Genomic DNA, 64,376 nt, shown 5'->3' with positions numbered 1-64,376 from the left:
TGCAGGTAACTCTCATGTAAATTTCCACTTTCCTGGCTCCGTAGATTTTGAGAAAAAGTTTTTTAAAGATTTTTCCTATATACTTGTATGTTAAAAAACATGATTCCCCCCTTGTGGCCCCATCCTACCCCCGGAAGGCAAGAGTTTAACAAGCTTAAATCTGCAATATGTCGGGAAGATTTCATGTAATTATCAGCTTTTCTGTCTGCGTGGTTCTTAAGAAGAAGATTTTTATAGATTGTCCCTCTATATTTATATGTAAAAATTTGACACCCCCCCTCCCTTGTGGCCCCATCCTACGCCCGAGGGCCATGATTTTTACAAACCTGAATTTGCATTATGTCAGGAAGCTTCCATGTAAATTTCCACTTTCCTGGCCCAGTAATATTTGAAAATGTTTTTTTTTTTAATATTTCCCTATATATTTGTATGTTAAAAAATTTGATCCTCCTTATGGCCCCATCCTACCCCAGGGCCATGATTTTCACAAACTTCAATCTGCAATATGTCAGGAAACTGTAAATATCACCTTTTCTGTCTCTGTGGTTCTTGATTTTTTATAGATTGTCCCTATATATCTGTATGTAAAAGTTTGATCCCCCTCGTGTCCCCAACCTACGCCCGGGGGCCATGATTTTTACAAACTTCAATCTGCATTACATGTTGTATGTCAGGAAGCTTTCATGTAAATTTCCACTTTCCTGGCCAAGTAGTTTTTAAGAAAAGGATTTTTAAAGATTTTCCCTATACATGTATATTTGTATGTAAAAATTTGAACTCCCCTTGTGGCCCCATCCTATCCCCGTGGGCCATGATTTTAACAAGCTTAATTTTACAATATGTCAGAAAGCTTTTATGTAAATATCAGCTTTTCTGGCTCAGTGGTTATTGAGAAGAAGATTTTTGAAGATTTTCTCTATATATTTGTATACAAAAATTTGATCTACGCTTCTGGCCCCACCCTACAGCCGGGGGCCATGATTTTTAGAACTTGAATCTGCATTATGTCAGGGAGTTCTCAAGTAAATTTCCAATTTCCTGGCTCAGTAGATTTTTAGATAAAGTTTTTTTTAAAAAGATTTTCCCAATATATTGGTATGTAAAACTTTCACCCACCCCCACCCACCCCTTGTGGCCCCATCCAACCCACAGGGGCCATGATTTTAATAAACTTAAATTTGCAATATGTCAGAAAGCTTTTATGTAAATATCAGCTTTTCTGGCTCAGTGGTTCTTGAAAAGAAGATTTTTAAAGATTTTCTCTAAACATTTGTATACAAAAATTTGATCTCCCCTTGTGGCCCCATCCTACGGCCGGGGGCCATGATTTTTACAAACCTGGATTTGCATTATCTCAGGAGGCTTCCAAGTAAATTTTCACTATCCTGGCCAAGTAATTTTTGAGAAAAGGTTTTTTAAAGATTTTCCCTATATATTTGTATGTTTAAAAATTTGATCCCCCCCCTTGTAGCCCCATCCTTCCCCCGGAGGCCAAGATTTTAACCATCTTAAATCTGTAATATGTCACGAAGTTTTCATGTAATTATCAGCTTTTCCGTCTCCGTGGTTCTTGAGAAAAAGATTTTTTATAGATTTTCCCTATATATTTGTACATTGTATGTAAAACTTCGATCCCCCCTTGTGGCCCCATCCTACGCCCGAGGGCCATCATTTTCACAAACTTAGATGTGCATTATGTCAGGAGGCTTCCATGTAAATTTCCACTATCCTGGCCCAGTAGTTTTTGAGAAAAAGATTTTAAATATGTTCCCTATATATTTGTATGCAAAAATTTGATCCCCTTGTGGCCCTATTCTACCCCCGGGGCCATGCTTTTAACACACTTAAATATAAAATATGTCAGAAAGCTTTTATGTAAATATCAGCTTTTCTGGCTCAGTGGTTATTGAGAAGAAGATTTTTAAAGATTGTATCTATATATTTGTATGAAAAACTTTGATCTCCCTATTCTGGCCCAATCATACTCCTAGGGGCTATGATCTTAACAAACTAGAATCTGCATTATGTCAGGAAGCTCTCATGTAAATTTTGACTTTCCTGGCCCAGTAGGTTTTGAGAAAAAGTTTTTTAAAGATTTTCCCAATATATTGTTATGTAAAACTTTCACCCCCCCCCCCCTTGTTGCCCCATCCTACACCCCGAGGCCATGATTTTAACAAACTTAAATCTGCAATGTGTCATCAAGCTCAAATGTTAATATCAGCTTTTCTAGCTCAGTGGTTCTTCAGAAGAAGATTTTTAAAGATTGTATCTATATATTTGTATTCAAAAGGTTGATCCCCTATTGTGACCCATCCAACCTCCGGGAGCCTTGATTTGCACAAACCTGAATCTGCATTATGTCAAAAAGATTTCATGTAAATCTCACCTTTTATGGCTCAGTGGTTCTTGAGATGAAGATTTTTAAAGATTGTTCCTATATATTTGTATGTAAAACTTTGATTCCCTATTATGGCCCCACTAATCCCCCGGGGCCGTGATTTGAACACATTTTAATCTGCATTATGTCAGGAAGCTTTCATGTAAATCTCAACTTTTCTGGCTCAGTCGTTCTTGAGAAGAGGATTTTAAAAAATTTCAAATATATTTGTATTTAAAACTTTAATCACCTAGTGTAGCTCCATGATACCCCAGGGGCAATGATTTTAACAAGCTGAATCTGTATTATGTCAGGAGGCTTTCATGTAAATCTCAGCTTTTCTGACTCAGCGGTTCTTGAGAAGAAGATTTTTAAATATGCTTCCTATATATTTGCATGTAAAATTTTGATCCCCTATTGTGGCCCCATCCTACCCCCGGGGACCATGATCTTAACAAACTTGAATCTGCATCATATCAGGAGGGCTTTATGTAAATTTCCACTTTCCTGGCCAGTAGTTTTTGAGAAGATTTTTAAAGATTGTCCCTATATATTTCTATGTAAAACTTTGATCCCCTCTTGTGGCCTTATCTTACCCCAGGGGGCCATGATTTTTACAATCTTGAATCTGCACTATGTCAGGAAGCTTTCATGTAAATCTCAGTTTTACTGGCTCAGTGGTTCTTGAGAAGATGTTTCCTATATATATGTATGTAAAACTTTGATACCCTATTGTGGCCCCATCCAACCCGATGGGGCCATGATTTCAACAAACTTGAATCTGCACTATGTCAGGAAGCTTTCATGTAAATTTCATCTTTTCTGGCCCAGTGGTTCTTAGGAAGATTTTTAAATGACCCCACCCTATTTTTGCATTTTTGTGATTATCTCACCTTTAAAAACAACATGGCCCTTCATTTGAAGAAACTAGAAAGCCCTGCATCAAGGATGTTTTTAGTCAAGTTTTGTTAAAATTGGCCCAGTGGTTCTGGAGAAGAAGTAGAAAATGTAAAAAGTTTACAGACAGACGGACAGACAGACAGACGGACCGATAGACGACGGACAACAGGCGATCAGAAAAGCTCACTTGAGCTTTCAGCTCAGGTAAGCTAAAAATTGACATTACTCCAAATGTCAGGTGCGAACATCTTTAATGGAATGTAGTTTTGCTGCCATGATGACGGACGCCAACATTATAGGCAAAGTAAATGACTGACGTAAATATATGTGGAGGGGGGGGGGGGGGGGGGGGGGGGGGGTTCGGATTATGTCGAAAAAAAAATCTTAAACTTCAGTTTGAATTTTCCTTTATTTGAGCAATCAAAATTTGAGCAAAATCTCAGACTCAAGTCCAAGTTTCGACTTAAGTTCATTTCGAGAAATCAAGGCCTGGGTTCAAATGTTAATCTCATAAATATATAAATACAGATTTTATACACTATATATTATAATTACACATCAATGGAATGCGACCATATTCGTACCATTAAATTTGACTGTGAACAATTGATATACAGCAAATAAGCGTGTTTTTTAAACATAAAGCATCCGGAGTACATTTACACTTTATAGATTTGCGCGTAATCATCCCCCTCCCATGAAAGCAGCAAAACTCAGTGATTGCCAAGAGGAGTTATAGTGTACATGTAAATTCAAAGTCAGATGAAGTAAAATATTTATACTTTCACGGATTCAGAGGATTGTCCACACACACACACAAACACACACATACAATCATCATCTAAAGAATACATTACATTCGGAGAATCGGACGAAAAGTTTAAAGGTCCATTCTTCAACGATTAGAGTTATCGAAACTTCTTGATTTCTAAAAAAAAAAAAAGAAATGAACGAAATACGAAAGTGAAAGTGGAAACTTTGTACGGGAATTTAGCTTTATATCAATGCGATAAACAAAAACTAACAACAAATTTTAAAGCTGTGTTCTTACATTTCATATTTTCACCAAAATAACATATCAGATAATATCAGACATATAATATTCTTGTTCATACATGAGTAATTCATCAGAAATACGAAGAATATAATGTGGCGATTTTGTTTTTCTCTGTTAAACAAATAGAGAACTTTAGCGTGATATCAAATGTATTGAAATGCAAAATCAAGAAGAAAAAGAAAGAAAAAACAGTTTACCTGTATATGGAGAGATTGTCAAGGACTACATCGATTACAGTTTGGTAGCTATTCTAATGTTTTCTCCTCCGGGATTTCCGTTTATGTACGTGTTTCTTTTTCGTTGAAATTAAATCGAAACTGCTACATGAATAGTGGAATTCCTATATCTTAACACTTTTGAATTAGAAGAGAATTCCTTAAATGAAAAATATGATGTTCCAACAACTATCTAGCAGTAGAATACACACATTAACAGAGGTAAGAACTCCGCTTAATACTTTTAATATGCTATATAAAATTATGTAAGTATTTGACTTCTTCGTCATAAAGTGAGGCAGTTTCAGTTTTCCAGTGGAAACCTTAATAGGATGATTTACTCTGGTAAAAACCTAGGTGCATTTATTTACTATTGATTAACTACATGGTAAAAACTTTGATACATTAATGATAATTAATTATGGTAAAAACTTTCATACATTGATTTACTACAGTCAAAACTTGACACAGTAGTAGTAGTTTATTTACTTTTAGTCAGGGGCGGATCCAGGAATTGCGGTTACGGAGGGCGCCACTTTATGAGGCAGTGGGTCCAGGGCGAAGTCCTCGTGGGGGTCCAAGGGGCGAAGCCCCCGGAAGCTCCTGGATTTCACAGAATTTGGCCTTGAAATATTTCTCGTATTTAGTCATTTGTACTATTTTCTATCATTTTTTAAAGGTGAAATTAATAAAATGACCCAAATTTTAAGGGTTTTTTTTTTTTTTGGAAAAAATTAAAGTTCTCTCTATAAAGTAATTCAAAAAATCAAAAGAATTTGTAATTTATTTTTCCGGGAGTGGAAGAAATTATTGCTTCTTTTATCGTTTAGTACATTTTCCGAAACAAGATACCGCGATTTACCTTAAATTTGAAAATTTTAGGGGGGGGGGGGGCGGCTGCACCCCCCTCTAAATCCGCCACTGTTAGTGACTGATACAGCAGTAGTAGTTTATTTACTTTTAGTGACATGTGTATATTCACAGAATTCATATGTTAAAAGGCAGTATAAAATAAATCAAACACCGGGCCCATCGGGTCTATATGACACTTTGAACACACAGCTTAAATGTAGTACATAAAGAAGAAAAAAGAAAAAGAAGAAAAGGAGCACAGCGTTAAGAAATAAAGGAAAAATACATGAAAATATACACATTAAAAATACATACATGCTGTAAGTAAATACCTGCTGTATCAAGTTCACCATGAAGTGTCATTTATGAGATATTGGGGAAAGTAAAAAACCATGAATACACATACAAACAATATATTTACATTCTTAATTTTTGAAAATAAGTGACTGTCTATGCATTAACGAAGAATACAAATACTTTGCAAACTGACGAGGATAATTTCAAACTAGCATGCGCAGCACATCTATATCTGACCTTACTAACATTGATTTACCATGGTTAAAACATTTCATGTATTGATTCTTACGAGCAAATACGTGATTTCGGATTGAAATGTATTTTTGCACGCTGGTCTTATATTTTGGACCGGCCGTTGATATCGTAAAATTGGCATAGTCATTACTAAATATATGATAAAAAGATATAAAAATAACTGATTATGACAATAAGTGGTAGAAAAGTGACACCAATAAGAACACAGTCATCCAATCATTTTATAACAGTGAGATAAAATTTGTGACCACGGAACACAAAATCAAAAGTAGAATATATGGTATATTAGCGCACATACATGTACGTGTAGTTAACAGTACTGAAGGTACTAATCATTGTAATCTTTGTTTCAGAATCCATTATCTGTCAGTGAATGTAAGAAGAAATTCGCTGCTAAACTAGGGACACAGCATTATTACATCGAGGTTGTTAATTTGGAAGATGGCATCATCTATGAAAATGAAAGAGAAATTCAAGGCTTGTCCACGCCATTGCAAATTATGGTTGGAAATCCAGATAGAAAAATTCCGTCCTACCTGGTTACCACAGAGCCAGATATGATTATGCAAGACGAAGATGACGAAGAACCCAGACTAAAAATGTCTTGTGGACACGCAATAAGTATATGTGATTTACATGTATATCAATCTCATAATTAAAAAAAAATCATTAAATTGAAATACATGTTTCTGTAAAAAACTCAATGTTTCAAAGAAAGCTTACGGTACATTTTCAATTCTATTTACTTATCTAATATCATATTTGCAGCTCCATACAATCTTTTTGGCTACATGAAGAGTACCCTGATGTGTGACGTAAAGTCAGCGGTATGCTGCCCAACAACCGATTGCAATGCTGAATGGGATATGCGAGAAATCGCTAAAAAAGCTGACATGACAGAAGACGAAAGAATATTCTTTGAGAGGAAAATATCTTTTAACTTGGTCAATCAGGATAATAATTCAACGTCAGAATGTCCATCATGTGGCCATTTCTGTCAAAGACAACAAGATGTCCTACGCATTCGCTGTATCATCTGTACTAAAAAGAATGGAGGTGCATTTGATTTCTGTTGGAATTGTAAGGCACCCTGGTTTACAGATCATAAATGCAGCAACAAAGAATTGGAAGCTTTTCAAAGAATTTTGAATGATGCACCCCTCAAGAAGATCGATATGTCGGAAATAGAAGGCGTGCCTTCTAAACGAATGTGTCCGAACTGCAGATATCTAATAGAACATTTACAGGCTTGTAAAACCATGCAGTGTACTAAGTGTAAGACTGTATTTTGCTTCTCTTGTCTTAAGGTTGCCGTTAATGGCCGCCTTCCATGCGGAAACTACAATCAAAAGTGCACCGTAGCTCGTGTACAGAATGTGTTTGAGGCACAGTAAATTTCGTGTAACGTATTTATATATCAAACATGTGTAAGATATTCGTCTTTAAATGATGCAAAATTATTTTTGTGAATGTATATATAAGTCGTCGATGTATGTGCAATGTATTTCAAATCTGAATGTGTTATTTGATAACGTGGCTGAAACATTTATGATTTCAATTCATTTACTGTGGAAAAACAACGCTGGATTTGCAAAAACATGGTCTGATGCTTCAATTTGAGAAACGTGACAACACATTATTATACATAACTGTAAGACTTGTATATACAGCATATTAAAACAATTTATAAACTGGAGGTTTATACACTTTTTGAAGGATCATGTTTGATATGTTACTACCCATGCTTAATTGTATATAGTATTTCAAAACATGTAAAATCGGCATTGAGGAACACACACATGTATATATTCTTAGAATTGGTCTACCCGCTGAGCTCCAACAAATATTGTGCTACACTGCAGCTGATTGATTTGTTAAAAAAGCATTTCTATTGGAAATCCTGACCAGTAGAATATGTTCATCCTGGCAGGTCTAGTTCATCCTGACATTTTGAATCATCAGTATTGTTGAGAATATATTGTTTCTGTAGCTTCTAGTTTACCGGAACTTACACAGGTAACGCATGTTCGTTTTATTTCATGAGATCATCCATACTGGCCTTACAAAGCTAGGCTTTTCATCAAGTCGTCAATACATCCTTATATAGTCATTATTACTACAAGGAAAAATGATAGATCGCAGTACCCTGTCGTGGACTCGCCGTGGCTTAGGTATCTAAAAATTCATAATACATCATACTACATGTATGTGAAAAGGAAATCTACACATATATCATACTGTCATGGGTCACAAAAAATCCACGACCAGCAAAACTCAAATGCCAGAATTTCAAAGATCTAACATAGGATGAAGTGAAATGACTGTATGAAATGGCCCCCAATGTATTTATTAAAATCAATTTTCTAATTGCTTCATGTTAAAACATGATTCGACTCTTTGACCTTTGCACTTTTATGATTTAAATATTACATGGCGCATAAATTCGCCACAAATGGTATATATATAACTCTGAGTTTAAGCTTGGGGTTTCCTCATTAGCTGAAATTCCCATGATAGGAATTTTCCACCGCCCATACTTTAACAGATCTGGAAATATATGGGCGATAGTATCTACAGTTAAATATGGTGGCGGATTTGTGCCACTTTACAATTTGTTTTGTTTTCGTTATTTCGAGGGAAAAGACGACAAAACGATATTTAGCTACTTTTCGCCTCGAAATAACGAAAAGACGACAAATTACAGGCGAAAAGACGACAAACAAAACCCGAAAATTAATGAACTAATTTGTCGTCTATTCTCTTGTTGTTTTGTCGTCTTGTTTTTTCGAGGCGAAAAGACGACAAAAGGATAATTAGCGACTTTTCGCCACGAAATAACGAAAAGACGACAAAATACAGATTTCCCCGTTATTTTGCTGTCTGATTTTTTAGGAATTGAATATGAAATTTGCTGTGTTTTCGATAATTATTCATTACATTAACAAGAGGAGGCCCATAGCCCACATCGCTCACCTGAGCCACCTTGGCTGATTTTTCCTATATATTCGCATGTCAAACTTTGATCCCTATTGCGGCCCCATCCAACCCCCCGGAGAACATGATTTTAACAAACTTGAATCTGCAATTTGTCAGGAAGCTTTCATGTAAATTTCCACTTTCCTGGCCCAGTAGTTCTGGAGAAGATTTTTAAAGATGTTTTCTATATATTCGTATGTAAAACTTTGATACCCTATTGTGTCCCCATCCAATCCCCGGGGCCATGATTTAAACAAATTTCAATCTGCACTATAGCAGAAAGCTTTCATGTAAATTTCAGCTTTTCTGGCCCAATCCACGTAAGTTCAAATCAGCTTTAGCGATGAATTCACAAATAAAGAAACTGCATGACTATAGAGTACCCACCAGGTCGTGTTTAGGTCAAAGCTTAAGATTGAAATCAAAGTCCATAGGGTAAATTCTTTTGCAGTTAATATCTCAAATATTCAAAATTCAGCTTAAAGTTCTCAATCACAACAGGATGAATGGGGTAAAAATCATACAGAACTATTGAAAATGATTACATTTATGTATAACTTGATATACATTTTCATTATTAAACTAGCAAGTCCTGATATAACGAGATATATATTATGTTTGTGTTAACCATTGAGACGAGCGCAGCTACATGTATTTTGTAATGTTCATGCTTTCATCGAGTTCAATTTAAACAGTATCTATTAGCCAAATACTCAGTACATGAATGAAATTAGGCAGCAGAAACAGCCCATTTTAGTTTTCTCCCGGGGTTTTAAATATTAAATCATTAAAACATAATGAATGTGATTGAAATATTTTTATACTATATACATTTTTTTCTGCTGCCTTCACTGTGACTTGCTTAACCTTTGACGCGACTTGTTTAGAACTGTGTATGCTCTCGACTGCATGCCTCTATTTTACTTATTTCTGCCCTCAATCTTTCCAAGTCACTAATTGTGTGATTAAAATGGCCAAGTCATGTAGCAAACCTTTCTAGTTTGTAAAACTGTGTGAATAGCACTGCCTTTGAACATAAAATGCATTTCAATATAATGATAATTAAATTTTGAATAAATCGATAAATCCATGGCCAACACTATTGCACATACATGCGCGCAGATCCCGCCCCACCCTATGCGTACCTATCTAATTTTAAAATTATGGAATAAATTGCAACATATTTGAGCCCCTCTCCACTGTTACAGTAAGGGTACATTAGAAAATTAGAACAATATTTATGATATTGTACATAATCCTAGTTGTAACACCATGATGAAATCTTTCAGCATTCGCATATTATGGAATAAATTGCAACATAGTTGAGCCCCTCTCCACTGTTACAGTAAGGGTACATTAAGATTTATTCACAAAACAAGAATTAATTAATGATTTTCAGTCGTTAATAGCAAGTGGCATGGTTGGTTATCATGGTTTGCAATACCGGACGCGCCGAGGAATTGTTAATATTTTTAGACGCTGAAAAAAAACAACCAAAGATTTTAAAAGAAATGTTTTCGATCCGGCCGAATTCCGTTTATTTATCTATTTTTGTTGTTGTAATTTTTCAAATAGCTTAAATTCACATAATTCAACAAGTTCGTCTTTTTTTTCTTTTTTCTTGTTAGAATAATGAATTCCTTTTGAGACTATAGTATTTTAATCAGATTAGTAGTTTGCAGTAGATTAAACACAATTTGTATTCGATGCCATATTACGTATGCTTAATGTTTACGTATACATGCTTGCTCACGGTAACATGGCTTTTACAAATGGAAATAACAAGTATTTAGATCCGCCACTGTCAGTCTTATTATGACGTACGTCAAAACATAGACATGACGTCACACATCATCTTACCCTGTCTTTCATCAATATTGCACTTCGTTAAACATTACGCCTAACGGTGCACTGAATTTTCGAGCTAGGAGACCACACGATTAGGATGATAATCCACGTAAGTTCACAATCATATTCCAAGACGTGACTTGGCGAGATCTCATTTTTGACAAGGGACTTCTGGGATTGGCGTCAAAATTTTTTTCTTGTTAGAGGTTTAGATTTAGCTCGGATTATTTCCCGCGATCTAGTCATTAAAGCTCGCAGTACGAGCCATCGCTTCGCGCTGGCTCGCTGTGCTCGCTATAATACTTTTATACCGAGCGAAGCTCGAACGGGCCGAAGGAAGCAAGGCTCTAAAGGTAACACGTATGTAAAAGAAAAAATGAGAAAATCAGCGAATGAATAGAGATAATCTCTACATAGGTTCACTGAAAATTTTGTGATTCATATGGGCGCCGCGATATTGCTTTGATAATTAGTTGCTTCTAGAGTTATTCGTGTTTTAATTTTGAATGCCAAAAATACAAGACTGACGTGTAATTTGTAATTGAAACACCCAATTTGTTAAAAATGAATAGTGTATCATTGTTACAGTTATTAGCCAATCACTGAATAGAAAAACAGTAATACGACTAAATAAATGAACGAGTTCATGAGTTTCTTTAAATAAGAATATACGATATACTTACGGTTACTTTTTTGCAATTTTGAATTTAGTGGTTAATTTTGTTTAGTTTTAACGGCCTTTTTAATTGCAAACGGGATGTATTGTTGTTTATAATTGTTTACTTTGAAAGAGAAAAAAGTAGAGGCTAAATGTGATCTCACAATGCACTGTTTACGTCGCCTTGCGTTTCATTTCCCGCGTTAAATAAATAGGCGGATCATATAGAACTGTTATGCCCATATATCCTCCCTCAATATTGAGATATTACTGGGTGTTTAGCGCAAGGAAAATTTCATTAAAAATTTCTATTTTTAAATGAATCATAATCTACCTCACTTGGGACACACAAATCACCATTTCATGTTTCGCTCGGTCCAACGGTCACAGCGTATACTTATTATTTAAACCATGGTGAGAAAGTTATTTTCCAATAGTAATGTGACAATATGCATAGGTCAAAACCTTGAATTGGGGTAGGCAATGGATGGGAAGCCAATGTTCCCATTTCGGCGACCTCGTAATTAGACGAGCAACAGTATTCGGCACCGTTGCAGCCGGTGTAACATTAAATAGTGACCCCGTTGAAAAACGATCACAGGGGTCAACGTTGAAAATTGACCAATACCGTTAATTAATTACCCTCCCTCAAGTGAAATTTTGACCCCTGTTAAAAAATGAACCCCAGAGATCATTTCTGGTGGGGACAAATTTCAACATTGAAAAATGAACCTCAATGTACAAACTGTTTTGTGTACTTTACACATCTCGGACAAGTGGTGGGGGTCATATGTCAATATTGAAATACAAAATGCATCTTTGATCCTTGAAAGGGGAGGGGGAATTTTGACGGGACGAATTATTCAATTTCAGCATGGTCTAGTATGGTATTCCTAGGTACGCCAAGGCCAGATTAATTATTCATTTTTAACAGCGGCTTATTCACCAACCTTATTAAGCAAAAGAAAATGGTAGGGGAATGTTGATTTTAAATAAGAATATCCTTTGATTCCATGCATTGATTGTATAATTATTACTGATTTCTATTGGAAGGAAATCCAAGATTAGAGTAGGGAGTCGGGTGGGTGAATTTATGTGACTGTATTTTATTGCGATAAAAGGTGAAGATAACGAACAGTGATCAAACTCATAACTCCTATATATAAGCAATACAAAATAGATAGTTGGGCAAACACGGACCCCTGGATATACCAGAGGTGGGATCAGGTGCCTAGGAGGAGTAAGCATCCCCTGTCGACCGGTCACACCCGCCGTGAGCCCTATATCCTGATCAGGTAAACGGAGTTATCCGCAGTCAAAATCAGTGTGCCAAGAACGGCTTAACAATCGGTATGAAACACGTCAGACAGCATTTGACCCAATGATAGGTTGTATTGGCAAATTAGATCGCTATAACGACCATAGAATTTGCGAAATGATGACTTCGATCGAAACTGTTGAATCAGTTGAGATATATAAACACCATATACAGGTGATAATGGAATATTGCTACATAAATATGGGAAGTTTACGATGAAGAAGCTGAAATCATCCCGTTTGTCATACAGTTGAGTTGTCAGTTTGCCGTTAATGTCTACTTTTGATAAAATATCTAAGTATGAAACAGAAGTGGACGACCCTGTGGTGTCCTTTATTTCGAACTCACGAGGATATATCAAATAGACATATGAATGAAAGTTATTATTGTTAATAGACAAAACGTCATTGATATATCGAAATATCGAATTGAAGGCCACAGCTAGAGATGTTTTCTATCTAGAATTATGTGTTGAGAGGGTTATGGGGTCCTCCCCCACAAAATTATTGAGAAATGAAGTACAAAATAATGCAATCATGCAACACTTGGGAGATTTTGACATTTTGAATACCATACCACCCCACAAGGACCCCCCCCCCCCCCCCCCTCTGACTGAATCAAATGGTCTTCCTCTTAGAGACTCTTCAAAGTTAACACAACCAAGCACAACTTAGATTGTGTCGATCAACTTCGAAAATTATATGCTCAAAACTTTTGAACATTCCTGTTTCTCCTTCGAGCAAAGGATCTTTACAATTTCATATATGTACATACATATGTTACAAAGACGTTCACCAGGGTTTTGCGAGCTTCATTTGAGTAGCGTCTTACAATGTATCCGCCCGGTGTTAAAAATCTCTTGGTGACATAATTTGACGACTGATGACACTTGTTTTTCCATTGTAAGATGTTGATTGAAACATACGCCTAACTTTTTCACACATGCACTCTTGATAGTATGGTAACCCACACACATTGAATACAGATTGGTTGTCGTCGTGTGCTCGTATTTTTATATTCATTGACCAGCAGGCAGTTTTATTTTGAAGCCTAAAGGTACATATTGTAATGACATATGCTATTTGTATAAAACTACTGTCTATGTTTCTGAGTTACTACTGAAATACGTTCTGTACTTTAGCAACTGAACATTTTCTGTTATAGCCGCTGCACTGAAGAGAACCATTCAGACAGGGAGTCAAACAGGAAAAACAAAATTTAAATTTACACTTGATGCAAGTCATTTCTTTACACATGCTCTCGTGTTCGATTAAGGTACGGCAGCTAGGACACATTCGTTTGGAGGGGACTCCTTCAATGTGGGAATAATCCAGCATCTTAAGAGGAGCTTCATTCAATATTCTTTGAAAGGCCTCTAGTTCCACGTTGGCGCAACTGTGGTTTGGAAACCAAAGTGATTTGCATTCCCAGCAAAAATTAAAATCTTTGCCTGTGGATTTGCTGCAAAATACACAGTTGACTTGCTTATTGTCCTCAGCTTGCCTTTGACAGTAATTCCCGCACTCTGGGCAGGTGGAAGTGGAATCATCATCTTTGTTCACTGCGTTCATGGAAATTCTATATTCGAAGAAAATCCGTTCGTCGTCCGTCATGTCCGACTTCCGAACGATTTCCTGCATGCTCCACTTGAAGTTACAGCCTTCTGTCGGACATCGTATTTCGTCTACAATATTTGTCATAAGTTCACTCTTCGTGTACCCAAACAGACTGTCAGCAGCTAAGAGAAAAACGATATACGGTTTAGTGTCTATAGTAACATGGAAAACTTTTACTTCGAAAGGTGGACAAAAATATCTCAATATAAAATCCGTGCGATATTAAATTGGTATTGTATTATTCTTATTTCTTAACGGACAGACTTACAGATTGCGTGTCCACACGACATCCTCAGACGGGGTTCATCATCGGAATCATCAAGCGTTAGCATGTCCGGTTCTTCAGTTTTCAGATAGGACGGAAACTGTCGGTTTTCGTTTCCCACCATGACTTGTAGTGGAGAAGACAGTCCTGAGATTTGCCGCCCATCTTCGTAAAGAATCCCCTCCTCAAAATCAACGATACTGAGAGAGTAGTGTGAGACGCCATAGCGCGGGGCTATCTTCTTCTTTACATCGAGAATAGACGTACAAGCCTGTAAACGGGAGTATTGATTTTATTTACAAAGCCATTAAATCGATCATGTGGACATACTGATTTCCTCATGATCTTTAATGAAAATTATTTAACAACATGTGTAATTCCCACACATAGATGTACGTTTATTGATACGATTATTTAAAGCAGATTTAAATTTCAACTCAATTGCAAGCTAGAAAACAAGAAAAAAAAATACTCAGAATATATTTCTTCCTTCTATTAGATGCTCATGTAAATTATTACACAAAAATGGAAAAGAAAAATACTCGTACCGGTGAGAGATGGGCTGGATAGTCTTCAGATAATCTCTGATACTGCATCTTCACGTACCAAAGTATGAATAAAGCGAAAATGAAAGTAGAATTCCAAAAATTGCTAAAATAAATGTATTACTTGGCTTTAAATATACCTCACTGATACAAATAATATTTTCAGAAAATAAGAAAGTTCAACGGTACGTGTACATAATCCAGAAAAGGGGGAGGGGCAGGACCTGGGATTTCTTAAACCTAATTGGTGTACACAATTTTATTGCACCTACATTCTTGCATTTATTCATTCAATAAGCATAGTTTTATTTCACCCTTGGATAATGTTCCGATTCTTTGCTATAAAATAAAATAGTTACATTAAACTTACAGAACGAAAGATCAACTAACACGAGTGGCCTGGTTCATTGGAAGGAAAGATAAAACGCGTGAATCAAGGCCATGTTAATGGACAAATCTCACGCATGCTCAAAGTTATATCGTATGGATTGATGACCAAAACCGAATGTTTATTTCCACTCCCAATCCCCCTTTCAAGTAATTGTTACAGTATATTTTGAACTAAAATGATTTTGCAACGATCATATAATTTGCGAAATGCAGACTTTAAACGAGATTGTTGACCCCCCCCCCCCCCCTGCAACATCAACTTGATTGCTATTAGCCTGCCATGATTACAAAACTGATCACAGAACAGTTATATGGAAATTAAAATGTTGAATCAACGTGATCTGATTGCCTTTTAAGGCAGTGAACAAAATACGAGTTTTTTGTTACATATAAGAATCTTTAGATAGGTTGCTCGATGCGCACTTTGATGATTGTACCTCTTTGTTAAAGGTAATTGGGTGACCAGATCACTAATAAGTGTTGCTACAAGTGAAGTCAAAGTCAGGACTATATTATTTTACATAGTCAAGTTTTGCAAAGTGCCAAGTGCTTTTATCATTTTTTTTCTCTCTCAATAATTATCTGTGAAAAGCAACATACGCACATTTATTGGTATTATTAAAATCATATCAGCTAAGACATGCACAGTTGTACATTTACTGTAAAAGTGGAGATAATCAAGTATACTGTATTTGTGAAGCATGCCGTAGTTATGTTTCCTGTAGTACACCTTTCATCAAGTTTCAATTTAAATTCCTCGAAAAAAGCCGCCATGACTCAAACCATACCTGTTTTTCCGAAATCGATTGTTAAAATCAACACGCTACGGTACGCGCATTAATTAAGTACAGAAAGCCTAATCAGGGTATCACCCGTCGGAGGTTTTTCGTAATTTATAATTCTAGTATTGATATACAGTTATATAATTCAATGTTATTTTGTAATTCTGACGTTGACTTCTATTACACTTATCAATTTGTAATTATGAAATAATTATAAAGCAGTATTGCAATTTGTAATAACAAATTACGAATTTGAAATAACAGTCTAATCAATAATTATAAATGACCTAAATCAAAAACCTGTTATTTGTAGTTAGAAATTGCAATTTTGGAATTACAAATGAAGTTTGTGATTACGAATAATTACAATATATATGCATAAAAACAACCTTGAACTTATAGGAAATAAGATTTCGAAATGAGTTGGGGCTAGCTTTTATCATATCCAAGGATTCACCGCCTTTTATCATATCTAATTTCGCCCCATAACTGACTTGAACTTCGTAATAGCTCATATAACAAGTTTGGGGAAGAAGTATTTTTAAGTCAGCTATGGCGCAAAGCGTGATATGCAAATACTGGCTAAGTACCAGTTAACCTCGGGATCTTTGTGTTCTCAGACTGAACGGAGTAGCTCTATCTCGTTCAACCTGTACAAATGAAAGGGCAGAGACAAAGTTCTGTATCAGCTACTCTTTTATTAAAGAAACATTTCATCATTATAATTATTGATTACAATCCATATTACACAATATACAATAATAATTACAAACATTATTATAAAAGTTCACACAAGAATTAACGATGCCATCTGAAAAATTGAAAAGTTATTTCAAAAATGCACAAGTATACTCAATATCTTACCTGTATAGATGAAAGGACAGAGACAAAGTTCTGTTCAGCTACTGAAGTCCTCGCATTTATACTCCCGTACATCCTCTAACATTCCCTACCATATTTGTTATATCTTAATAATCTGTAATATTGACATTGGCTTTTAATTCAAACTCAAAGCCAACACAATTATTCCCTTGCAAAATCTATAATTTAGCGTTGCATACTCAACTTCACTTCTAAGGTTTTGCATAATTTTTCATTTATTTTTTCTTGTAAATAATATATATAAATGCTTGACCTCTGGTGACTGATTTCTTGCACTCCGATTGGTTACACGTTTCCTCTGATCAAAATCGATTTCACCTTCATGATCTTGTAAACAAGCTATAAACACACATACTAATAATCTCCCTGTCACCTCACCTCACGGTGAAAAGTTCAGACATATTTGTTCTGCATCTTACTGTTGTTTTTGTCCCACATTATTTTGCCAATTCATTACTCCATTCATTACTCTTCTCCCCTATTTCAGAATTCTATCATCTGTTTTATACATTGTAATTTTCGTTATGATACTTTACTGCACGAATACACATGTCCCAACACAAGGAAGAATGATGCTCTTATAAAAATACTATGCTCCTCAAAATATAGACTACTTCGTACGTAATTGATTAGCTGCTCTAACGCGTTGCAATTTTTTTTTTCAGTATTCGGGGGACCGTCGTCAATTGGTAAATTATGATAAGTAGTGTAAGTGTACCGCGATTTCAGGTTATATTCCCTGTGAATTTTAATTGAAATTCAAACGATTCCCTTTTTGGGGGAAAATTCCAAAATTACTTTTGGATGCAACTTTCAATTAAATCAATTATCCATTCTTAGGTATTCCTTGTATTGTGTCTTGTCTATATACAAGTATCGCACGATTTTCTCATTTCCTTCTAAATAAATAAATAGAGACTTCTAAACGGTCCCAGAGGAATACATGTACATGTATGTATGCTTGAAATAAAAATGTACTAAACTAATGTATGATGGAAATTTCTATATTCTGTGTAATGTTTTAGCGTAATTGTTACAACTGTTTACTGTAAGTATTGGTGCAGTAGAATTAGACAATTATTGGGAACTAATCGCAACAAAATGTTTCTTAACAAAAAAAGTAAATAAATAAACTTGGTACATGTATTTACAGTATATCGTGTTTAAATATCCGAAAGTTTAGAAAAATTCATAAAGGGGATAGAATATAAATCGTCATTCACAATTTGGTAATTTCGACATTCAAAACTATGGCCAGCCGGCGTTCTGTGCACGTCTATATGCAATCTAATTAAAATTAAATCCATTGATCCGCTCACCTACGATCGCTATGTGTAGCTTAGTAGCTTAGGATCTAATTCTAGTATTAGAGTGTGTCATAATGAAATCATAGGTTTCGAAGATGTAGACAAACAAAAAACAAAACAAAAAATACATATAAAGATTTGTAACACATGAAAATGAGTGTTTCTTCCTCTCAACGTCCAAATCTTCTATCTACCACCCCCCCCCCCCCCACACACACACAATATTCCTCTATATTGAATCTGTAGTGAAATTGAGTATTTGTATTTGAATTGTAATAGGGTTGTATCACGAGGATATCCGCTCCCTTTTTTACTGAAAACAGGGACCCCGAATCTCTCTCTTACCTCCGGGATTTGAATAGGCAAAGTCGTGTGTTAACTGCCCAGGGCATTTCTGTCATTATCGTTGTGTTTATAGCGTGTTTTCTAATGTATTCGTTTATTCTTTACGTAATTAGGTTTTAAGTGTTGTATTTCAGCCAGTGGATCACTTTATTGGCATCGTCGATCGGATATTTTTGCCCACCTTCGCCGCGGATCATAGCGGTGGTCGCACGTGGGATCCATTTTGAAATTTTGCATTTCCATGGTTAATTCAATTAATTTTGATGGTTAAATGTAACTTTTTAAATTTTGAACTGTTAAAATTTATTTAATTCTGGAGTAGAATTTATACATGTCCATTTTAGAATAAATCTGATCTATGTAGCCTAACATTTTAAAGTGCGGTTCCAAACACTGGTCAGAGAGGGATTTTGGGGGTAATGATAGTTGTTCAGATGAATCAATCAGGGAATGGCCTATTTCGGAATCGAAGCATTCCTCCTCAAAATGAGGGAAGTGTAGTGAAATTGGGTTCATGTATATAAATTATTATAGGGACGAATTACCAGGGACCTGCTCCCTTTTTTTACCCGAAGCGGGAACCCCGAATCTCTCTCTTGGCTCCGGGATTTGAATAGACAAAGTCGTGTGATGACTGCCCAGGGCATAGTCTGATCAATCCGGATCGAACTGGTCTGCCTATTAGGCTAAACCGCGACCCCTGACCTGGGAAATTCCCTTAAGAAAATTTTACATAGTGTCACTTACGATTTTATTTGTACATCGAAAGTTCATCCAAATATACCCGCCTAAATCGTTACGATAATCGTCTATTCTATTGGAAGACACATGAAACGGGAGCCAATGAAAATTTTCCTCTATAATCACATAAAAACAATGCTTCCTTTCACTTTGACACATGATCACGTGACACTTAATCATTATTTCATTGGCTGCTGATGAGGGTGGATAAAGATATATCTTCGAATAAGCTAAAATCATTGGTTATGATTACTGATGACATAGCGTGTAAAATAGATACATGTCCTTCACTTGTGATCAGGAAACTAAACAAGATGATTACATAACACAGACTTCATAACATGATACATGTAAGTAGTATAACGCCTCCCGATAGGGGGTTCAACTGAGTGCACTTTTTATGCAAATGAGGTCAAGCAAGGGTGTCTTTTGATTGGTCAAGCGGTGTCGGGGTCAACGGAGTGGTTCAATATCTAGGACGGGGTCAACCCCAGCAGGGGTTGTAGGACCCGGTGAATAGGTTGGCCTATGGCCGCTGGTTTAATTTTAGCATGCGGTACTTTCGCTTTGAGTTCCTGGAATGAGTTCCTGCTATTTTTCTGAAAATAAAATCCAGTGAAATCCTGTGTATTTCTATGTATTCCTGTGTATTAAATCCTGTGTATTAAATCTAATGAATAACACAAGGTTTTAAGTTGACATGTTTATTAAAGAACAATGGTACAAGCATAGAACAATGCAAAACAGTTCAATAAGCATAAAAACAGTTCAATAAGCATAAAAACAGTTCAATAAGCATAACAGTTCAACCACAGTCCATTACTTTCTGCTGAGTTTCTTCTTCTTTTTTGACCGTTCTTCAGTAGGTGCGGTTGGATTCCACATCTCTAACGGTGTGTATTCTCTCTTCACAGGGGATTTTGAGCCAGGTACGGACCCAATCATCGCATCTATTTCCAGTTGTTCTTCTGGACACTCACTAATCCAGTGTCCTATTTTTCCGCATTTGAAGCAAGGATCCTTTTGTTTGGTTTTCTTGCTGGTCTGTTGAGAATCTGCTGACCTCGATTTCTTACTGGTCTGCGGATAATCTGTTTTCTGTGGGCAATCCGGCGACCAATGTCCTGTTTCTCCACACGTGTAGCACGGGTTAGCAGTGTAATCTGGAGTGTATTCCTTCCTAGGTTTTTTAGAAGTCAGCTCTTCCAGCTTCTTCAGTAGGATTGTGGTATGATTTCCAATCTCATTACTCAGCACATTAATCCGGTTAACGATCCCGTCTAGTGTCGTGGTAATGATCGCAAAGTCTTCTTTGTTCATGGTCGGAGGGTCATTCTGAGCGTTGTAGAGGCCCAGTTCCAGTCCCGTAGCGTCCTGTGAATCGGGAAAATAGAAGCCTAATCCCGGGTCTGTCGGATTCTGGCTAGGGAGGTAATCCGAGGTCTGGGCCATCTTCTCTTGTCGAGCAATGTAGTCTGGAGTCGTGAGCAACAAGTTCGAGGTCTTCCCCAGTTCAATCTTCTGATCGTCAGTCTTAGCTTTCTTCAGTTCAATGTAGTCTTTCTGTGGTCCCATCTGCTTCTGTACCAGCTGATCTATTTTCTTCTGAGCTTTGTCCACAAATTCTAGTTGTTTCTGAGCCATGTCTTCTGGAAGGTGATTGAAGATCGAATGAGGACTGACACTGGGGCTCCGCTTTTATAGCCAGCAAAATGTCTAGACTATTCTGTCTCGTGGGGGGCACGTGGGGAGCACGTGGTTGCATCATCTTTTTCTGGAAAAACCGGTTTCAGCTAGAACATCGCGCGACCAGCGCGTGCTAGTGCACTAATTGAACTTGAAAAGCCGGTTTCTCGCGACCAGCGCGTGCTAGTGCACATTGGTACACATTGACTTTAGTGGAATGGAACTTATATTGGTGTTTAAAGTAGCCCTAAAAAGGGCTGTGCATGAAGTTTTTATTTTTAAAAATGGCCGGCTTCATACGCAGGTTCTTCTATATACACGTGTAAGTCATGATCTTCGGATATAATGTGTTGTACTAATTGTCGAGCTCTTCTCCCGGGGAAACGTATCTCTTCGACGGTTTCCCACATCCAGTGTGCATCCCAAAACAATACCCATACACTTCTTCGGTGGCGTGGTTTCTCCAGTCGAATAAATCCCGATACTTTTTGAGTGCCGTTCAATAACGTGTAAAACTGGTAAATCATGTACTGTATGAGGGGGGAATTTTTCAGGTACATGTCACTTAAACGCAGGTAAATATCCTCCACTGTTTCATGTGACCGCAATACATAGTCAAAACACCAATTTTTAGATCGCCCCCAGCGTAATCGATGGCGACATCTCTGTACTAAATTGTCCCAGATTTCCATCTCGTCTACATAATCTTCCACTATGGTTAAATTCTCCACTGGTTGTATTCCGTGGCGGCGGCGTCTCGCTCTTAAAATTCTCCGTGTATCCATGACTGAAGGTCAGACAAGAATGACTGTAGAAAAACCAGCTGACGTACAGGTGTTTGATCACGTGGTGCAGGTGTTTGATCACGTGATGCATAACCTTTACCTATAAATACAGGTGTTTTCTGAACGTTCGTTATTTACTATGGGCGGCAGTGCTACTACGAGAATAAATGGATATAGTTATGTACTACAATGTATGAACGTGGCCTTACATAATCCTCACATTCAAAATGCTCGTCAATTTGTACAACAGATGTCACCGGAGGTCAGAAATGTACATAGTTTTCAACGGATTGCTGATTCATTAGCGGAGAATACCAATACGGGACGTTTACTCATGATTTATTTGTATGCTGAGGAATTGAAACAGAATCTTCCAGACCAGATGAGTGACATTGATCGGATCTTACGCGATTGTTTACAAAAAGGATTCGTGGAACTGATTCGTATGAAAGGAATGGCTGTCGTGTTATAAAACAAGAACGTTTTGGAATTTTTTCATTTTGATCATCATGGCTGAATTGACCAACAACGTTCTTACCGCTGTATTACAGCATTTCAAGGACTACAAAGAATCGGTGAACAACGCTCGTAGCGCTGCATTACAGTGTATCAAGGACTGGAAAGAAAAACAGCCGTTGAGATATAAATTCGCCATGAAGTTGTTGATCTTTTGGGAATTTCCTATGACCTTATATGAATATTCCAGCGTTTGCAAGCATATAGCCGACAACCTGAACAGAGAGTCTGGATTGATCATGATTTATACCATGGAGCAAGAATTTAGACGACGGGAACCTGAGAAGACTGGGGCGATTGTAGCGATTACCGATCACTGGTTGGAAAAGGTGTATAAAAAAACCTAACCGTTTTCTTTTCCTTTATTCCTGGAGGATGGCCAGCAGTGACAACATCGCAGAAAAAGCGCATAACCATGCATTACAATGGGTCGAGAAAATGCAAGACGATACGGTGTTTCAAGCTGTTAAAAATTATCTGATAGCGGGGGTGTTTCCAATGACTCTGGACGAATATACAGATCTACGGAACCGGATATACATCAATCTCTATAACGATGCGGGATTGATGTTAATTTATGTCCTGGGGGAGGAATTCAAGAAACGCATGCCTGAAGAAACCGCCGAGATTGAAAGTATCACCAAGGACTGGCTTCGAGAAGTATACATAAAGTGTGAAGAACTTAATTCATTTCATTTATTCCCGGAGGATGGCCAGCAGTGACCACATCACAGAGAAAGCGATAACTTATGTATTGGATTATCTCACAGACATTCATTCTTGGCAGTTTGAATTTGTGTTACACTATCTGCGAGAAGAATTATTTCCCATCAGCTTAAAGGACTATCCATGTCTCTGTCAGTATTTGATCGAGAACCGGATCACCCCGCAAGCCTTAGTACTGATTCATTTAATGGGCCAGGAATTGAAACGAATTCGACCCACAGACAGAGCAGAAATCGAGAAAATCAGACTACGATGTCTTCGAGAGTTGTACGTCAAGTTAAACGTGTGACTTTTAATCTGGATCATAATGAAGTGTATCGGTTACCCGAAGAAGACCGGACAAGTATCTGGATGACTGTAGCCGCTGATCGATATCGATTTCAACGCAGGATTCGAGAAATGGAAAAAATGTTGGACCCTATTTTAAAAATACATGTGCATTGGTGTTGTGTGTGGGAGTTATGTATTTGAAATATGTGACATGAATAAAATTGTTTACACGAAAGCTGTGTTTGGTTGACTCTCTCAGAGAAGGGTTTATTTGTTGAGGAATCCAGAAAATCCTAAAGGTAGAGTGAAAATCGAATCAAATAAGGTGTTTTCTATCGAATAGACCTTATGAGATGTTTTTAGGGATGTACATGGTCTAGAAATAAATTTTTAAAGAGGTGGTGAAGAAACATTGAACCTCGACTCGACCTCTTTAACCGCTGTTTCTTTGAAAACTATGCGACGTAGCAAAATAAAAATAAGTTTAACGCATTCCGCGCCCCAGAATCTATCAGATTAAATCTACCTTGCACAGATATCGAATGTCTAGAAAAAGACAATGAGCAAAAACTCTCTACTCGAAAGCACAAATCCGCCATTTTGACGGCCACCATCTTGGCTTCGTCTCCGAAGCGAGGGATGTTTTCGAGGAGGTCCGCGCTTTCCTGATATATACCGGCGCGCTCGCCAGTTCGCTTCACTGGTGATCCAGCACAGTTGTAGAAGATTTTTGAAGGATTTTAAAGAAGAAAGAAGAAAGAAGAATGGCTGCAAGAAGAGACCCGCTCTACAATTTTCAGACCTTGCCTGGGTTTCGGTACCGGCTCCTAGTGGTGGCTGAGGAACGGGTAGGGGAGAATTGGGTCGTGCGTTCTGAGAACGACCTGAGCACCTTCTCCCCTTTCGACCAGAGTGGGGTCCGTGAGATCATCTGCCGGGTGCGGGCCGAGTATGAAGGGAGGGCACCCCGCCGCCGCACCGCTCGGATCTCCACGGCCACGAGACCGCGCCGACGGACCCCACAGCCACCCTCACCACCACCACCTTACTCCCCGGCGACGCCTACAACACCACCACCAGCGATCCCATCGGCACCAGTGGAATACAGCCCGGTGCCGATGAGCGACTCACCAGCGTCACCGGTGGAGTATTCACCGAGGTCACCGTCCCCCGCACCACCTCCCAGCCCACGTCAGAGTCCGTCGCTGTTGGTGACAGACACGTCATCACCACCGAGACCAGCAGCCCCTGCAAGACCCCCACCACCTACCATCCGGTTTGCAGGGAGGACTCCACCACCGAGACCAACCCACGCACCGGTGGCAACTCATCCCCCGAGGAACCACCCTATGACTGTCCCTGGCTGGGCAGATAGGGCGGTTCCCATCTGGTTTAAGTGCCCTGTCTGCTGGCAAGACAGGGTACACTCCGGTATCACGTGCAGGGGATGTGGGCAGCGCCCAGCTTGCTGCTCGTGCGTGGAAGAGTTACAGGAGCGGCGACACACCCGGGGACGGTGCCCGTTATGCCGGTTTACCGGAACCAGGGATTGAAAGTCGGTCCTTAGGACCAAACGGCCCTTTTCAGGGCCACCAACTTTTTTGAAAAGACACTTTTTATGGCAAAAATCAAGAAACACACAAGTTTGTTTTAAAAAAGTTTTATTAACACAAGTAATAGCTAGAATAAAGCTATAATAAAGTTACATTTTCTTGACAATGTAAACATGTTTATGATACTGATAAGCAAAGTCACAAATCCATTGTCTATAATGAGTCCAATTGCCTCCGGCTAATCCACATCCAATACGATAAGGAAACGCTAAAGTCTGGTAAGACAAAGTGCCTAATTCCTGTAAACATTGTTGAAACCAAAGTTCACGTTGTTCGGGGGTATCGGCATACAGGGGTAAGCGTTGAGTGCCTCTCCCGTAATCCCATTGCGCTAACAAACAGATCACATCAGGATGAGAAGAATGAGGCATAATACACACAGTACCCGGTATTCCTCGATCCGCTGCTATAGCTAAATTTCTCCGTCCTAAAGGTTGTCGGGTCGCATACAGATTAGCCCAAGGAAATCGGTCGGCAATACGTTGACTTAATCCATGAGGTTTCACCGTTAAACAGTTACATTGTTGTACAATACCATCCACCCAAGGTAGTGATAATACATCTCCTCGTAGATCCGTCACCGACATGCTGGTTGACAGGTCTCACAGGTACACGTTGACCGGGGTTCTTGACTGTAAGGACAATGTTGAAACAGGTGGGGCTTAAACTTTCTCCGAGTCCAGCGCTCTCTAAACTCCTGACAGATCTCACAGGTACAGTCCTTATGCGCTATTTCTTCTTCAGGGGTGATGGTACAATGCTGCGGACACTTACACGCTAGCCAGGGTTCTCTAGTGTGACCACAACATTTATAGACAAAGGGACAATAATTCAGCTCTGCCATATACTCTATCCACTTATGTTTGGCCAGGATGTTTTCTTTTTTATAATGAAAACACCCACAAGTTCTCCAAGGTCCTCGGCAATACCCACACACTAGTACATCTTTCTCATCTTGCACGTACCGTTCAAACGACATGATTGAGAAAAAATGGTAACAAGTGACCTATGTATATAGTGTTTTTTGATGAGTCATCAACATGACGTCAGCCATCTTTGACTGAGGTAGGGGATGTTTTCGAGGACGTCCGCGCTCTCGCCTTTTTAAAACGAGCGCAACGTCAAAAATCGGGCATTCCGATTTTTTAAAGGAACCAGAACGATGAGTCGCAGAGTAGGACCAGACCCTACAGTGAATGATTATTTTTACAAATGTGAGGAGGATTGGGACGAAGAGGTTGCCCCGCCGGCCTCACGGGAGGCTCTTCCCCCACCACCCATGAGCCAGGATCTGCCCCCGCCAGAAGAAAACTGGGACGCAGAGATGGAAGTGGTGCAACGGCCTCCGGGGAGATTGTTTTTTAAACACGGGTGGTTGCCTGTTTTTGTGTTTGACCACGAGCAACCCCCGGAGGAGCAGAAAAAGAAGAGAAGAAAGAGGAAGAAGAAGAACAGACAGTGAGGGGGGACAGAGAAGAAGAGAAGAAGAGAGAAGAGAGAAGAGAAAAGACCAAGAACAGAGAGAAAGAAAACAGCCCTTTTCAGGGCTACCCATTCTTTTTGAAAAGACATGGTTGATTACAATGACAAGAAAAAAAAAATATTTTTTTTTTCCAACGTTTTATTAAACTCCAACTATGAACAATAACAATAACATAGTTTACAATACATTCAGTCTTTGACATTGACAAGTTTGTCCTTGATGGGTTCTCGGTTTTCGGAAGGTCTCTTTAAACCAATCCGCCACAAAACGATCGCGTTGTAAGGCCGTGCCTTTCCAGGGAAGTAACCATTCTCGTACGGTGCTTCTATGGCGATGGCGTTGATGTAAAAAATACACACAGTATTGTCCACAGACATCCGTATTCAAATCTTGATAACAATGGGTGTTATGAATCCAAGTCTCTCCGTGGCGTTGAATAAAGTCTTGGATGTCTTTATGGGTGGGAGGTAATCCGTAAGAATCAAAATATTCGACGGTAAGGCTACTCAAATACAAACAGACCCAATGCGCTCCAGGGCGATCGTGAGGGTCTGTATTCACCACGATGGCTTTGTGATGAGGTAACAGCTCAGGTATGACATCTCGAGGATACACACCGGCAAACGCCGGTCCTAAATCTCGTTGTAAAACATCTCTCAATTGCTGAGTATCCATCTCTCTCTCTTAGTAATCGATGCTGACTTCTCGTTGTTTGTTGATTTCTAGCAGATTGTCGAACACGGCATACACCACACAGTTTAAGGTCCTGGCCACGTTGGCGGTAAATTGCACTTCCACTCTCAAGTTCCCCGTCTGTATGAGATGAAATTTATCCGTCTGGGCTTCTTGATCTTTCGTGAAATCCACACACCAGAGGGTGTAACCGTTTTTATACTCTTCCAGGGTAATGTCCGGAGCCCAGTCCTGGCCTAATTTTCCCAAGCCTTTGTACAGACTCAAATACGATCTCAGGTACTGATCGTCGGTGAAATTAGGTTCCAAAGGGCGGGTTTCCATCATTTCTCCATTGATACTGATTTCTAATTTCTTGACTCTCTCATTTTGGAAATGAAAGGGGTTTCTGGTATTATCCCCATTAAAAGCCGCATTGTCCACAAAGCCCAACACGATCAGTTTAGGCATCTGTCCTTGAAACAGATGATCGGTGATTTTAGACTGGGTGCCACTAGGAATGGTGAAGGTTTTCACTTCCACTCGTCTCAATGGATATTTTGCCGTTTGAGTACTCAGTTGCTGATTGATGAGATTAATGATACTCGGCACAGGTTTGACTTTCCTCACCCACAAGATCATACTTTGAATGACCACTTTCCCACTACTCCCGGCAGCGGTCATCATGTAGAACTGAGGTCGAGCGCGATTGAATCGGAGACGGACATCCAAGCCATTAGGGAGACATTTCTCTTGCTCAAACAAATCCAGATGTAATCGATCCATCAACACGATCTCCTTACTGTCTGTAATCTTCTCGTGACGTTTTCTCAACCCTACATTCTTGGAATCATCCGGATACACGGGAGTCGGGATGACGGCCGCGATGTTGACTTTATCAAGCGCTACTGCAAATTCCACAGGAGGTTGAGTCAGAGCTTCTAATTTGACCTCATCCATATGTCCTGCCGTATCTTTTTCCCACAAGCTACAGGCTCTCATCTGGGTTTCCAGAGTCTTGGGTGCATAAGACAACAATTTCTCCAGATACGCTTTGTAGGGATAAGTATCCGTCCCCGGGGTAATGACTTTTCCATTGAGACTGACATCGATTTCACTGAACAAGGAATGGAGAATGTTATTCACGGGGGTCGAGGTCGAATTGCCTCCTGCGAGATTCGTCCCGTCTGCTTTGGTGAATTTACATACCATCTGGAGATAAGTTTGGGATAAATCCAGATATTCATCTCCTTGTCCTTTGATTTCAAATTCAATCGGAGCCGTATCCGAGTTGAGGGTACTGGAAATGGGGTAATATTCCATCCATTTCGAATCTTCTAAAGTGACGTTGGTCGGGGGCACTTTAAACAGTTCTAAACTGTCGGTGCCACAAGCGCAAGATTCTCGGTGCATCATATTGAAACGATGTGTTACTCAGCGTGAACTGACATCAAATGTGTTCTGGTCTCCTTCTCACCCCCTTTTTATAGGGTTCTCAGTCGAAAATATCCAGAGAGCGTTTTGGCTTACCCCTTTTCACTAGCTTCCTACCTCCCTTCCTAGATCGCTTCCTAGGTTGCTTCCTAGGTCTCTTATGAGGCCCTCCCCGAGCTAAGATACGTTGTTTTCTTTTAACAAATCCTTTGCCTTCCTGTATTCCCGCCTGTTTTCCCACCTGTTTTCTTTTGAGGGTCGTGGTTCCAGGCTTCCTGAGTATTCCTGTGCGCGCTTTTCTTCCTCGTTTGGATGGGGCTTTTCGAGACCTTCGCCTACGAGCATACCCTGCTGTCTCTTTCAGGGCTTGGGCACCGTGTGTCTTGAGAGCGTCTTTGAGTGATCGTTTATTATCTAACACATCCATCCCTGTTTTAGCAGCAGCCTTTAAGGCACTTTTAGCCCCCGATTTGAGTAAATCGGTGAAAAATCCTTTTCCCTTCTGCTTTTCAGATTCTGGATCATATTCTTCTGTTGGATGGATTCTACGTCGTCTCCTCTGATAAGACCGATAAGGGCGATAAGGGCGGTCGTAATCATAATATATCTCTTGATAGACAGGACGCTGTTGTTGTTGTTGCTGTTGTGCGGGGGCTCCACCTAATAATCCGCTGATCAGAGGACCCGCCACTTTGCTAGCTATTCCCAACAGGGCTCCAAGCCCGTGACCCTGCTGCCGTATTAAACCTTTATGGTAGTGCATCTTGATGTAAATGAACTTCGTTAGGGGTTACACCCGCTTTTTATACTTTTTACGCCGTCTCTTTCTCTTCTTTCCTTGCCCCGCTTGACCCACAATGGCATTGGCAATCCATGGAATGAGAAACCAGATTCCGTGTCCTTTCTGGCGTCTGACTCCTCGATGGTACTTCATCTTTCAATACACTTTGCGGAAATGAAGTTTGACTAAGGAGCGCCCATTTAAAAAGCCCATAGGACGCCCTAAAGAATTCATGATGTGTACCTCAATGGTATCGAAATATTTCTTACTCAGTTTCAAATATTCGGCTCGAATCGGTTCCCAACGGGCTTGTTGTCGATCGTCGTATTGACCCGTACAGGGGACGACTCTCAATAATTTCAATTTGTTGGTGCCCACCACTTGAGGATCCACAATGTCACAATACACATACATGGCTTTCAGATTGTCGTAGACATCCATGGTCGTGTTCCCCAAGTAATTCACGTTGATCCATTTCGTCATGGTTTCATCGCCCAGGATCATTTTGTCACTATCCAGACCTAGCTTGTACGCTAAGGGCGTAGGGAAACGAATGCACATGGGGGTGGATCTCAGTGCTTTCCCATTAAACTGATACTCGACACGATCGTACTCGGGGTGATACACTAAGAGCTGGTTGTTCCCCTCGTCGTTAGGATTCCCTAACTCGCTCCATACTTTCCACAGGGTTCTCCTTAAGGCTGCGTTGATTTCATTGATTAACGCCAAAGGTTGTGTATAAGCTCCGGGTCGGAAGTGAATGCGAATGATATCGAAGGGAAATAAACTATCCCCTCCCGCAAAGAGATGGGACCATGGCGTCAGATCCCAGGGGACCACCACCTTACACCCGGCCATCGTGACTTTGCCCATATTCTGTGTCTTAAATCTTTCCCATTTATAAGTGTTGGGATTTTGGACATATTGCGTATACGGATCTGGAATGAGAACGTCCACATAAGCCTCGCTATCCGATACGTTTTGTAAGTTGGCCGAGTACATCATTTCGGTCAATCCGACTTCCCATTCTCCATCCGTTAAGTCCATGGTGTGTGGCAATAACGTTTTAAATTGAGCCGTCGTATTCGTCGGAAACGATTCCATCGACCCATCACTCAACAGAGTCATGTAAAACCCTTCTCCTCCAGCCATGATGTCTTAAATGAGACCCTGTCTCTGTTCCCTTCTCTATTTATACTCATAACACAATGAACATTTTCATATTTTATTGAACATACAACATAATGTTAATACACAATTTTACATGTCATTCTTCTTGATCGCGACCACCACCGCAAGTCAACGATTGTAGAAAAGAGTCTTCCAACTCTAGTGTTCGTCTCGGGACTAAGCGTCGTCGCATCACCAGATAGTGTCGGGTTCCCCAGCAATCGGCTACATCATAACCTTCATTGATCATGTCTTTAAAATGTCGGAGACAGTCCTCGGAATTGTCAAACCAAGGACTATCATTTAAGGTCCAATCGGATTCGTCTTGTCGTCCCATCAATCCCCAGAAGGCTTTCACTTTCCAACGAAACTCTTGATATTTAGTCTTCATGATAAAGGCTGACCATCCGTGAGGTATCAGTATACGTTTGTACAAGTACACCGGTTGATCTAACACTTTGTGTTGTTTACAATGCATCAAACACATCTGCTTATCCGCAAACCATGCCGTTTTCTTTCCCTCTTGTTTCCAGGCGTACTGTGTGTTAGCCATGGTGCACTGATCTCTCAGGTGAAGGGGACTCCTGTTTTATACTCGGGCTCGCTAACGTCATTTGAGGACTAGGCATGACGTAGCCTACGAGAGAACTTAAGGTCACCATCCAAAAATCGCGATTGGGATCGCCTAAGGCTAACATGACGACCGAGGTGATAATGATGGTTAAACACAGGAATAATTGTGCAAAATACACAATTTCTGCTCGGGGGACTTTTTCACCCAAGAAAGTCCACTGGGTGGTCATGGTCGAATGAGATCCGCTTGCGGAATCCATGAATCAAAACTGGGAGGATATCCTTTCCAACGCACTTTGACTTCTGAAATGACTTTTTTTCCCACACGCCGCTTTTTATACCCTAAGATTTCCTCCACTTCATAGACATCCACGATCCCCCACTTGCAAGCGACTCGTGGTATCGGCACTCTGTTTTCCATACAAGGTTTTCCATACCGTCAAGACATTCTTGGCATTGACTTGAGCAGGAGCTCGTCGGATACTGCGATGATAGGTATGATTGTAACCATACACCAGATCGGCCAAGACATCGACATACCGTCGTGTTTTATGACCTGTAAAATATCGCCACATGCGTGCTTTCAGCGTGCGTTGAAAACGTTCCACAATACTGGCTTTGGTTTCGGCATTACGGGTCGTAAAGAAATGAATGGATTTGAAGGCTTGACGAAATTCTTTATTGGTAAATTCTTTTCCTTGATCGGACTGAATGCGCACGGGGCGACGTCCCTCTCGAAAAATCCGTCGTAAGCCTCGTATAATTTCTTTCCCCGTTTTCTGTTTTAAAGGCACGACCCAGGCATATTTAGACAGCACGTCAATGGCACATAATAAAAACGTATACCCATTATTGTCTTGTTTCAAGCTGGAGACATCGGCTAAATCTAATTGCCATTGTTCATCCATATCCGTCACTCGTGTTTGTCGTCGCTTGAATTTCCTCCGTATCGGTTTATGCAAGGTATAAGTATCTTGAGCTTTCACCCATTCTCGAATTTGAGACAGAGTAATCTTGTGTCCTAATTGACGCACTTGACGATACAACGCCTGGACTCCCCCATACCCTGTCTTGGGACCGTAATACAGTCGCTGTAAGATCTGTTCTGGTTTCATGGTAGATTTAACCATTTTCCAATTTCACGTGATGTCTTTTTACCAGCCTCCCTGATATTTTTAGGGGTCATCATTCGTCTGGGAGTTTCATAGAAAGATTGGTCAAAACCAGAGATTTCTTGAAATCCGCTCTCATCTTCTTCTTCTTCTATAGGTTTAGGAGTACTGATTTTTCCGGGCTTGTCCATGGCTTTTATAACATCCCGATTGGTCAAATATCCTTTAGGGGCATTCGTTTCTTTTAATGCTTGAGCAAATTGCTGTAACCCTGGAGGCGGTTCACGATGTTTCAAAGGTTTTTGTCTCTGGGACTCGGTGATTAAATCCACGATATTGGAATCGGGAACCCTGCGTCCTCTATAGCTGATTTCTCCTTCTTTATTCCAAGTCACCACTTTGGATTTCTTGAGATGATCGAGTAATAAACCTGCTTTCTTTTGACCCGGTTTATTGACGCTTTTGATAATCTGTTCCTCCAAGTCATCGGGTGCTGAGGCGGCTGAGGGTGGTGAGGCAGCACTGGCTGCACTGGTTGGGGAGGGGAGAGTCGCTGTGGTGGGATGTCGAGCTTGTTGTAAATATTGACGATAGCGATGAAGTTGATGACCGTACAACCCCACTTTTTCTTTCTTGGTTAAATCATCTCGATGTTCAATCTCATCCAAATCACTGCGTAAACCAATAGTCGAGGTAAATTCGGGAGGTTTAGGTAATTTGCCTTTTAATTCATTGAGCATCGCTTCCGGTACCAACACCATTTTTCGACTCATGATTTCTTACAAATCTTGCCACACACAAACGAACCCAATCCTTTTTGGTGGATGAGTATACCTCGTCGTTTTTTCACGGGTTGAGGTCGGACTAAGCGTCTTAAGATGTGTTTCTTTCGACCCAGTTGTCGCTTCTGAGTAGGGGTGAGAGGAATCACCCCTTTTAATAGATTGTACACAATCTCACAAATCTTTAAAATGCAGTCATTGGAACAATGTTTCAACACCTCTGTCTTTAATTTGCTGGAATAGTGAGGAGCTGCTAACGTCTGCAAGAGCGGTAAATGAGGTCGTAATCGACATTCACACTTCTTCGTATGAGCCATGGTAATGAAGGGTGGGGCCCCTTCCCCCTCCTTTTTATACCTAGTTCAGGACAATGGCACTCGGATGTTTAGGATCAAAACGCTTGTGATGGACGGTCTCTTCGTGACGATTGCGGTTCTCTCTCGCATTGAAGACCAGAGGGCAAAATTTACATTTATATTTCTTTTGCACCTGAACCGGTGTTGAGGTGGTTAAGGGTTGAAATTTCATGCTTCCAAAGGTATGAGCAAAACTCGGTAGAGCAGTATCACTGGTTCTGGAACTTCCTATAGGCCCATGCATGGGTCGTTCCATTTTCTTTTGAGCTAATCCGGCTTTCAGATCGGCTAACGTTCTAGTGGCCTTGGGGGGAGTGGCTTTGGGAAACGGCATCTTCACAATGAGAGGGGTTTTCTTTGGAGCCCAATTGGGAAACGGATTCTTCATCCTCAGAGGTGTCTTCTTAGGTGTCTTCTTAGGGGACTTCTTAGGGGACTTCTTAGGTGTCTTCTTAGGTAAGCGAATAATGAGTTTAGGAATTCTCTGAGGCGATTTTTTAGCTTTCTTAGCCCGTGGTTTCTTGGTTTTCTTGGGTTGTCCCCCACGGGGTTTACGGCCTGTTTCCCATTTGAATAAATGACGGATAATGGTCCCTCCTAAGAATCCGGCGCCTCCTCGTTTCAAAGTGGCTTTTTTACGCTCTTCTTCATTGGTCTTCTTATCGGCAATGACACTCAAGTCTTGGCGATGGGATTGAATGAACCGCTGAGTGATTTTATTGCCTGGTAAGACGCCTCGCAATAAATTTCGAGCTCCCATCGCAAACCAGTTGAGTAAGGCTCTACGTCCTAATTCAATGAGATGGCTCCGTTGAACGGGATCCCGTTCCCGTTGTAAACGGCGTAACGTTTTGACTAATTTACTCTTCGCGGAAGGTCTACCCATGGTGAAGACTGTCTTTCAAATGATACACCTGCCCATGATGTGACATTATTTATACTCTCGGGGGCATGTGCACAGCCAAGTTGGTAAAGAGTTGACTTCTTAATCTTAAATCGTCCGACGTCTGAGGACTCAAGTCCACTAGTAAATACCCGTGAGGTACACGGGTGGCGTCCTCATAGGCTGGAAGTAAATGCGGCATTTGTAATTGCCGACTTAACACCCCAATCTGTGATTTATCTCGAGGATTTTTAAACAGCACAAGATAGTGAGCATTCAGACTGATGGTACGATGTTGTACTGCTCGATCAAACAGATTTTGTGTGATATAAGTGACACTGGTATTTCGATGATGCGCTTTGCGCGTAAACCAGTCGACAATCGATTCGATGGCTTTACCTCCCATCATATCATCAAAAATGAGTAGATGACGCGTACTGAGATCCGCCACTATCTGCTCATCGTCTTGAGGTATATTGCGAATAAAAGTGACCTTGTCCTGTAAGGATTCGTACGCGAACTGCCATTCTCGATAACACCATACTATCTTTTCGGGAGGCGGTGCAATCCACTGCGTATTTTGTACCAGTTGCTTCACAAATTCTGTTTTACCCGATTTAGAGGGTCCGGCCACCACCATGGTAAATTCATGTTTCAACTGAAAAGGCTCAAGTGTCTCGTAGGTATACATCTTGATAAATGACACAAGTTCATGGGATCATACATATTTATTAACAAATAAAAATACGTACAGCTTGCTCAACACTATGTCTACAAATAGGACATTGTTTCAGTCCCGTAGCACATATAGCACAAGTACATAAATGACCACAAGGTGAAAAAGCTATTCTCAAGTCTCTTTCTAAACACAGATGACATTTCTCCGTCGTAGCCGGATTCTCCACAATGTCTACAGACAAGTCTCCCCAATCCTTCCCCGTGTCTCGCATTCGGCTAACGGCGTTGAACATTTGGCGTACCCATTGTTTACCCTTATTACACTTCAGGTAAGGACAGTGAGGATACCAATAAGCATGTTGTATCCAAGGATTGTCGACAGCTCCCCAATGGTGAAGTCCAAAGTTGCAATAAAAACAGCATGTGTTATCCCCGTACCCTTTGTAAAAGTATCCCGCTTTTGCAATGGTAGGTAATAGCTTCTGCAAGTGTTCGGGAGCATTTTCAAACGACGCTACTCGATCTGACAGTAGAGCATAACGTGGTGTACCCGGGTTATGTAGTGATTCGTAGTCCGTCATTTTTGCCGACTGATGGTTTTCTCTAGCATCTCCTTTTTAATACCCGTAAGGCAGCGTGTCATAGTCATGAATACGTTGACGTTTATCATACACCACGCGGTATTTCTTCACCAGAGGAATGGTTCGCACATCATGTTGGCGGGTTCGTTGAATAAAGTGCGGATAGCGGACATGGACTTCTTCTTCTTCTCCTTTCAACATTTTTTCCAACGTATCGAGAGACACGACTCTAGAGGCACGATAATTGAGTGTCAATCCTTTGACTTTGCAGACAGATTTTCCATTCTGGGTCTCGTACGCATAATTTTTAGGGCCTCCCGACATGTACTTGATGATACGATCTCCACCCAATTCATCGGTCCAGCCGCCTAAACTGTTGATAATGGTCGGGTTGAACTGGGTCTCGTCGTGCTGATAGATGATACTATCCGTGTCAAAGTATAAGACACGCTCTCCCAAAGGCTGTAACGTCTCGTACAAATGTAAACGAGCATGAGCTGTTGTAAAACACGCCAGCACCACGTTTCCAAAGGGACAGTCTTCTAAAAATTCTTCTTTCTCCTGATAATTGATCAGCATCATATCACATTCGGGGCGTTCACGATTTTCTAAGAGTTCGATGCCTTTGACTTCTAAAGTGGTATCTTGTAATTTCTGTTGTAATTCTTCTTCTTCCGTGAGATACAGGGATTTGGGTAATTGTAATCGTTGAGCAAATTTTCCCCACAAACAATTTAAAAAGAGTTTGGCAATGGTTCTTCGGACCGGATTTTTCTGGATGTCGGCCGGGTTCATGGCAATGCCTTCTCGTTGCTGAATTTCCTCAATGTAATGTTGCTGCTGTTGGGCTGTTTGACAATCCTCGGGGAATCCGGAAGCTTCTTGTTTAATTTTCAAAAAGGTGTTGATATACGCTCGAAATAAGTGCTCACTGGTTTTCTCAAAATGCCAAACTTCGTAAATGCGGTCGAGACGATAACCCAGATCTAATGCTTTGTGAAGTTCGGTGGTCACCCAGGTGCCAGTGAGACTGCGTTCAGAATCGGTGTGCTGGCACCGCTCGTCGGGTCCTAAGTTGCGCTGTTCCGCACAGGTGCGGCATAAGGGAAAGAGTAATTTGGCCCCGGTCTTGTAAGGTAATACGGGGTGATACAGCTCTCGGGGTGGGAGGACACGACAACGAATGAGCCCGAAATAGTCTCTGACATCGGTGAAATGGCTGGTGATGACTTGGGGATGTTGGACGGGAAATGGCTTGTATTTCAACACGTACGGGTACAGGGAACATACATCCACGTATCGCATGTCACCCTCCTCACAATACAGTCGTGTAGCATTGGTCCGGCCTCCGTACAAAGCGTCACGGGGATTCAAAGGATCTTGTATATCGACTCCTTGTAAAAATTCCTGTAAGTCGGGATTGGTCTGGGTCTGACGATCAAACTCGTGTTCCCATATGCTCACGACTGTATAGCCTTGGTCTTCTAAAGCACTGGCTCGTTTTAAGGTGTCCAGGTAGAGGTCTTGATACGTATGCTGAACACGATGAGGATGCATGTCAGTCAACAGATTCGGGAAACAGGTGGGACAGCCGTGCCAGTAACAGCCATAGAATTCGTACACGATACGGGATTCCTCATCATACCCATCTACTGTATAGGGTCCAAGCGTGACTTCGCCCCCATTTCTAACATGTCGTATGCAGTGATGTTGATGTTCTAGCCAGGCGAGCCATCGACAAGCTTTAGCTGAATATCGTCGTGCTGGCCGGTAGCCCATATTAGGAATGATGGCGATGGTATTTTCAACCATGAATCCTCGTCGGTAGGCTAAATTAGCCGTGCTGGCAAACGTGATGGATTCTTGAAAGGGGTCTACTTCCACCAGATCAAACAGGGTGGACTTGAAATGGGCACAACACCGGCGTAAAATATCCACGTCCGAGATGCAGTAAGCTAAGAATTCTTTCTGGAAATCAAAGACTTTGCCCTCTTGTTGATGGTACCAAGTATAGAAGGCTTCACGATTGGCGGTGGACATATCGTCAGGATTGTAGAAATGAGCGGCCGGGTAAGGACCCACATACTGCTGGTTCTCTGTCGTGTTGAAAAAGTGCGGGAAATATCCTTTTTTCAATTCCGTTAATCCGAAAGCAGAGGGCATCTTGGCAAGAGCAAAGGGTAGAAAGTTGTAAGAATCGATGAATCTCAACCCCAAGACTTGCATGGATAAGATTTTACTGCCGTTCAGGATGACGGTGGGTTTGATACACGCCGTGTGCACCAGGTAATTCAAAATAAACTGCCCATCGTATCCTTTGAAATTGTGGGCAATGATGGTGGCTTCATCGTGTTTGAGTTCCACATGGCCTTGCTCATCGGTCTCGCTCTGTAAGAGCCATTCCATAAACTGTTTTAACGTGTCGGGTCCTTGAAATAGGAAACGGCGTTGTGATCCGAATCCTTCACAATGAGAACAGGGCTTGTCGATATCCACACTGTCGCAATGTTGACACACACGTTCTGCCACGCATAAATTGGGGATGTGAATACCGTTTTCCTGACTGCATTCGAAATCGTAATAAATGTATATTTTCAACTCCTCTTCTTCTTTTTCTTTCTTAGGTTTGGGTTTCGTCTGTACAAAGCAGTGATGAGGCATGGTGACGACTTTGTGACAGATGCGGCATTCGGTTTGACCCCCACACGCGTGGCGTTTTAATAATTGCTTGGACATCCATTTCTGACACTGGTTACAGCGCCCCATTAAACTGCAGACCGTGGTCGTTGTATTACTGCTGTAAGGTTTCAAGTGGGTCTGGTAACAAGCTGCATTTCTGAAAAATCCCTTACAATGAGGGCAATTCGTCTGAGTCCCGTCCGGGATACAGGGAGTATCGGCTAAACAAAATGAGCATCGATGAGGACAGACGGTCCGATGATCTTCAATGTGACTGTAGCCAACATCGCAATAATCGCAATAGTATTTGTTTTCCGTCACTCCAGGCATAGACACAATGGCATCGTGATGCTCGTTATCCAGCAGGATATTCAAACAAGTCCCGTGCCCCGGTCCTTTGTAAATAGGTTCCAGTCGTAAACGAGATGTATTCGTTTTGAATTGAAATATTTTCAATCGATACTGCGGGGCGAGCGCGTGCTGTAATTGCTCCCATTCACGTGGCCCACACGGCTGGTTCATAACACACCCAGCTTGTTCCATCAAGGCTATCGCTTCTCGTTTCTGATCGAGAGAATCTTTATCCCCTTTTCTCATGCGTAACCATTTCGTTTCCCATGCCGGGTCGTTTGATTTCTGGCTGTGTAGACGTGCTACCACAATAGCCCGGGACAAGCAGAGAGAATCCTCAGGATTTTGAATGCGAACGATCGCTCTCTTAGAGGTTTTGAATTTCTCCTTATCCACGTGTAGATCTTTTTTCTTAGTGCACCCGCTGCCTTGTGGATATTTGACATGGAAAAAATCCATCTGCACTGCCCCGTCGGTGATTAGGAATTCCTTTTTAGATTGCTGCACGGATTCTATTTTGTTCAGAATTTTGTCCTCGTTGAGCTGATTGGACTGCGTAAATTCGTACCAAATAGCTGAATCCAGAGACGGGTGCCGAATATTTAAACGTAGATAATCATTGGGATTGCACTGCATTTCCTGTTTCACATTTTTTAACATATCCCGGAAGAGGCGACGAATGAAGGCTGTATTTTCTTTCTCTGGAATAGGCTTGAAGGCAACATTGTAGACATTTTCCTTGACTTTAAATTTCCGTGATTGACGTCCTCGTTCCAGTTGAATTTTGTAATAATCCGAAATGAGTTTCTTTTTCCCCCCTCCCCGCTGTAAATACTGTAATCGCCGTTGATTCTCTCTGCGGAGATGTAATTCACGCTGCCGTTGTCTGTTCAGCTGATCATTCAAAAATCTCAATCGCTGTTCAATATAACTCCGTGGAAGTCCACTAGGTAACTTGTCTGACATGATGTCGAAAGTGATAACGCGAATTGTGTATTGCGTTTATATACTTATTGTGACGTCATAGAAAAGCAGGTTTTTTCACAACGTCAATAACACTCTAAATTAATTAAATTGTTCTTTAATAAACATGTCAACTTAAAACCTTGTGTTATTCTTTTAGATTTAATACACAGGATTTCACTGGATTTTATTTTCAGAAAAATAGCAGGAACTCATTCCAGGAACTCAAAGCGAAAGTACCGCATGCTAAAATTAGACCAGCGGCCATAGGCCAACCTATTCACCGGGTCCTACAACCCCTGCTGGGGTTGACTCCGTCCTAGATATTGAACCACTCCGTTGACCCCGACACCGCTTGACCAATCAAAAGACACCCTTGCTTGACCTCATTTGCATAAAAAGTGCACTCAGTTGAACCCCCTATCGGGAGGCGTTATACTACTCATGTATGTACAACATATAGTCATGACTAAACAAATTAGCCAGGTGATAAAAATGATCACATAAAACATACCATTTGAAAAATGATATTTCATGATGTTTGCTCCTTTACCAAGCATTCGGCATTTAGAATACACACACGAATCATGGGTCTTTCGGATATGATCTTAAAAATGGAAGTTTTGTGTCGCGTCAGGCGTTTTTACTACATTTTCATTGCTATGGCCCTGAGCTCTACACATAGGTCTAAATCGGTGGTACTTCAATTTACAGTTAGTCTCGTCTCAGTAAGCGTGAAAAATTCTCGACGAAACGTAAAACAAACAAATAAAAATGGTACGGATGGCTATTTCCTTATATTTATATTTTCAATGTTTTTGCCTCTGATATCCTTATAAATTGTAAGGATAGTCATTTCCTAATGAATGCGTTACAGTCGTGAACAATACGCGTATGAATCTTGATGAATATAGCAGTTCACACCCTCGGGTATCTCCTCCCCCAAATGAAATTTATTTCTTAATTAAAGAATGAATGAATGGAATTCATAAGTGGATGTCACATGTTTGCAATAGATAGTCAGCGTTATATTATGTAGATAAGAAGAAAAAGCCCAAACAATGGCTCCTCCAAAACAAAAACCTAAGCAAATGACCCCCCCCCCCCACACACACACACGCACAGCCGGAAGAAGAGAATGGGAAGTCCAATCCATGTTTTACTTCATTTCCCTAACTCATTGAACGAAAACCGAAAGTTAATAAACAAAGTGCATCATCTGAAATACTTGATGTCAGTCTTGAACGAAGTCACAGAATAAAGATGATGGTATTTGTCCAACCAGTATCTGGGAACACTCAACCAGTTTCGGTGGAACCGGTAAGAAAAGTATATTATATCCTAAACTTACGGACATATGGAGAGTTGTTACGATAGTATCGGGTAGACTAGATGTAGGGGCGTAGCTAGGAGTATTTCAATATGTATAGGACGAGGAAATAACCGAAGCGCCGAACGAGGTGTGTGGGTGTGTGGGAGAGGATGACCCTCTCCCGCTAGGGGAGGTGTTTTGGGGGAACCATAATCGAGAAATTTCAAATATTAGGACTCATTTGCCGTACTCTGGGCATCAAATTAATTGCAACAGATATAAAATATTGCACAACTTTTCAATATCTTTAAAATATTAAGTCGAATGTTTTTTTCTATCATGATCACCATTAAGTTATATAAAAAAAAATATATAAGCGGTATTATAGCGATCGAAGTTTGGAGGGGCCGAAGGCAAGACTCTAAAGTTAACATGTTGTAAGCCTCATTGGACCTTTTCCAGTCATATTAGTATGATATAAATATTCTATTTCTAATTTACTGTATTTTACTAAATGTGATTATCACTTGAACAACACTGCCATGGTTTGCCCGGTCCAACGGTCACACATTCATTGTCGCAGATGAAAGCAATGTCAATTTCAAAAGAAATATAAGAGAAAAGATTCCGTAAATGTAAATATTATATTGTAAAAAGAAAATGTCTGAGAGATTTATCAGAAATATAAATGATAAATTTAAATAATAAATCAGAAATATGAATATCATTTTGTGCAAAAACTATGAGACAAAGTGTATTGACAAATATGAAAAGGTACGTGTCTACTCAAGCCTAACGAAGCTACGACCCTACTAGTAACACAAAAAAAAAAAACAACAACAACAAAAAACAGCAGTGCTTCAACCGGAACGTATTTCAGAGTCACAATAGACTCATTCCTTACGAAGGTTACAATATTCAAATATCTTACTACAAATATTCAATTATCATTAAAGCATTTCAGACGATATCTCATGTTTGGGCCTGATGCCCATTATATTGTTTGTGATACATACAATTGCAAAGTGGATATAAATTGAATTGAAAAACTATAATTTCTATCCAATATTTTCACGGTGTCTACCTGTCGACAGTGAATCGAACCTGTCCTTTTTATTTGGGACGTTCAATCTTTTTACTGCAACAGATGATATTCCAATCATACCAATTAATGTCCCGCGGTCCTACGTAAGTTTATACGAAAAGTCAAATATCATTAGAAAACTATAATGTATGTTCTTAAGGAAACTTCATTACCATACCACATTATAAAACTACATAGTAATATATGCATATATATTTATTTCACGAACAAGCACACAATTATTCACATACTTTTTTCAAGGCATTCTCTTAGAAATAAATCTTTCATTCTATGTGATATTTTCATCGCAAATGGATGAGGATGCAATAAATTCATAACAGAGTACTGCAAAATAATAATAATGATAATAACACCCTAAGATATGTATTTGACGATTTGTACAATGTCTTTATTCTTGTTTCTTCGTTAGATATATTATATATTCCCTGAATATGCACATGAAACTCTGAATGATAGAATGAAGACTTAGTGATGTTCAATTTAAAGGAAGTCTACTAATTCTCATTAGAATGTTGCAATTTCCAGAGCGATATGGTGGGGACATTATTCCACAAACTGAGTCATCCTATAGAATGCACGGCGGACGACGTGAGGTTCATCTTTGCGGGTCAGCAGTTAAAAAATGGCAGAACTTTCGCGGATTACGGCATAAGAGACGGGTCAACTATTCATTATATATTACGATTACGAGGAAGCTGATTGCTATGAAGAAAGTTAAAATAAAAAAGATGGACTCAACAGATTTTTAATACTTCCATAGGTTAATTTCAAAAGCATTGTAATTTAAAGAAAAGCTCGATCGATAGAGAGAGAAGATAATTTAATTGTTCTTGTTTCAATGTTGGTTAAAGTCATGTATATATTGATGTAGAATTTCTGTACAGCTAAACAATAATTGGAATGAAATACATCTATTCTCAACAAAATCTAGATAAGCTTTGTTGCATGATATTTGTACATGTGGATGTTAAATTATATCACATTGTATAAAGCATACTTGTATTTTTGCTCACTTTAAAAATTTGCACATACAGTGAGTAAATAGTAAGTAAAAGGGGGAGGGAGTTCTTGCAGGGCCTGACTGACCTATTCCACGAGACAGAGCACTGTTTGACGCTCTTGAACTTTTGAGGATATTAATAATTATGTTTTATTATACTTTTATGTAAAATACTCGAATCTGACTGGTCGAGAAGCATATGAAAAAACATATTATTACCCTCTGAGAACAGAAAGCACGTACTCCAGGGTGATAGTATCTAGCAATGGGTAACAGTACATGACAATCGGTGATATTATTAAAAAAAAAATCACATGCGTCAAATTTATGCGCGTACGATTCGCCGTAGATTGTTAGAGGACGTCGTTTGAGCGTTTGTAATAAACACGAATACCCGCATCGATATACGAAATATCGCATGACAGTGATTGATCAAAAGTCTTTCTGTTTTATTGTTTATATAACATTTTGTATTATAAAACAAATATTACATGTAGTTGAGGGTAACATTGAATATTTTCACCCCTCGAGAAACCATTGTCACTCTCGGTTGACATTGGTTTTCTCGGGGTGAAAATTTTCAATGTTACCCTCAACTACACTGTACGTGCAATGTTTATATAATGATATGGGGAACACGATTTCTGTTATCGTGATACATGGTACATTTTACCTATATTTTTTGCTGTGTAAATTATATACACACGTACATCTATTTGGAACACAATTGTTTGTCAAGATTAAAGACAGCACTTGCCGAATCCAGAGATGGAGGTAGCTGATCGCAGGACAAATAATGAAGCACCCTCATGTATTTTTCAAAAATGAAAAATATTTTATAGTTACGTTCTGTTGTCATTGCTGTCGGAATTCCCAGCCGCTAAAATAAACTTTCTATATCTCAAGATTCAAAAGCACACTGTTCACATCTACATTGCACTCTTCATTACAGTTGGTAAAGCTATTGAAGGCAAAGATATATTGGAAATGTAGATATTCCAGATTATAAATACTCGACTACACATATCGTGTATTGGTTTTGTCTTAAAATCTTTAAACATTTAACACTCCATTCCGATCTGTTTTCCGTTCCGCGTTTTAACAATACCCTGTTGTGCGTTTTAAAAATTCTGTATATGGGAATTCCCGCAAAAACGAAAGTTGGCGCATTCCATATTGAGAAATTAAAAAGAAACTTAACAGGCTTATGAACTTGATAAAACAGTGTGTTACCGTAAAGGAAGAACATTGCTGGATCAAGTAAATGTTCTACCAAACCCTTATCTTTGTCCCTCACGAAAATACTAGCAGCTATCAAAGTGAAAATTTAAACATATTATGCCACAATATATGCCAGAAATGGTGCATTCTCTAAAATTCTGAATAACTTTTCGTAGATCGGAAATCACAAATTAAAGCTTTTCTAAAAACATCGTCAAAACATACGAGTTTTCAACATTTTACACGACCATTCCTCACGATAAATTAAACACTAGACTTTTTGACTATATGGACAGCTGCTTCTTCAACAAAAATGAACAAAGAAATATTGTTCATATATATCTAGTGATCAGTCATTTAAGGAGGTACTCTACATCTTCATAATGGCTGACTTCCTTTAAAAACATGGATGAAAATATAGCATCAGCAATATTTGATTTTTCATTTTCAATTTAAATACCTTGCAGAGTAGCTCAGTGGGTAAGATTACCGACTGTTGAACTGTAGGTCGCAGGTTCGAGTCCAGTAGGGGTTTTATTTTTTTTTCTTCCCTATTACCTTCTACTAAATCTCGTCGTTTTGGCTATTAACAATAATAACTTTCATTCATATGTCGATTCGATATATCCCAGCGAACTCGAAAAAAGACACCACAGAGTCGTCCACTTCTGCTTGATACTTAGATATTTTATTGAAAGTAGACATTAACGGCAAACTGACAACTCAACTGTATGACAAACGGGACGATTTCAGCTTCTCCATCTTCAACTTCCCATTTTTATGTAGCAATAGTCCATTATCACCTGCATGTGGTGTTTATATCTCTCAACTGATTCATATGCAAGAGTTTTTTCTGCGTATAGTAAGTTTTTAAATCGAGGCAAACTACTGACAAACAAGTTGATGGTACAGGTGTTTCAACAGTTTCGATTTAAGTTAGCATTTCGCAAATTATATGATCGTTATAATGATCTAGTTCGTCAATACAACCTACCATTGGGTCAAATGCTTTCTGACGTGTTTCATACCGATTGTTAAGCCGTTCTTGGCACGCTGATTTTGACTACGGATAACTCCGTTTACCTGATCAGGATATAGGGCTCACGGCGGGTGTGACCGGTCGACAGGGGATGCTTACTCCTCCTATGCACCTGATCCCACCTCTGGTATTTCCAAGGATCCGTGTTGCATGCCCCAACTATCTATTTTGTATTGGTTGTAGGAGTTATGAGATTGATCACTGTTCGTTATCTTCACTTTTCATTCACGGAACATAACACTGGTCACTGGATTTAACTTAAAAAAATAATAATAACTAATCATTATATGACAACAACTACATTGCACAAAATTTGTCATACAGCAAAGGCTATCACGTGTGAAGCACAAAATGGTGCTCAGCTTCTGGGGTAGTTTTCTGAATTCACTCCTGGATCAACCTAAATATGGGAGCCAGGAATTAATTCTTGCCTTAGAGGGCATCCCTAAAAACAAGCAAAATATTTGAGCCCTGGGAACAGATGCTCAGATTGCTTGCTCACCTAGTCCATAATAGAACATGAAAATGTCAATTGATGTAAAGTTAACATAGAAGCACTACTGGTAAGCCAGAATTCCGCCAACATGTGGAAACGTTGTCCGCAGCCATGACGATTGGGAGTCATTGATGAAAACAGTCAGGTTTAACTTGACCTGTAATATAAATCAAAAGAAAACGAAACAGCAGTACGCGTAGGAAAGAAATACATGTAATCAAACAGAATGATAATCATCAACCCGTATACAAAATTATGTACACCGACTATCAAAGTGTCAGTGGAGGGAGGGTGAATTTTTTCCAGATGAATGTGACGAAAGCACAATATGAAGTCATAAGAGATAACAACCGACAATTACAGGCAGCACTGAAAAAACCCGGGAACGACTTGTTATCGTCAATGTAGCAGAACGAGTGAAAACGAGTGGATACAAGATTAAATAATCTGAGAATAGATAGAATCAGGAACGAGCAGCAAATCAATATACATTTCCCTTTGATAAATGGATTTAACCCCAAGTGGTTAAATCTTAATACTGTATAAAGAAATCTAGTGAGTTGCCTATATTCTGATTGCCTGGGTAGATACATTTCTTTCATTGTTATAGCTTTACGGTGCAAGCTTAGGATATTTGATCCAGCTGTGTTGTTTGTTCTTTTATATCTAAAAGATTAACATTGTAGTCATTCATAAAACATGAAGATTTAGATTCATAAAAATGCACACTAGCACTTTAAAATGAAAGTTGACTATCTGGACCAGTAATTTAATATTTCATAATAGACATGTAACATGCTTTATCAATAACTCAGCTGAAATTCATATAAACCAAAATTCATAAGATATAGTATATCTAGAATCCATGAAATATGCCAGTGGCGGAATTAAGGGGGATAGACCCCCACCTCATGATATTGTGCCCCCTCTTCCATTTGAATTCCTGGATCTGTCATACTAGTATATATATAGAATTGCACACTAAAACGGATATTGATTCTGGATTAGTGATAATTCAGCTGAAATTCTTAGCAATCAAAATTCATAAGAAGTACTTTTAATCTTAAATTCTAGAATCCATAGCATATGTCAGTCGCGAATCCCCCCCCCCCCCCCCCCCGCAGAATCCGGGATCTGCCCCTGTATACTGTTTTACATACCAAATGACTACGCTATATAGTATTAGTAGTGCAGCTACAAGGTGGAAACAAAACTGACTCGTGGGACTTTCATATGTCACTGATATGATTAGTGTCAGTACTGTTTTCATTTTCCAGAAATATCTTGATGAGATAAAATTTAGATTTTCTAAATGAAAATATAAAGCGTTCAAAAACATAGAATACAATCAGTGTAACGGTTAGAGAAGATCTGATTTTAATTAGATTAAGAATAAAATATGACTATATCTTCATGTTATACACAACAGAAAAATGTTTAATCATATTCTAGTGCTCTATCATTTAACTTGATGCAGAGGGGGGGGGGGGGGGGGGGGTAGGGGTACCACCACATCAATAATCAAAACTACGCAAATCCATATTGCTGAGTGTTTGATCGAGGACTTTCGGTATCTTGAACTACACTCTGAGATATAGATGTATGGGTATATATGATGCAAACGACTGTACAGTGCATATGATGCAGACGACTGTGTAATGTAAACATACCTGTATTGTGTTGGAAATGTGTCGTATTGACGCTTGAACAAAGGCTGTAATTACACAGAGCTCTATCAAGAACAAATTTTCTAAACCCGGTTGTTATTCATCGCTCTTTTGCTGTTTGTAGTAAGCTCTGGGTGGTTTTGAACGTAGCTAGTCTAGTACATTATGATAACGTCATCCTGATAACTGCCCGGAAGTACGATTTCACGTTATTTCTGGCGAGTCACATGACGAGACTTTCCGACCCTATACAACCTGCCATTGGATCAAATGTTGTCTGAAGTGTTTCTTACCAATTCTTTAACATTATTGTGGACCCATGTTTCCCCAACTCTGAATTTTGTATTCCTTAAAGAATTTATGAGATATATCGCTGTTCGTTATCTTCATCTATTTTTTTCTTCTAATTCGCCGAGATAAATCGAGTGGACATATGGATGAATATGAGAATAGTTAATAGATAAAAGTTCGTCGATATATGTAAATGTCGAGTTGAGGGTTACAACAAGAGATTTATTTGATCTCATCTACACATTCGTTACCGCAAACTTGCGGCACATTTGCTGGAAACTTTGAATATTTTGGTAAGGATGCGCAATAGTATTGCCGTTCGCGAGAGTATGTCATTAAATTAGATTTGAAATTTGTACAGAAACCTACTGGCAAATAGCATTTTTAACCTTTTTTTCGCGGAAACCAGAGTGAAAGTGAAAGTACACTGTTCAGTGGATTTTCTGAAATACAATGTATCGTAAGTTTAAACTGGGTTTATTATCGGACGAGAAGGACGACAGGATGGAGTTTCAAAGATTATCATCTGATGTTGTTCAACGTGTTTATACGGTGAGTTGTCTGTACATGTTTTACATACAATGTCTCGCTAAATGTTGACAATACGGCCTAGAAATTAATTATATTCGCGGGAGTGAAACTCTTTAGAAATGTTTTACTCATTGTTGAAAGATTAAGATATTTTTATAGCAATATGCAAGGTGAAGATAACGAACAGTGATCAATCTCATAACTCCTACAAGCAATACAAAATAGATAGTTGGGCAAACACGGACCCCTGGACACACCAGAGGTGGGATCAGGTGCCTAGGAGGAGTAAGCATCCCCTGTTGACCGGTCACACCCAAAAAAAACTAGAATGAACCTGCGTGGTAGCTTACATAGGCTATGTCTGTTGCCCAATCCTGTTGAGTTTCTCAATAAATAATGTTTGAAATAGATAATTGTTGAAAACAATTATCGATTAATTAAGTCATTGAGGAAGTAGACATTACATTTACTACTTTCATTTTGAATCATTGTAAATATTTGTAGACTTGATGTTTAAAAGAAATTACACGTATTTTATGTACTACTCCTGCCCCAAAAGATCTAGACAAGGAGATACACGTTCTTTACGCATTTGATCATTCTTTTCATATAGTCTTTGATATCTGAAAGCTGCAGATTAATAGTTGAACCTGTACATTTTTTCTCTACATTTGATCAATATACTGATTACATACGAAAGATTGGACATCGCATGGTCTAGGAAAATTTGTTTAGCCTACATTTGATGAAAGGTGATGTAAATGGAACCTAGAATTAACACTACATTCCCCACCCCGTCTCAGGAATTCACATATTTGTACAAGTACATATCTTTATCTTTACGCGAAAGAAATTGCAATAAATTTGATCTGTAGAACTTTCTCTTATTCAAGAGTGATGCATCAGTGGGCGATGTTAAGAAACCTATAGCATCACTGTGTGGCGTACCTCGTCACTGCATAGAAATCGTGGACCTAGAGGAGGGACTGGTGTACGATAATAGCCGAGAGGTGTCGAGGCTCCCCCGCCCTTTGCAAGTGATGGTTGGCGCTGACGAGAGACACGTCCCAGGCTATTTAGTGACGACAGACGTGGACATGATAGAACAGGACCCTTATGACGAGGAGCCGAGGCTGAAAATGGCATGTGGCCATGCTATCAGTAAATATAGTGTATCAATTACATCCTCTTTATTAGAATTACCTACCGGAGTTTATTTCTGAACCTGGTAAAGAGCATATTTATTAAATACTTCATTATTGAATACCATCTCTATCTACCAGTCCCATGGGGATCTGGGTTGGAATAGGTCCTCAGTACCCCCTTGCTTGTCGTAAGAGGCGACTAAATGAGACGGTCCTTCGGATGATACCACAAAAACCGAGACCCATGTAACAGCAGGTATGGCACGATAAAGATCCCTACCTGTTCAAATGTCGTAAGTGCCGAGCGGAGGCCTAAATTTTGCAGCCCTTCACTGGCTATGATGACGTCTCCATATGAGTGTATATTCTTGGGTGGGACGTTAAACGATATACAATCAATCAATCAATCAATCTATATGCCATTTTCCCAGGAATTCCTAAATTTGGGATTTCAACACCTATGCTATAAGCCAGGTTAATGTGATCTTGGTAAACCTGGTCAGGATAAGTGTTGTAATTGTTTGGCTTTGATGGTGTGGGAAGAAATTTCTCTAATCGAATTAAAAAAGAAAAGAAAACGCAATTCAATATATTGTCTTATATTTCAGCACCATATAACTTATTTGGACACATGCGAGATACCCTGACGAGTAAAGTGAGACATACGATTTGTTGCCTTACACCTGGGTGCCTGCAAGAATGGTCTATGTGTGAAATAAATGACAAAGCCAATTTAACGGAAGACGAGAGAATATTCTTTGAATACAAGATATCCTTGAATTCGATTTTGCGAGAGAGTAGCGAGACGTCTGAATGTCCAAACTGTGGTCAGTTTTGTCAAAGAAGGCAGAATACCAAGGCTGTTCATTGCACTCGATGTGCATCGAGGGATCTTGGCAAACAGTTTGATTTTTGTTGGGATTGTAAATCTCCTTGGGCGCCAAATCATATATGTGGAAATAAGGATCTTGAAGCAATACAAAAAATCCTTAACAATGCACCAAGAAAAACGCTTGAATATTCCAAAATTGAAGGTGTGCCAGCGAAAAGACTTTGTCCAAACTGCAGAACTCTAATTGAACACGAACGAATGTGCAAACAAATGAAATGTCCAAGTTGTAAAATGGAATTTTGTTTCTCGTGTTTAACACTCTGCATAAACGGAAGGTTGCAATGTTCTGGGTATAACCTGCAAGGCAACATCGCCCCTGTTCAAAATGCGTTCTCTTAAATGAACTTAGAGTATATGCAGATATGTATACAATATTGAGCAGTGTGTAAAAATACCGTGGGTCTGAGATCAATACAGGCTAATGCTGAGTCAATAGTCCTTTTAATGGTTGCATAGTTATCCAACTGTAAAATTGGTTGAGAAATACATTTATTTTATTTTCAATGTATGTAATTCATAAATCATAATGGATCATTTATGATTGTTATTATTGTAACTTTATATAGCGCTTTATCTAATGACGACAATTACTCTAAATCGCTTTACATGTAAAACAATAAAAACAAACTAAAATAAGAACAATAAATACAAAGAAAAGGGCACAAAACAATGCTTAAACTGAGGTATTGTTGTTTTTTTTTAAAAAACCTTTTAAATACCTATACATTAATACCGAATTATAGATCAAAGGCAAGTTAAAAAAAAAAATGCGTAAAGTGTGTTTTGAAAAACAGCTAATGAAACTTCGACACGGAGGATACCGGTAAATATACGACGAAATGCAATAAATAAAGTTCATCAACGCTATGTGATTTTCCAATATCAAAGTTTATAGAACAACAAATAAGCATCAGGAGATAACGAAGCGTCGGGCAAGGTGGATTTTGACACAAGGCTGTCATTGCAGTAGTACCAATCACCCTGATGTGGAAGACGCTTCACATATGACGTATAGTGACCACCATAAGTCAAGCCGTGGTGATTTACAACTCCATAAAGTTGATTTGTCAAAGTATCTCCATTCTGAAAGTATTGAAGATGAATCATAAAAGGTGAATATAACTAACAGTGTTCAATCTCATAGCTCCTATACGCAATACAAAATAGATAGTTGGGCAAACAAGGACCCTTGGACACACCAGAGGTAGGATCAGGTGCCTAGGAGGTGTAAGTACCCCCTGTCGACCGGTCACATCCGCCGTGAGCCCTATATCCTTTTCAGGTAAACGGAGTTATCCGCAGTCAAAATCAGTGTGCCAAGAACGGCTTAACAATCGGCATGAAACACGTCAGACAGCATTTGACCCAATGATAGGTTGTATTGACGAACAAGATCGCTATAACGACGATAGAATTTGCAAAATGCTGACTTCAATCGAGACTGTTGAAACCACTGTGCCGTCAACTTGTTTGTAAGTAGCTTACATCGATTTAAAAACTGACTATACGCAGTACAAGCTTTTGCATATCGAATCAGTTGAGATATATAAACACCATATGCAGGTGGTAATGGAATATTGCTACATGAATATGGGAAGTTGACGATGGAGAAGCTGGAATCATCCCGTTTGTCATACAGTTGAGTTGTCAGTTTGCTGTTAATGTCTACTTTCAATCAAATATATAAGTATGAAGCAGAAGTGGACGACTCTGTGGTGTCCTTTATTTCGAGCTCACGGGGATATAATAAATCGACATATAATTAAAAGTTATTATTGTTAATAGAGAAAACGTCATCGATATATCGAAATGTTGAACTGAAGATCACAGCGAAATATTTTTTCTTCTCACGTAGAAGTTTTTGAATAAATTCTGCTTCATATGAATATAGAAACAGGTCAACTAACAAAGGGGCACAATTCGTGCCCATGGGAATTCCAACAGACTGTTGGAAGACCTGATCACCAAAGACCACGAAGATATTGTCAATGAGGAACTCTAGCATATTTTTTATTTCAACTTCAGAGTACTTGTGCGTGGAATCAGAGTGGTGTTTAAGAAAGTAAGTTTTTGAATGACTGATCACTAGATATGAATATTTCCGTTTTCCATATCTGTTGATGAAGTAACTGTCTATGATGTCAAAAAGTCTAGTCTTTATTTTATCGCGAGGAATAATCGTGTATAGTGTTGAAAAGTCATAGGTTTTAATGTTACTGATTTGTGGAAAATTCTGCGAATTCAAGTTTATTAAAAGTTCTTTAGAATGATTTAGAATCCACATTTCAATAACACCACTTCTGGCATATGTAGTCGCACAGTAAGTTTGAAGTTTCTCCTTCACAGCTGTTAATATTTTCGTGATGAGCAACGATAGGGGTTTGGTAGAGCACTTACTGGATCCAGCAATGTATCTTTGTTTGTAAGGGTTTTTATGTAATTTAGGAATCCAGTATAGGTACGGTAACTCATATTCATTCAACCCATTGACTGGGATATTAAATGTGTCTAAAACTGAAGCATGGTTTTGATGAAATTCATCTTTTCAAAGGGCAATTGGAGTATAAGTACTATTACTAAAAGTGGAATTAATGTCAAGTTCGTTGAAAATACAGTTGTAATAACAAAGACAATGTTGTTACTAGCTTTGTCAGTTGGAACCAAAACATATTCCTCATGTAACCTATCTAATTCTTTTATCACTCATGGTTTACTAAACACAGAAGGATAAATGGTACGTGCTTTTGTTTTCATATGTCTAATGGGGGATTTTAATATTCCTCTGATGCTTTTAACCCATTCTAACAATGTATCAAGTTCTTCTTTTTCATATTTATCCCATCGTCTGGCATAATCTTGGACAAAATTCATAATAGAGATGAAGTTCTGTCGCCAATTAAAAGACCGAGGTTCTCTGCATTTAGGACCTTTTAGATTAAGTAATTTGAGGTCCTCATTTTCAACTATATCAACATCACCAGTAATGACATGTTCAGCTGGACTATGGTTGAAAGAAGATGAAGAACAAGAACACGTTGATGGATTACGTATAAGATGATCTATATCTAGGCATTGCAAAGTTTGTTTATAATTAAAAAGTTTGGATGCAATAATAAAAGTATAGCTCTAGGAAATACAGGGTGTAGACTTGAACTTGAAATAAGTTGGAATACCGACTGAACCCTTTTATGACGAAGAATGTTGCTTATGTTGACGGCATCTATTTCTTTGTTTGTAAATTGGAGCTTACGGAACTGGCGGCATGATTTGGAAGGAATATCATCCATGACTCGTGCTGTTTTAAAGAGCCTGTGATGGGCAACATCCATAATCATAGCGTTCAGTCTATATTCAGGTGTTGAAAAATCCAAGTGTAGACTGCACTGTAGCCATAGCTTCTTCAAATAACGTGCATAAAACTTTCAATGGAACAGAGTAAAGTTTTGTATGAATATGATGTGGACCTAATTGTCTGTTGACGTAAGGCAAAAGTGAATCAAACGTGGAATCATCTTTCTCTTTCTCCTACCTTATATAATAAACTTAAATGTTAGGTACTCAACAGTTACACTATAAATATAAAACGACAGATTCTGGGCAAGTTCATCAGTTTTTGAGAAGTGGCTATTGAAATCTATAAAGGGTTTAACATTGTATTTCTTCCCTTACAGAAAAAAAAAACTACAGGACATGACTATTTAACCTTTCGCCAGCATTGTTGCTTTCTTGCAGCAATTCATGCACTGTGTAAAAGAATTGACTGACAATTACTTGCAAACAAGAGTGGGAGTAGAATATAGAAAGAAAACTTCATAAATGTTGGTACAGTGTACCTGAGAGTAATTATGTCAAACAAATTTCCCAACAACAGAACGTGCAACTGCCAATGGATTTAAGATAGGTGATAACGCATTCACGTTATCTATACCCGTGCCCGTGTAAATAAAATGATACATTATCAAAATTACGTATTATCGGGAAACACGCATACATGTACAATGAAAAGATGAATACAAAGGTTGTATGTGATCAATTATCTCATAACAACCATAACGAATACAAGATTTAGAGTAAGACAAATATACATCTATATCTATCACAGGTAATTCATACTCAAGTTCAACAGGGAAACTTTACCTTGTATATGGTTGGAAGTTATTTTCTGCGAATTGTTCAAAACGAAAATGAAAGGAGAACATTTGTTGTTTAAAAATAGTTTATGAGTACTATATTTGATATACGCTTAATATCAGAGACTAAACATTTTTCATAATTGACCATTTTTGTACCGTATTCTAATCGATTCGATCTTTAACGTAGATTGTCAATAATATTAAAGATAAATTCAAAACGGTATCTGAATCAAAATAGTTTCCGAATTAATCATTTTATTCTCATTCCATGTCGTGAACCTTCAACAATTGCCACTCACTACCTCAAAACACCAAGAAATATATATAACAAATGATACAAATTGTCTATAGTATATAGTAGATTTTATTTTATTTTCGAACAAATACATGAACATCAAATGCATGACGTTTGTGACAAACGAAGCATTACATAGACATTGAGTACAAATGCTAGAGCTTGTTATCATACGTCATGCCCACTTAAAAGAATCTGACAATCATATAAAGATGACTGCCCAATATTCAATCACAGTCCTCCTGGTAACCTGGAAACCATGAATAAGGTAGAGCGGTCTTTAATGCCAATTTCCTCTATCTTTTTTTTTGCCTCTGGTTGATCATGTCTGTATTCTTTCCCGCTAAACACGAGTCGAATATGCTGTAACTCAATTTCCACTCTCCCTGCCAGAGTTTCGAATATCCTCAAGAACTCGTCGCCCTGCAATATCATTGGTCCGAAAGGTAAATATAACGAACAATGATCAATATCATAACTCCTATAAGGGATACAGAATAAAGATTTGGGCGAATACGAACACCTGGGAATACCAACGGTGGGATCAGGTTTCTAGGAGGAGTAAGCATCCCCTGCTGAAAGATCATACCCGCCGTAAGCCATATGTCTTCATCAGGTGAACTTTGTAATCCGTAGTCAAAATTAGTGTACCAAGGACGGCCTAACAATCGGCATGAAACACATCAGACAGCATTTGACCAAATGATAGGTGGTATTTGCAAACTAAATCATTATAACGACCATATAATTTGCAAAATGATTACTTTAAACGATACTGTTGAAACTGCTGTAACATCTGCTTGCTTGTCAGTAGCCTACCTCGATTGAAAAAATGATCAAACACAGAACAAACTCTTGCGTATCGAATCAGTTGAGCGAAACACCATATGCAGTTGATAATGGAATAATCCTACAAAAATATATGGCAAGACGATGACAGAGAAGCTGAAATCATCCCGTTTGACATACAGTTGAGTTGTTAGTTTTCCGTTAATATTCATTTTCAATAAGTAGGAAGCAGATGTGAAGGCTTTTGTGGTGTCTTTTATCTTGAGATATATCGAATCGCCATACGAATGAATATGATTACTGTTAATAGATAAAACGTCGTCGGTATATCTAAATTTCGAGTGAAAAGCCTTAGTTAGAGATTATTTCTTCTCATGTAGAAGCGTTTGAATAAACTCTGTTCGATAAGAATATACAATTAGGTCAACTAATAAATGAGCATGTCCATGGAAATTCCAACAGATATTTGAAAGACCTGATCACCAAAGACCACGAAGATATTGTAAATGAAGAACTCTGGCATATTTTTAAAATCATCTTCCGAGTACTTGTGCGTGAAATCAGCGCGATGTTTAATAAAATGATGTTTCAGATGACTGATCGCTAGATATAAATAATTCTGTTTTCCATTTTAGTTGAAGAAGCAACCAACCATGATGACAAATAACATGCTTTAAAAAGTTTCAACATACTTTCAAAACATATACAAATATATAGACAGAGTATGTACCTTATTGACTGGAATATTTTCAGACTTTTTTTGCGTTGACATCTTCACAAATATAGTCATCGACATCTTCCTGTAATCTCTTGTCAGCAAATGTAGTAACTTTATTTGCAAACATCCAACAAATGTAAAAAGGAAGTTCTGATTACGGTGATGATACCGTTAATCTTTATTTAGTAACCAAACTAAATTAGAAAATTACGCATACCTTTTAAAATAGAACGTATCAATGTATCAAATATTTATCTAACCTTGGGTTTTCCATTATTGGATGCTTGCTTTCTAGCAAATAGGTACAATATATTTACTTTCATTTTGATTATCTGAATTCGGCCGTAAATCCATAAAGCCGAATTAGCAAAGTATCTTACTTTCACAAGCACATTACTGTTTTGTCATCAGCCGGGAAAAAGCATGTCAGAGATGATAACTTTTAAAACACTGTCATGTGATACACTCCATAGTATCCCTCAGGTAGGTGAATCCTATTTACTCTAAATAAAAATAATGGATTGCTTTTCAAATGACAGAGACAGGCATAACATTTTAATATATCTCTGTAAATCTTAAAACAAAACCGTATAATAAATCATGAAATTATTTAATTTTTAAGAGGTCAATATGCTGCTTTAGTTACCTAAAAAGTACGATATTCACTGATCCCAAGGGAGAGGTGAATGTTGTACTTCGAGCTAAGTTAGTAGCATATGTAGCTATATCTCAAGTACTAATGGCGGTAGTAATAATTGTGGTAGTAATAATAGTTCATGTTGGAGTTATGATAATATTATACTTGCAGTAGTGGTAGTAGTAGTAGTTGTAGTAGTAGTAGTAGTAGTAGTAGTAGTAGTAGTAGTAGGAGGAGGAGGAGGAGGAGTAGGAGGAGGAGGAGAAGTAGTAATAGTAGTAGCAGTATCAGCATCAGTAGTAGTAAGAGTATAAGTAGTATTATAAATAGTAGTGGTAGTAATAGTACCAATAGTGGTAGTAGTGGTGGTTTTAGTAATAGTAGTAATAGTATTAGTAGTAGTAGAAGTTATACAAGTAGTAGTATTTTAGTGGTAGTAGTGGTAGTGGTAGTAATGGTAACAGTAGCAATATTGGTAGTAGTGGTAGTTTTAGTAACAGTAGTTGTAATATTAGTAGTAGTAGTGGTATTATTATTAGTAGTAGTGGTAGTGGTAGTAGTAGTAGTACTGGTCGTAGTTGTAGTAGTAATAGTAGTAGTAATTGTAGTGGTAGTAATGATGTTTGTAGTAGTAGCAGTAGCATTATTATTATTATTAGTGGTGGTGGTGGTGGTGATAGAAATAGTAGTATTAGTAGTAGTAGTAGTAGTAGTAGTAGTGATAGTAGTGATAGTAATATAATAATAATACTAATAATAATAATAGTAGTAGTAGTAGTTGTTGTTGTTGTTGTAGTTGTCGTAGTAATAATAATAGGAGTAGAGGTAGTAGTGGTGGTGGTAATAGTAGTAGTGATAGTAATAGTAGCAGCAGTAACAGTAGTAGCAGTAGTAACAATAGTGGTGGCGGTGGTTATATAGTATAGTAGTAGGTATTTTGCTTATATTCCTGTTCTGCAATAACACAAGTTTTGCCAAAAAGAATGCACATTGTACATGCATATGCATCAAACAATACTATTAGAATATTTACGTTAAACAACATATAGAATAACAAACAAATATACCTGTGTATTTTAATTACAAGCGCGATATTATATCTTGCTTATTTTATGTACATTGATGTTTAACTATATATGTACCTACAGTGTATGCGGGTTAATAGTAATCTATAAAATCGGTTATCACCAATGTGCACAATCACGTGAGGGAAATGTTATCGATATTTTGTGTTATATTTGTCCAATATTCCAATGTTCATGAATAGTATTTACTTACCTTTTTTCCTTATAACAATTACAATAACTACTAATACAGTCAACAGATATATGAATTTTCTTTCGAAAGTTTATATTGTCGAAAATATTTGGTATATTTATTCAGTAATTAGCGTGTTTGAATACATAATTTCCTCTCCTCAGTGACTACTTGTTGTCTCTCTGTAGGCATCTACTGTAGCAGAGATGAGAAAGTCTGTAGCCTTAAACCTGGACACCGAATACTGGCTCGTCGATATCGTGAACGTGGACAACTTCTTCATCTACGATTCAGAGACTACGAGTGACGTCCTGCACGATCCATTCCACGTCATGGTGTGGGCGGAGAGCCGACCTGTGTCTGGACAGCTTACAACATCCAACCCAGACATCGTGTGGGAGTACGAGTCAGACTCAAGACTGGAGCTCTCATGTGGCCATGCTATCAGTAATTAGCGTGTTTTAAGAGAAAGAGAGAGATTTAACAGTTTTGCTACATTCCCACAGTTAAAAATGCTAATTTAATATTTAAAGACATTGCTAGAAGATAAGACAGCACATGATATTACATAACTTTCTCCTAATTAATTCCTAAACATGTATATCTTTTGTAGCGCCCGACAATTTGTACGGTTTAGTTCGTGAGAAAATTCTTCAAAACGAGCACATTCTACGATGTCCTGGGAAAATAGGCTTTAGAACTTGTAATCAAATATGGGATAATCAAGAAATCCTGGAAAAGTGTATGTTAAGTGTCGACGAATACATCTTTTTTACTGGAAAACTTTCTTTCAACTATTTAAACAAAACAAACAATGAAGATATAAAGAACTGCCCTAGATGTGGCTCATATTGCATGAAGATAAGAAGTTTAGAAACACATGTGAAATGTGTATACTGTTCAAACAGTCAGTATTGCACCTATAAATTTTGTTGGTATTGTATGGAAGAATGGAAACCGAACCATGACTGTAGCTTGTTCAACGAGTTGGGAAATAATGCGGAAATATCCTGTCAGTTGCGAGACTGCCCCAGAAAAACTCTCGACTATTCCAATATGGAAGATGTTCCTTCAAAACGTCTATGTCCAAATTGTAAGACATTGTTACAGCATGACCAAGCCTGTAAATCTATGTTATGTAAATTTTGTAAAACAGAATTTTGTTTTGCATGTTTGCAAATAGCAATCAATGGAAAACTACCATGTGGGGAATTTAATGGACGCTGTAATGTAGCACCCATTCAATCAACATAATCCCTTTTGTACTGAACGTCTTCGTCAAATGTGCTCAAGATATAATAATATGATAAAAATAAAACTAATATCAAGCTATGCAGGTTTGGTTGTTTTGTTAGCTCGTACTATCTAGAAACAATTCAAATATCTAATATGTAATTAATTGAACTGAAAATGATCAATGGAAAAATGAAGATAAATGTAACGAACAGTGATCAATCCCATAATAACTATAAAGAATACAACATTAACGGGCACGGACTCTAGAGGAGTAAGCATCTCACGTGGATCGCTCACACTCTCCGTGAGCCCTATATCTTGATCAGGTCGGTTGGTTGCAAAGTGTTTAACGTCCCACTCGATAATCTTTCACTCATATGAAGACGTCATGAATGTCGGTGAAGGGCTGCAAATTAAGGCCTATACTCGTCGTCTACGACTATTAATCAGAGAGTGATCTTTATCCTACCACACCTACTGTGACGGGGGAAATCGCTTTTTGCGGTCTCATTTGAAGGACCGCCCCATGGGTTGAATTTGATAACGACCATAGAATTTGCGAAATGCTGATTTTAAACAAGGCTGTTTAAACCAATGTAACATAAACGTTCTTGTTTGTAGCCTGGCCTGTGTCGAATTAAACACTGATCATACAGAGAGCATGCTGATTTAATGTGTGCCAAAATGCATGGGTGTAGGAGACTAGCGTTTTTTGTGTTTAAATGTATTTATGAACCATATTTCAACTTTTCTTTAGACCACCGCCAATTATTCAACATAATATCAACATTTTGGTTATGAATCATGAAACACATACTTGAACAGATATATAGAATCTATACATTATCATTGATATACTTGCATATCATCCTTTTACATATTATATCATGAAACAGTGTCTGCTCATTTATACTGCGACCGCCCCAAAAGGCCCTCGCGCTATCTGTTGCCTCTCTATCTCCCGCCCTGAGCTCTCCTCTGGTGCTGGGAGAAGTTCAAAGAGGAAATCTCACACTCACTTGTGTACTTTAAAGCAATACTTACTATAACCAAGATTCCAAGGAAATCACCAAACCCACACGTTTCTCCATAATTATCCTCAACTTGCAGATTATTTGAATTCCCCGCAACTGTCGTAGGAATATTTAAAAGTTCTCGATTTTTGACCAAAAATTAGACTCAATTCTCAAGTTTACTATTTAATAATGCTGTAATATAAAAGATAACAAATATTAACAATAATGTTGTCGCAATTCGTTCTCAGTCAGTAGTCACTTTTCAGCTCTTTCAACAACTCTTATGTTAGAAAGCAGAACCTGAATAAAATTCCCCTAAAATCTATCTAGGAAACATTAATCAAGTCCTTCTGGAGAAAAGTCAAATATTATAACTAAAACTGATATACCTCTAATGAATTCCTGTCTATTTCTAAGATTAATTTCCAAATATAAAATTCCATAATAATTTCTAAGTCTGCATTCCATCAAAAATGATCTTCATTAACTAAGGTAATACTTGCAAAGCAACTTAGACACAATTTCTACAAATTTCAACAATATCTAAGATTTAAAGTAACTGTAAGAGATCAAAGTTTCCAACAAAAGTTTACTTCCTTAGTAAGAGATGCGGAACATGACCAAAATTCCTAAAATAAGTCCTCAAACTTATCCCAAAGGTCTAAAACTATGCGAGAAACAATCCTAACTCATCTAAGAACAAAAATAAAACTGGTTAGTTAGTCAAAATACAAAATATCCAACCAATCCTAACTCCTAAGGGTTTACCCCCTAAGCACACCTTCTCCTAGTAAATCCGGAGCAAAAGAGAGCGAGAGTCTCAACACCCCTCTCTTGTATAATAAAACATGACGTAAGATTGGAAAACGTTGAAAAATGTTGGAAATGCTGGATAAGAGAACGTGACATTACCTGACGCGGTTTCTTGACTTATGGAACCATACAAAACTCTAATAAATACCTATGCAAAATATTCTATGAATTAAAGTCAACACTGAATACATCTTTAGGCAAAGTTATATCAATTATTCACATGAAAATACAATAAATAATGCAATAAATTCAAAAAATATTCAATTATCGTAATTATTCTGATCGGGCTAAACATTCTGAATAAACAACCGACAAATCTGTTTTTTTAATTTGAAAGTATATTATTTTATTAGCATATAACAACAATGTGAAATAATATACATTTGAAATATATGTGTATATTCTTTATATATATTTTGCCTATTGATACATAATATATGTGTTGTCCATTAATACAACTTATATTTTAGATGAATATAATTACATATATCAGGTTTCATACTCATCGCATGTATGCAGTTTTGTTCAGAATCTGACATGAAAACCATAATATGCATGATAATTAATTTTTTTTAAAAAAGACATATAATATGTTGAGTATATAACAACCGACAAATCTTAATCTGTCAAGTGTTACAAACTACAAGCCTGAGAACTGGATTCAAAATAATTAAGTGAAAACACGTTAAACTGCAAGTAAACAAGACTAATGACATGGAACTAGGGTCTATCTGTTATGCAATGTTGATCAAAGATCCCAAGAACGATAAGTAATTTCAAAATATACTGCAACTTATCAGCTACGATCAGCTGATTCCAACACTAAAATGAAACATGTGCACAAAATATCATATCACTCTCACATCACTTACAGCTATCACAATCAACATTAAAATATATAAAATGAATAATGAAGCAAATCACTGAAATATCAAGTGTAAATAACACATAATTGCATACAAAATGTTAAAAATAGATATGTACTATCAAGTACAATAACTCTGTCAGGTCCCTGTTACGTTACAATACATTAATTTTCCATTCCCAATTATTTCAACTTTTTCTTTACAACACCGCCAATTATTTAACATAATATCAACACTTTACTTATGAATCATGAAACACGGGCTAGATCTGATATTTAGAATTTATACATTTTCATTGATATACTTGCATATCATCCTTTTAAAAGAAGCTGTCAGTAATCATGGAGAATTTTTTGGAAAGTGCAAAACAAATTTATTGAAAAATTCTACAATTTTATGCAGTGTTATTGATAAAATCATTGAAAATGCATGTGTGATTCACTTAAGGTAGCTATTGATAGCTAGCCCCAAAAAAACCGCTCATTGAATTTTTTTCAATTTTATTTATTTTAACATTTTGACTTTATCCTAAAACATATCAAAAAATCAACAAAAGTAATCAGGTTAATTTTCGAGGAAAGCGAGATTGAAATCCCCTCTTCTGCAGCCCCAAAAGGCAAAAAATGCTAAAATTGAGCAAATTAACACAAAAGCCAATAAAAAATTTATTGACACCAGAAATATTGTTTGTCATATATAGTTATGTAAATTAAACACAAACAGATAAAAAATCAACATGGATTAGATTTTCAAAATGCATCTAAGGAAAACATTGGCATGATTCGACTTGGCAATTGGCCAAATTTACCCTAAATATGGCATTTCTCAAATACTATCACGCATACATTTTTTGACAACAACAAAATTCTGCTCATAAAATTTCTGATTTTATTTCATTTTTACAATAAGTCAAGTAGTATCTAAAATATTGAATAGAAAAAAATATACCAAATGAGGTTTAATCTGAAACTATGTCAGATTTTGTAACCCTACCCCCTCCCTTCTAGAAATGAATTTTAAGAGATACAGTCAGCAGAGATAAACTATTGACCTTAAATGATTAAGCATTCCCAAATTACCATATTGAGCATTCAAACTCACAATACTAGAAGTTTCTATGAGCCATTTAAGAATGATATATAGTGTGTGCTATTGCAGTTGACCTTTTTGCACTCACAATGATTGCCTAAATATCTAGTTATTTTTCATACAATTTCTTGTAATAACTAGACCAAATCTATTACCTATACATATTTTTTGATAGAAATTTATATCACTATACAGTATAATACACCAAATATGTTTAAATAACCATTTCATATTTCAATAAATAATTAATATCAATGGAAAGAGACCCATGGACTGCCCATGGATCACTACAATTAAGTCCATCTGAGTCATCTTACCCTCACAGATAGGTGTGTCTTTCATAAGTTTAAGATTTCTAATTGTAGTTTCACATGGAACTATTGGATAACTGAGAATGCATGTACATGTATATTGCATTAACTAACGGAAGTTTTCCCCAGGTGAAGGTCTATGTTCACTGTATGTATAGGGGGGGGGGGGTGTGTGAATTAGTTCCATTATGAAACTTTTCTAAAAAATTTATATACATTAATGTATCTATGATGTATGTTTGAACTAAATTTTGAATTACAAGGAAAATTCAAACACATTGATTGAAGTAATAAAATTGATATTCTATCATGTGCACATTTTTTACTAATATATCTAAGAAAAAATAATCAACATTGAAATTTCCTTTACATCTATGCAATATTATTGTCTTTCAAAAGGCATGTACTTGTAATATACGAGTACATGACATGTACTTGTTTTCCCTTAAATTCACAATTTAGTTTAAAGTATGTTGTATAACATCCACTGCTCTGAGCTCATATAAGTGAATTAATGTTTTTCATCCAGTCCCAAATTTTGCAGTAGTTCTTTAATCTTCGGAACTTGATCAAACAATTTTAAATTTGTGGAGTTGTGGGGGTCAAGGGGATATGTCATCATCACTGTAAATGGAGTACCTGTTCAAAATATAGATAAATATATTTAAATATAGCAAAAAAGATGAATATCTGATATACTCAGAATTGTCTTTACAAATGTTTATCAAAAAATATATATAGTATCTCTCTTGCTGTTATACTTGTTGACTCGAAATCCACTTCAACCTGCACTG

The 64,376-nt window shown here is 38.2% G+C and overlaps 7 protein-coding genes and 3 long non-coding RNA genes across 12 annotated transcripts in view; 5 read left to right on the top strand and 5 right to left on the bottom strand.

The window, feature by feature from the left end:
• LOC125674716 (uncharacterized) overlaps positions 1-4,650 on the bottom strand; it is a 133,208-nt gene extending 128,558 nt beyond the window's left edge. For 2 of the 3 annotated variants that reach the window (XM_056159904.1, XM_056159905.1), the window contains exons 1-2: positions 4,535-4,650; positions 4,138-4,208 (exon numbers count right to left, since the gene is read on the bottom strand). The gene's annotated coding sequence lies outside the window, so the exon portion shown is untranslated. The remainder of the gene's footprint in view (positions 1-4,137; positions 4,209-4,534) is intronic. The other variant, XM_056159903.1, reaches the window with a different exon arrangement.
• Positions 4,563-7,650, top strand: LOC125674720 (probable E3 ubiquitin-protein ligase RNF144A-A). Its single transcript, XM_048911981.2, has 3 exons — positions 4,563-4,774; positions 6,310-6,577; positions 6,725-7,650. Exons 1-3 carry the CDS (start codon positions 4,718-4,720, stop codon positions 7,348-7,350), a joined length of 951 nt encoding a protein of 316 aa, XP_048767938.1. The 5' UTR covers positions 4,563-4,717; the 3' UTR covers positions 7,351-7,650.
• Positions 7,651-13,765: 6,115 nt separating this feature from the next.
• LOC125674721 (E3 ubiquitin-protein ligase RNF217-like) lies at positions 13,766-16,261 on the bottom strand. Its single transcript, XM_048911983.2, has 3 exons — positions 15,186-16,261; positions 14,641-14,908; positions 13,766-14,494 (listed from the first exon to the last, which is right to left on the bottom strand). The coding sequence occupies exons 1-3, from the start codon at positions 15,231-15,233 to the stop codon at positions 13,872-13,874; spliced, it is 939 nt and encodes a 312-aa protein (XP_048767940.1). The 5' UTR covers positions 15,234-16,261; the 3' UTR covers positions 13,766-13,871.
• An 8,115-nt stretch (positions 16,262-24,376) lies between these two features.
• On the top strand, positions 24,377-25,165 carry LOC130052867 (uncharacterized). Its single transcript, XM_056159010.1, has one exon. The coding sequence runs from the start codon at positions 24,377-24,379 to the stop codon at positions 25,163-25,165; it is 789 nt and encodes a 262-aa protein (XP_056014985.1).
• A 1,731-nt stretch (positions 25,166-26,896) lies between these two features.
• On the bottom strand, positions 26,897-28,796 carry LOC125676737 (uncharacterized protein F54H12.2-like). The gene is made up of 3 exons (XM_056159009.1): positions 27,762-28,796; positions 27,411-27,632; positions 26,897-26,953 (listed from the first exon to the last, which is right to left on the bottom strand). Exons 1-3 carry the CDS (start codon positions 28,794-28,796, stop codon positions 26,897-26,899), a joined length of 1,314 nt encoding a protein of 437 aa, XP_056014984.1.
• A 12,085-nt stretch (positions 28,797-40,881) lies between these two features.
• Positions 40,882-43,046, top strand: LOC125674725 (uncharacterized). The gene is made up of 2 exons (XR_007370224.2): positions 40,882-41,043; positions 42,666-43,046. It is a non-coding gene; the product is annotated as an uncharacterized LOC125674725 (long non-coding RNA).
• Positions 43,047-48,009: 4,963 nt separating this feature from the next.
• LOC125674718 (E3 ubiquitin-protein ligase RNF19B-like) lies at positions 48,010-50,958 on the top strand. The gene is made up of 3 exons (XM_048911980.2): positions 48,010-48,406; positions 49,279-49,546; positions 50,139-50,958. Exons 1-3 carry the CDS (start codon positions 48,308-48,310, stop codon positions 50,759-50,761), a joined length of 990 nt encoding a protein of 329 aa, XP_048767937.1. The 5' UTR covers positions 48,010-48,307; the 3' UTR covers positions 50,762-50,958.
• Positions 50,959-51,291: 333 nt separating this feature from the next.
• LOC130053199 (uncharacterized) lies at positions 51,292-54,619 on the bottom strand. Its single transcript, XR_008801710.1, has 2 exons — positions 54,560-54,619; positions 51,292-51,505 (listed from the first exon to the last, which is right to left on the bottom strand). It is a non-coding gene; the product is annotated as an uncharacterized LOC130053199 (long non-coding RNA).
• A 277-nt stretch (positions 54,620-54,896) lies between these two features.
• On the bottom strand, positions 54,897-56,502 carry LOC125674726 (uncharacterized). Its single transcript, XR_007370225.2, has 2 exons — positions 56,370-56,502; positions 54,897-55,273 (listed from the first exon to the last, which is right to left on the bottom strand). It is a non-coding gene; the product is annotated as an uncharacterized LOC125674726 (long non-coding RNA).
• Positions 56,503-56,708: 206 nt separating this feature from the next.
• Positions 56,709-59,583, top strand: LOC125674719 (uncharacterized). Its single transcript, XM_056159926.1, has 3 exons — positions 56,709-56,840; positions 58,440-58,698; positions 58,865-59,583. The coding sequence occupies exons 1-3, from the start codon at positions 56,781-56,783 to the stop codon at positions 59,503-59,505; spliced, it is 960 nt and encodes a 319-aa protein (XP_056015901.1). The 5' UTR covers positions 56,709-56,780; the 3' UTR covers positions 59,506-59,583.
• The last annotated feature ends 4,793 nt before the right edge of the window (positions 59,584-64,376 follow it).

The sequence above is a fragment of the Ostrea edulis genome, chromosome 3 (assembly GCF_947568905.1).
Source record: "Ostrea edulis chromosome 3, xbOstEdul1.1, whole genome shotgun sequence".
In the NCBI taxonomy this organism is placed as follows: domain Eukaryota; kingdom Metazoa; phylum Mollusca; class Bivalvia; order Ostreida; family Ostreidae; genus Ostrea; species Ostrea edulis.
The sequence above is the reverse complement of the archived record's forward strand: the minus strand, read 5'-3'. Positions and strand labels throughout refer to the sequence as shown.

Excerpts from the sequence above, each read along its gene's own strand:
- LOC125676737 (XM_056159009.1), bottom strand. The coding sequence starts at position 28,796 with ATGATGCACCGAGAATCTTGCGCTTGTGGCACCGACAGTTTAGAACTG. Across the intron at positions 27,633-27,761 it reads TTCATTTCCAAAATGAGAGA|GACTGGGCTCCGGACATTAC; the intron begins GTCAAGAAATTA and ends AAATTAGGCCAG. Across the intron at positions 26,954-27,410 it reads AAATCAACAAACAACGAGAA|AGACCTTCCGAAAACCGAGA; the intron begins GTCAGCATCGAT and ends ATTGGTTTAAAG.
- LOC125674718 (XM_048911980.2), top strand. The coding sequence starts at position 48,308 with ATGTATCGTAAGTTTAAACTGGGTTTATTATCGGACGAGAAGGACGAC. Across the intron at positions 48,407-49,278 it reads TTGTTCAACGTGTTTATACG|AGTGATGCATCAGTGGGCGA; the intron begins GTGAGTTGTCTG and ends CTCTTATTCAAG. Across the intron at positions 49,547-50,138 it reads GGCATGTGGCCATGCTATCA|CACCATATAACTTATTTGGA; the intron begins GTAAATATAGTG and ends CTTATATTTCAG.
- LOC125674719 (XM_056159926.1), top strand. The coding sequence starts at position 56,781 with ATGTCAGAGATGATAACTTTTAAAACACTGTCATGTGATACACTCCAT. Across the intron at positions 56,841-58,439 it reads CACTCCATAGTATCCCTCAG|GCATCTACTGTAGCAGAGAT; the intron begins GTAGGTGAATCC and ends GTCTCTCTGTAG. Across the intron at positions 58,699-58,864 it reads CTCATGTGGCCATGCTATCA|CGCCCGACAATTTGTACGGT; the intron begins GTAATTAGCGTG and ends TATCTTTTGTAG.
- LOC125674720 (XM_048911981.2), top strand. The coding sequence starts at position 4,718 with ATGAAAAATATGATGTTCCAACAACTATCTAGCAGTAGAATACACACA. Across the intron at positions 4,775-6,309 it reads GAATACACACATTAACAGAG|AATCCATTATCTGTCAGTGA; the intron begins GTAAGAACTCCG and ends TCTTTGTTTCAG. Across the intron at positions 6,578-6,724 it reads GTCTTGTGGACACGCAATAA|CTCCATACAATCTTTTTGGC; the intron begins GTATATGTGATT and ends TCATATTTGCAG.
- LOC130052867 (XM_056159010.1), top strand. The coding sequence starts at position 24,377 with ATGGCTGCAAGAAGAGACCCGCTCTACAATTTTCAGACCTTGCCTGGG.
- LOC125674721 (XM_048911983.2), bottom strand. The coding sequence starts at position 15,233 with ATGCAGTATCAGAGATTATCTGAAGACTATCCAGCCCATCTCTCACCG. Across the intron at positions 14,909-15,185 it reads ATCCAGCCCATCTCTCACCG|GCTTGTACGTCTATTCTCGA; the intron begins GTACGAGTATTT and ends TCCCGTTTACAG. Across the intron at positions 14,495-14,640 it reads GTCGTGTGGACACGCAATCT|CTGCTGACAGTCTGTTTGGG; the intron begins GTAAGTCTGTCC and ends TTTTTCTCTTAG.